The sequence below is a fragment of the Coptis chinensis genome, chromosome 3 (assembly GCF_015680905.1).
Source record: "Coptis chinensis isolate HL-2020 chromosome 3, ASM1568090v1, whole genome shotgun sequence".
NCBI classification, from domain to species: Eukaryota; Viridiplantae; Streptophyta; class Magnoliopsida; order Ranunculales; family Ranunculaceae; genus Coptis; species Coptis chinensis.
In genome coordinates, this window is record NC_141458.1 from 78,475,955 (window position 1) to 78,548,043 (window position 72,089).

Here is a 72,089-nt window from a genome sequence, read left to right on the forward strand (position 1 = left end):
GCATAGGTTGTGCAATAGTTACTAGTTCACGATTATTACTGAGAAGTTGTTGATTATAGCCAGAATTTGGATTGGCTGGAACAAGGCTGTGGTTGTTTTGATAGTTAGCATTTGAATTACTTTGAAATTGATTTTGACTTTGTTGGTATTGCTGATTATTTCCTCGGCGGTATGGAATAAAATTGTTGATTTGTTGAATAGGTGGATTTGCGAAACCTGGAGGAGCCATTTGTTGGTTATTCGGGCGCCAAGCGAAATTTGGATGTTGTCTCCATGGTGCATTAGGAATGTTGAATGCACATGCCTCCTCCGGTGTTTGGGTAGGGGTAGCATGTAACAAGGGACAATAAGCATCGAGATGGCCTGGACTAAGACATAGAACACATGGGGAAGTGTTAACGTTCATGGCCTGTTGTGGAAGTTGATCGTTTACTTGAACTGCAAGAGCATCTACTTTTTTAATGAGGGTTTCTATCAGTTTTTTCAACTCGGGATCGGGTTTTACCTCAAAAATAGACGTAGCTTTTGTAAAATTATCCTTAAATGACCTAGAAGAATCAGTGTTACCCTAATGTGTACCTTTTTTCGCTTGTTTTTCAAGAAAAGTATATGCTTCAGTAGCTCCTTTGTCCATGAAGCAACCGCCGTTCATTATATCAAGAGTTTCTTTTTGATGATCAGAAAGTCCATTAAAGAATGAACGAACAAGAACGATTTTGTCTAGTTGGTGATGAGGACATTCTAAAAAAAGAAGATCAAAAAGCGACTCCATGCTTAAAAAAAGGATTCATGAGGATTTTGACGAAAAGAATTGAATTTTTGAAGCATTTCAAGAGTTTTCTTCGAGTGTAAAATTGAAGCATGAAAGCTTGAACAAGTTTATTCCATGTGTCTATGGATTGTGGTTGTTGTCCCCGCTAGCCAAATTGACGCTTTATCCGCTTAAAGTGAATGGAAACAAACCAAGCAAGAGTTGTTCCTTAGAGACGGTTGGATGGTGAAATGTTGTGGCTACTTGTTGAAGCCTACGAAGATGATTGTATGGTTTTTCATGATCCAAACCATGATACATAGGTAACAAACTAAAAACGTTTGGCGGAATTCGAAAATCACCGACAATGTCCTCAAGTTTTATGCAGGAAGAAGGTCCTTCCTGTAAGGCTGTATAGAAGTTCGAAAGGGGCTTCTCAGCTGCTGGATTTTCGTCAGCCATAATGAATGACGGAAAATGTGACAAGGAATCTTGTTGATTTGGATGAATAGATGAAGAATTTTGTGGAGGTGAGAACTTACGCAACTGCTTATCGTATTTTCTCCTACGATAAGTATGTTCAAATTCTTTAGTAGAACCAGACCTTAATCTCATGCAAGCATAAAATTAGATCTAATTGACAGAAGGAACTTATTATTACTTGAATTTTATGATTATGTTCAATCATTAGAGTTGAACAACGTAGGCCTAAGTTGCTGCTAACGTAGCAGTGAAGCTAGGAATACGTGTGCATAAACCAACAGCCAGGTCACAAGAGAGATATGAGGGAGGCTTTCCGTGCAAGCACTGTTCTAATTAAGTAACCTCAATCTCTCAAGTTTCCTAGACACCGTTGGAATATGATTAAGAGTTATGGAATTAAAATTTTCGTTCTTAATTTATATATATATATATATATTACGATTTATGCAAGGGTGAAAATACAAATACGATCTACTCAAACTATACTAGATGCAGTAGCATGTGAAGATACTCTACTCATACGTATAGCTATATGAATAGGCAAGGTTGTATCATCGATAAATATTTCCATACGTACATGCAAATATACATCAGTAATACGTATATGTACGCTAATTTGTAAATCGATATTGCGTGAGACGATATATACGATTCTGAGGCAAATTTGAATTACTCATACGTATTTAGATATGGTAGCATGTGAAAATATTATACGTACGCATATATATACTAAAATGTGAAAATGTAAACTAAACAGGCAACGTATTTTACCTAGACTAAAATACTACTTTTGTATTGTATAATAATTCGATTTCATCAATACTCATTGAGATTGCAAGTGTCATATAGAGAGCAGCTTCACCCCTTAGGGTTTAGAAACAACTTACCCAACTCAGATTTTAACCCTCGTTGGAATGTTCTCCTCTTTCATGACAAAATCGACTTATTAAACAACACAATTTTCTAAAATGATGATTTTGGAGGGGAAAACAGTTGATTTTGACCTCGAAAATGACTTATATATATATATAACCATGCAAAACAGTATCATTTGTATGTATATATACATTAATATGTAATTCATGACTAGTTAACCACATATATATATTCACAGGCGTATTCACATGATTCATGCATATTACTAACCTAATATGCAAAATATAGTCCATTAACTACAACATAATAACTACATACATGTGAAGCATGCAAAAATATTTAAAATTTGGAACCTGCAAGCTTCCTGCAAGTCCACCAAATAAAAGAAACGTCTACAATAGACCAAATGTTTCACAGTAAGCTTAGTGATTGTTGTAGCCTAGTTTCCAGGTCCTAGCATTTAGAACCTGTCAGTACAACCAAAACCGGAATGTTTATCAGTAGCAAAAATGCGGAAAATTTAAAAAAAACAAAGAAAACATAAGAAAAAGAAATATATGAAAGGATGAGCGTGGGGGGTTTCCCCTTGGAGCAATTCCAGTTTGCAAGCACAGGTCCTTGGGTCTTTAGAATGGCAGCGACGCCATTTGATCTTAGCACTTTTCAGTGTTTTTTTAGAAATTTACTTACTACGTGCTAAAACTCAATAATTCCTTACTGCTTTTCTTTTAGAATGCCAATCTAGTTCGAGTAGGGATTTCGTTCCAACTTCTAAGACAAGAATCTAAATGATCACAACTGAAATCTACACCTTTGAGAACTAAGTGAGAAGGATTTGATAGATAGATTTTTTTTTACACAAGTTATCTAAAATTTGTAAGTTTGTTTTATAGTTAAATGAAAGAGAGAGAAAGATAGGGAAGTATTAATCCTACTCATGCAAGGCCTAGCTACAAGTCTTTTAGAAACATGTCACCACCATCTCAAATCCCTAACATAATATACCTATTTCTAAACATATCTTGCTAGCATGTGGAATTGAAATGATATTTCATCTCTGAAATATCATTCCAACTCCTAGTTCTACTTTTACATTGATTGATCAGGATATTTGTCAATCTCTCATATATTTTGGGACGAGGATGAAAAATAGAACCTAAGTCTTTTAAGTAGTGATTTTGGAATCCTAAATTTGTAGCTCGATCCTCACATGAGCATCATTAACCCTCCTTGGGGAGAGTTTTAGCTCATGATCCTAGGATTTGATTAAAACTACAAGTAAGATAAGTAAAAAGAGATAGAAAGAAGAAATGAATACAAAGCCAACTAATTACCTAAGGAATACAAAAGTTTTTATTCAAGAACTAGAAGGTGTAGTCCTCCATTAACAAGTTACAAGCTTTTTTTTCTTAAAACTAAAAACTAAAAACTAAAAGTAAAGACATGGAAGTAAAAGTCAAGGAAGTAAAAGCTAGCCAACTCCCAAAATTAGCCCCCCTTTACATAAGAGAGCCTTTTTCTCTTCTCCCACGTGAAACACTCTCTTCTCATTTATTTTTCACTTATCCACAACTAACCCCCATTTGACACCTTTCATTTTTTTAGATAATCATTACCTAAATCCAACCAACTCATTAACTTCATGCAAGGTGTCAAATTTGAACCAATTATTTGCACCTTTGTCTTGACTTGCATGATGACTCATCAAATCTTATGGGCTCCGCTTAGTGGGTCCACGTCAAAGGTCCAGATGGCAGTTCGGTCTTTTGGCATTTTACAACTTCCCTTTATATAGAGTAGAGTTCGTCGCCCTGATCGTCGGAGCAGCTCACTCATCGTATTCGGAGTCCTGGTTCAAGAGATATGAGCTTCAGAAGTTTGACGATTCTGTGCACGTAATCCTATTTCTGACTGGATTCTGTACTATTTGAGTCTTTGGGCTTTAGTCTGGATTTGTTGGGCTTCACATGGGCTTGATCGGAAAGCATGTGTATACTCCATATTCCGTGTTTAAATGCTGGCTTTATCATAATTTTTACATTAGTTGCTCCAACCTGCAAAAAACACGAAGATGCGATTATTTCATGATTATTAAGCACAAAATTGACTGAAATGTTATGTCTCTACAGATTTTTATAATACAGTTTTGGGTGCTTATCAACAACTATATCTATTATATTATAATAAAACAAAATGGGAGGACAAATAGTGGTGGGGATCGTCTTGGGATCTGAGTTAGATGTGTGTGGAGATTTGCGTTGATCTCTTCTCAACCTTTAATGCAAAATTAAATCAATAATCTATAATGCAAAAATTAATCAATAAAATATTTCCATTTGGGTTAATGCAAATTTAATCATCTTTAAACGTTTCCATTTGGGTTAGTGCAAAATTAAATCAATTATCTTTAATGCTAAAATTAATCAATAAAACGTTTTCATTTGGGTTAATGCAAATTTAATCATCTTTAAACGTTTCTATTTGAGATAGTGCAAAATTAAATCAATTATCTTTAATGCAAAAATTAATCAATAAAACGTTTCCATTTGGGTTAATGCAAATTTAATCATCTTTAAACGTTTCCATTTGGTTTAGTGCAAAATTAAATCAATTATCTTTAATGCAAAAATTAATCAATAAAACGTTTTCATTTGGGTTAATGCAAATTTAATCATCTTTAAACGCTTCCATTTGGGTTAGTGCAAAATTAAATCAATTATCTTTAATGCAAAAATTAATCAATAAAACATTTCCATTTGGGTTAATGCAAATTTAATCATCTTTAAACATTTCCATTTGGGTTAGTGCAAAAACATTTCTATTTGGGTTAATGCAAATTTAATCATCTTTAAACGTTTCTATTTGGGTTAGTGCAAAATTAAATCAATTATTTTTAATGCAAAAATTAATCAATAAAATGTTTCCATTTGGGTTAATGCAAATTTAATCATCTTTAAACGTTTTCATTTGGGTTAGTGCAAAATTAAATCAATTATCTTTAATGCTAAAATTAATCAATAAAACTTTTCCATTTGGGTTATTGCAAATTTAATCATCTTTAAATATTTCTATTTGAGATAGTGCAAAATTAAATCAATTATCTTTAATGCAAAAATTAATCAATAAAACGTTTCCATTTGGGGTTAATGCAAATTTAATCATCTTTAAACGTTTCCATTTGGGTTAGTGCAAAATTAAATCAATTATCTTTAATGCAAAAATTAATCAATAAAACGTTTCTATTTGGATTAATGCAAATTTAATCATCTTTAAACGTTTCCATTTGGGTTAGTGCAAAATTAAATCAATTATCTTTAATGCAAAAATTAATCAATAAAACATTTTCATTTGGGTTAATGCAAATTTAATCATCTTTAAAAGTTTCCATTTGGGTTAGTGCAGAATTAAATCAATTATCTTTAATGCAAAAATTAATCAATAAAACATTTCCATTTGGGTTAATGCAAATTTAATCATCTTTAAACGTTCCCATTTGGGTTAGTGCAAAAACATTTTCATTTGGGTTAATGCAAATTTAATCATCTTTAAACGTTTCCATTTGGGATAGTGCAAAATTAAATCAATTATCTTTAATGCAAAAATTAATCAATAAAACGTTTACATTTGGGTTAATGCAAATTTAATCATTTTTAAACGTTTCCATTTGGGTTAGTGCAAAATTAAATCAATTATCTTTAATGCACAAATTAATTAATAAAATGTTTCCATTTGGGTTAAGACAAATTTAACCATCTTTAAATGTTCCCATTTGGATTAGTGCAAAATTAAATCAATTATCTTTAATGTAAAAATTAATCAATAAAACGTTTCCATTTGGGTTGAGGCAAATTTAATCATCTTTAATGCAAAAATTAATTAAGGTAAATTGGCATCAAAGGTCAAGCTAAAAAGTGGAGTTAAAAGTGGAGTTGGGCTTCAAAAGTGGAGTTAAATAAATAAATGTCATTTAGTTCAATAGCGATTAAGCATTTACGCTAATAACGGTTGTTTTAATTTATAATAATTGGTCTGTGTTATTGAGTTGGGCTTAAGACGTGGGCGTCCAATGGTAATGTCGTTTTCTCATCTAGCATCTTCTCCAAAAATAAGTTGTAGTGCAAATTATCTATCTCCATCAATAAATTTCTTAGTAACTTCTTGTCTCAACTTTAATAAACCTCATGAGATTCTTCTCACATTATTCCTCATATGGTGGTGTTTATTTCCTATCAATTGGTGTATTACCAACTTGCTCGTATTCATCACCAGAGCATTGCAAAATGTTTACTTCCTTTCAGTCGTCGTTTCACCTTTTCTTCTTATTCACCTCCTCCTTTCTCCCTAGTGTCAATTTCCAGGATTTATTAGCAAGTTTCAGCTACAAGCACAACATGGTTTTCTTAGAACAATCTTACTAGGTATTGAACACATTTTACTTCATTTATCTCCATTTCTTTTCTTATGAATGTATGGATGATAGTAACACTGGGGACTGAGAATTTTTAATGGTATTACAGAGTTAAATATGGTAAAACTTAGAACATGAGATAACTAGATTGATTGGTAATATATTGTTTCATAAAAAATTGGTAATTTTATTGAGAATTTAACCATTATATTTGGACTCATATATGGTTGTTTTTTGTCTCGACAGTTCCTACATTTTTTTTTCGCGGTTGCACCTACCATCTTTGCATCAAATCAGAGTATACTCCTTGCAACTCTACAATTCCAATTTTTTTTATGAGATACTTGAATGCGGTCTACTATGTATTTGAGAATTGTTACAGTTACTCTATTTTGATGTATTGCGTCTTCTTTTTAATCGCCGTGAACATATACGCCATTTTTTTTACAATTAATTTTTACTTATATAAATTTGATATAGTAGTTGAATTTTTGTTACTTTTATATTTGAGTGCATTTAAATTGACGATATATATATATATATATTTTTTTTTTTTTTTTTTTTAATTTTATTTTATAGGTTGTTGCACATCAGGGGCCAATTGTATCGTCGTCCATTGCATTTGTTTGAGGTACCTACAAAAATAATGACGCATGCTTGCTTGAACCCACATATTTTCTTAGTTTTTTAACTTTTGGTTGCTTCATCACATTTTGTTTCATCTCTAATCTTAATTTTGGTTGTCTTATAAAAGTAATCCTATTTTATTACCTTCACCATAATGATATTTTTTGATTACGCAAAATAGCTATTCCAACAGTAGCTTATAAATTGGATTTATGTAGGGTAATAAAACGTGTAATATAGCGTTATTTTATCTAATTAATTGTGAAACTAGGAAAATTATGGGTCGTAAGGGAAACTGGATTATTTGGGATCGTTCCATTCTTCCTCTCACAGTCCTGGTCAGACTTTGCCTAGCAAATTCTCTGATACCTCTAACATGAAGCTTGAAGACCAATCATGTATCTTTCTTTCTCTACATTCCAACATTTTTCTTTTTCGTTCATAGAAAAATATTTTGAGAGATTTTTGTATTCAGGGTTTGGTTTTCAGGTTTATAATTCTCTTAAAAATGTGTTTCGGTTCCAAAGTACACCAAAGTCTGAAGTTCTTTAGAACCCTGCAACCAATATCTGGCGACTTCATCTGAAATTATGATTTTCGTAAGATTCCTTTGTAATTTAGAAATATTACTAAGTAGGTATACACAAGGGAAAAGACAAAGGGTGGTCGGGATTTCATAGGGATCTAAGTTTGATGGGGGCAGGTGTGCATTAAGGATCATTTTGAAACATCTTTGAGTAATTTTAATGTAATTTTTAATGTGCTAATTAATGCAAAGGGTTGTAATTAAGTGCATAAAATGATTTAGCAGAAAGAATAGTTTACGTTTAATCATCTCATTCGGTCTCTCAGGTGACCAGGCTCCCTACTCCTCACTTGGTCAGTCACTCTCACCATTCTCTGGTAAGGTTGGTATTATTGTATTATCCCACACTTCATTTTTGGCTCTTATCCCTCTCTTTTTATTACGATTTTTCTGCTCTTATTCCTGTTTTAAACGTCAACGTTTCGATTTTACACTTATTTATGTTTTAGTTAATTACATTTTTTTTTATCATTTTTTTTCTTCGTTTCTTGCATTTTTAGGTGTTAGTTTGGAGACAGGCTAGAGTAAAAACTCCACTAAATTTTGCCAAAGAGTTTGGTGAGTTGCCTTTGCATTGTCCATGACATGTCCAATTGAAAAAGTTGATTTTCTATGTCCATATTATAGTGTTGAACCAAGCTTTAGGTCAATAAGATGCTCTTAGTAGTGCAAACTTCATGTTGAGCGCAAGAAAAGATTCCAATCTCGCTCTATGTTGACACTCTTGATTCTTGAATCAAATTGGTAAGTCCTACTATTATTTTATCCAATTTGATTATGTTATTATCTGTTATATTCCTGTATATAAGTTTGTTGATTATGTTGACTGGGAAAATAATTAGTTACTATTTATATATGGTTAATTTTTTGCAATAAACCTTTATGGTGTACAATGTTTGACAAAATATCATCTACTCTCATGAAGAACATTTTGTGGCATATGTTTAATGATTATGTCACCGCACATTGTGTTTTCTTTCTCCACTTTTAAAATATTGCACCTTGCAACCTATGGTGAAGCAACTTTCACACGTGCACGTTTGCTCTTCGAAGTTAATGTTTCTATATGTCACATCACCACGAAGTAGATCCGGTTCTCCCAGTCGTTCTCTATCTCTCTTTAATTCGTTAGTATCTTAATATGTGTTTATTTATATATTTTTTTATAAGATTTTTTGCTTATTTGGTTCATGGCAGTATAGTGCATGGACTATGGATTCAACATGCAAATATATAAGAACTTGGACCTATTATGGAAAGGACTGACAATATGTCATTTGAAAAGATGCAAGATAATAGTGACGCGCTACGAATACAAACGAGCAATTAAGTCCATCAACGAGAGTAGAATTGGTGGCACTACCCTTTAACCAATATGTATTCCTAGAAGTCGATGTAAGGTTGGTGTATCCACTATTGGCATTTAGGGAAGATAGTTTAGAGCGGACTTACAAGTAAGCTTATAGTTAAACTCTACGGTATTTGATTTTATGCCATATGTATAGCCTTGTAACATGTTCATTCTCCTATTTTCAATCATATGTTTGTGATTTGATTTCATATGTTATGTCTTTCTCTTCTAAGCATACTATGTCACATGTTCCATGGTACTAATACTTTAACTGTATTATCTTTTGTAGACAACTTCATAGTATTTCTAATTAAGTAACAATATTATTATATCATAGTATTACAATTTATAAACATGCGAAGATGTGTCGTATTTACTATTAAAAACATTTATGTTTTCTCCGCGAAGGAATGAGTGATAGAAAATTAGTCAGTCTAAATTAATAGACTAATCTAACCCTAATTAAACCGCAAGCGCACAGCTATTGTTGAAAATAGTTGCGGCAAACGGGTCGATCCCACAGGGACTGCTACTTAGAACAACTGAGTACTAACTGATTATTTATCCTAATGCGAACAATGGTGGTTTAGAGAAAGTTTGGAATTCACTATTATCTAAAACTATTTAATTTAACTAATTTCTATGAAAGCAATTAACTAAAGAATTTGGTTCAGATGATTGGAGAGGAACTAGGACTTCAAAATCCACTCTAGACTTTTCAATAAATATTTTAGGACTGGGGTTCAATGTTTCAGTTTAATACGAGAAACACTCGAATGAGAATTCGGTGTTTACCCGAAGATGTTATCGTGACAAAACAATTACATAAAAGCATCTTCCGAAATTCAGCACTAGAGATCGAACTTAAAAGATTAATTGTCTTTTAACGGCACAACTAATATCTAAATTTGATATTGACAATAGATATCAGGCTATGATTAATAGTTAATCAGTTCACACTACCTAGGATGCTTGACATACAAGGTGCAATAATATAACAACTATTGATCGAGAATGTAACGAAAGAAGATTGACAGTTAAATATTATTATAACCATAAAACCCCAATCTCAAAATAATTACATCAAAGGTTAGGGCTTCATCTTAGCCCTAGCTAAATAATTTAGCAAGTCATAATAATGGAACTGAAAGTAAAGAAAAGGTTAGAAGAACTCATGTCGACAGTGAAGTCTCCTTGGCCTCCCTTCGTCTCGTTCTCGGTTTCCGTGCGTCTCCAATCCTCCTCCACTTTTCTGTCTGTTCTTAATTCTGCTGTGTTGTCGAGAGCCCTCTCTTTGTTTTTTACTTGTATATATAGAGGTTATGGTTTTAGCAGTGTTTGATTTCGAATAAAATTCGAAATTGGTGGCGAGAGGTTCGGGGTTCGATCGAATAAGTCGGGATTTAAGGGATGGGTTTTTCTATTTGTGCGAATTGGAGATGGAGAATCGAAGGTGGTGATCAGGTGGTGCGGGGATAGAAATGGATGGTAGCATGCGTAGCTTGGTTAGCTTGGATGTTTGGTTGGTTTGATTTGGTCGCGGGATTACGAGAGAAATTTTGCTCCTGTTCGTGAGAAAGAAAGAGTGTATATTGATAAGGTGCTTTAAGGTGGACGGTGAATGGTATGGCCATTAGTTAGTTGTGTGGGCTTTGCTATTAGTTGGGTTTTGGTCACTTGGGTGCACTAAGCTCATGGGTCATTTACCCTTTTATTCCTTTGTTGGGCCCAAGATAACAAGGTCCAAACTAATAACCATAGCCGATCCATATCAAACAAAGGCAATGTATTCGCTAATACTTGCACCTATTGAACTAAAGAATCTAAGGCAACCAAATCCTGAACTCCCGTACTGACCATTCCGATTCCTGCCAATATCGAGACTATTAATCAAGTCCGCTTCAATTCCTACAAAATCACCAAAAACACACTAATTAAGTCAAACGAATAAATTAAATAGACTAATTGATATAAAATTGAGCGTAAATATATAACATTTATGCGCTTATCAAATACCCCCAAACTTACATTTTGCTAGTCCTCGAGCAAAACTAAATCTAAACTAATAACAAAAACAAAAATCCTAACTCACTTTCGTAGGGATCACGATTACACTTAGCATGTGTAACAAACCTTTTAAACCCCTAGGTTACCCCTAGTGGACGAGTTTAGTCTCATGAGGGTTTTCAGAAACGATACCCACAAACATTAACATAGCATAACCAATGGTGAAATAATTTTCTCAGAGATAAAATCTTTTTCGCCCACTACTAAACAAGTTCAAAAATCAGCAATTGTCACAGTTTACATCATCATCACCAAGACTCATCACTACTTCCAAAGATAGAAAAGATTGATTACTACTCCAAACCAAAGCGTGTGTGTGTTTAGCCAAACTAATACAAGCACATATTCAAGTAACATAATTCCTAACTTGCTATCCAAAGAAGATATCAACTTCAATCCTCACCATTCATACACTCACAAGAAAGTCTCTCTCTTAGATAAGTTTTCAATTTTACCTCTGTATGCAGGGAAATGAGTTAGATAATAGAACATCCCACATATTTAGCCAGAAAGACGGACTTATAAAATTTCAAAAACAAATTAGTCTCATGGAAAGAACATCAATCACATGTGAAGTGTCGGGTCCTTCACTTTAGCATCCTCTCACCTATTCTACACATCATATCATACTTTTGTGATAAGTCTGGATATTAAGACGGGGCTTAGGATAGGTTGACAAGAAAATGGTAAAAAGGATTAAAAAATTTCTGAGAATAAACTAAAGACTTTTCTTGCACTTGATCTTTTTGGAAAATTTCTTCACTTTGTAGACCACATTACTTTACTCACTACTTCTTCTCAATGATTTCTCTTTCTTTTTCTTTTTCTTTTTCTTTTCCTTTTCTATCTATATATATATATATATATATATATATATATATATATATATATATATATATATATATTTATATATTTTCTATTGAATTGAATCACTTTGAGCAAAAGGAATGATTTTCTTCATTTGATTTTGGTAAATTTTCCTTCCAAATCTTCTTTCTTCTAGCTTTCTCCTTAGTCCTTTAGAAATTCTCAGAAATATGGGTAAGGCCAATAATATGGGTTTACACTCTTTATCTGGAGTTAGGTTAAGTATAGTTGGTTTGAGAAGAAAAGGCTTAATATATAAGGCTCAAAAGGGTTAACATGAAAATCCTACTAGGTGGTATAGATAAAGGCTAATTGGCTTACTACTTGACTTATCAGTATGATATTCTGCTTCGAATAGACTACAAGACCTAATGGCTATCTCTCCAGTTGATGTCACTTCGTGATCGACCAAAATAAGAAAAAAAATGAGACCATACAACGAATTTAAACACAGAAGAATGATTGAGTCAACTTGGACTCAGAATTTACGTAAAAACTCTCCAAGAAATTCAAAGGCTAAAGTCTCACGGGTTAAGTCTCTATATTCCTCTTCTAGTTCACTAGGAGATTAAATTACTCTTCAATTTAACATGTATCAGGTGGCTAATAGTGCATATTCCACTTTGGCTTAGACTTTCATCAACAAAATCTATTTCTAGAGGTAGAAAATAGTCTAAAAGCAACAATGACTTCAAGAGTGACTCTTAACTTCATAGATTCCTTGAAAATCAGTGGCTTTAGAAATCAAATTTCTTTTAAATTTCTCATCATAGAAAATCACCATTAATCATACCATGTTGGACATATTTATTTTTCGCTAAACAAACATTTTGTTCCCACCCCCAAACTTCTTATAGACATTGTCCTCAATGTTAACATAGATGCGTAATTTAAAAGATAACAACATGGACAAGTAAAAGTATATAAGGAACGAGGTTACCAAGAGCTTCCAAAAACGAAAAATAATATCATTGAGTCACCTGTATAAATTAGTACCTCACAAAAGATATAACAATGATAATATAAAAGAGGAACCAAGTTACTACAATGACTAAAATGTGTCACATGTTTCATCCCATAGAGTTACACGTCTCCAAAAAGGAAGAGAAAAGGTGATAGAGTGGAATGCATGATACACGTGCACAAAAGACTCAACAAAAATAAAAACATGGGTTGTCTCCCATAAGCGCTACAGTTAACGTCTCTAGCAGATGAATGCTTCGCACACCCAATTCTTAGATTAGCATTTTGTCTACCAACTAGACACAAAATGAATGCCCTAAAATTGAAAAAATTTCGACAGAATCTCCTTTGTATTTTCGACATTTCATAAATATAAAACCTGTCATAACCTGAAAATCACAATAATATGTTTCTCATTGGTTAACCCAAATGGAGACTAGGGGCTAGAATGAAATATTTGGGAACAATGGGAAGCGACTCTTACCAAAGAAGAACAAAACCTAAAAACAACGAAAAACAAAACCTAAACTACGAAAGTAGAAACATACTCATCAGATATCACTCAGATTATGACCTAATAATAATCAAATATTCCAATCTCAAGCAAAAGATCATGTGAAGTTCAATTTAACTCTGTCACCCCCAAACTTGTGCAAAACAACACTTAAACATACCATGTAGCACCTAATAAGATATGCCAATGCAGTGCACTATAGGCTAACATAGGACAATGCACTTAACAAATAGTGAAAATGCCATGAGATCTTCACAAATCTGACAATACTTTCAAGTCATCTTTTCTCACCCAAACGGTACGTACATTAGTTGGAAAGTGTCTAGGGTCTGTTTGTTTAAATCTTACTTCTCTTTTCTTAGGATGAGTCATAGGTAGACTATAGGCAGATTCCAAAGAAGAGTTAGGAAGCGAATTAGATGTGACAAACTTACTAGGATGGTCATGAGGTGAAATACCTGATTGTGGAACTTGGTTCAAAGAGTTACCCTGGTTTACACTAGTATTAGATTTATACCAAAACTGAAATGCTCGTTTTCTAACCTGACAGTGATACTTAATATGCCCTTCACCACCACAATAATAACAAACAACAAGAGGCCTAGGACGTTCAATATGAGTAGTGGAAGGGGCAGTAGTTGAGACACGTTCTAAAGAAGATGGAGCTGACTTAGAACAAGTAATAAGACTATCGTGATCACTGGAACACTCCCCAACACTTGGGATTGTATCCAAAATTTCAACATCATTACACAGGTTTGGAAATGTCATATTCGAGTCGAAATTCTTCTTTAAAAGATCAAAATCAGTTTCAATATATTTTTGCCTTTCCTTGATCATGTCAAACTCACGTTCCAAAGATTTATTCATATCACTAAGAGTTTCATTCTCCGCTTTCAATTTATTAGCAACATGCATAAACTCATTAGCTTTGGAACTCAAAACAATGTTTTCACTCTCAAGAGATAGCATCCGGTCAGACAACTTCTCATTTTCCTCAAGTAATTGTTTATTTTTCTCTAACAACTCAAAATAATCCTTAGCAACTTTCTCATGAAAGTCATTCACTACAACAACACAGCTAGGGTCAAAACATGGAGTGGAAGTACTAGAGAGAGGGACGATGGAATTAGGACATGAAGAGTTAACTTCAAGAGTACTATCAAGAGAGAGTTTATCAGATAGAGTATGCACCACCACTTTTAGTACATCATCATCATCACTATCAGACAACCAAAAATCATCATCCAAAATCGAACTAGCGTCATTATTAGTGCTTAATTGTTTGCTAGCAGTCTCGACCATATTAACTTCATATATATTCTCTAACTCTCCAAGTTGTTTGCTCACATAAAAAACATTAAGCTCGACTGTCATATTACCAAAAGAAACTTTCATGACACCATTCCTACAATTTATAATGGCATTAGTTGTAGCCAGAAATGGTCTACCAAGAATCACAGGAATATTTCCTTTAGAATTTTGGACAGGTTGAGTATCAAGAACCACAAAGTCCACTGGAAAATAAAATTTATCTACTTGAATCAAAACATCTTCAATAACACCACGAAGGATTTTAACAGATCTATCAGCAAGTTGTAATGTTATTGGAGTGGACTTAAGCTCTCCCAATCCTAATTGCATATACACAGAATAAGGGAGTAAATTCACACTCGCTCCCAAATCAACTAAAGCTTGCTCTATCCTATGACTTCCTATAACACATGAAATGGTGGGACAACCTGGATCTTTAAACTTAGGTGGAGTTTTGTATTGAATGATTGAGTTTACTTGCTCTGTGAGGAATGCTCTCTTCTGCACATGCATCTTACGTTTCACAGTACACAAATCTTTTAAGAACTTGGCATAGGCAGGAACTTGCTTAATAGCCTCAAGAAATGGAATATTTATATGAACCTTTTTAAAAACATCCAAAATTTCATTAGATTGTATTCCTTTCGTTACTTGAACCAATCTTTGAGGAAAAGGAGCTTTTGGTATATAATGTGGCACAGGACTAGACTCTACAGGAATAGAAGGTTGCCTAGAAGCTTCACTAGCATGAGGACCACTAATATCACTCTCCTCACTTTCATGTTCTCCCAAATCAGACCTAACCTCTACCCTAGACATCTCAACTTTATTATCAACATGTTTACCACTCCTAAGCGTAGTAATCGACTTTACTTGCTCATGGTGGTGCCCTTGGCTCAAGTTAGAGCCTACCTCATGTTGACCATTTGGATTAGCTACTGGTTGACTAGGAAACTTACCCTTGTCCCTCTCATTCAAAATATTAGCAATTTGACCCATTTGAACTTCCAACTTGGCAATGGATTGTGAGTTCGAGAACAATTGTTGTTTGACATCTTTTTGAAATTGAAAATTGGTCTGTGTTAACTGATTAATGGCTTCCTCCATAGGTGAAAGTTTCGGTGGTTGGGGTACATACTGTTGTGCTGGGTTGGAGTTACTAACTGGATTTCCCTGGTGTATACCTTTAGACCAAGACAAGTTAGGGTTATTACACCACCCTTGGTTATAACTATTATTAGAAAAGGAGTTATTGCTTGGGTTCTGGTATGTGTTAAAGGCATTGACTTGTGCGATCCGCGCCCGGGCAATTATCAATAACATGATCAAGACTATCGCACAAAAGACAACTAGGAGTCTCAACGTTATTAACTTGAGCTTGAGATTTTGTCTCCTTTTCTAGCTCAAGAGCCTCAACTCTTCTAACTAAGGCAGCTATTTTAGCATTCGCGTCAAAATCCTTATCAACGTGAAACATAACATTCTTTGTAGTACTACTAGCCACATTCTTAGGCTCACGACTAGTTTCCCACTGCTGAACCTTTTCAAAGAACGTAGCGTCTTAAAAAGCGACCATGCATCATCCACAGTCTTATCACAAAAATCTCCCGTACTCATGGTCTCAACCATGGCCTTACAATTAAAATCAAGGCCCTCATAAAAAATTTGTACCAGTCTACCTTTCTCAAGGCCATGGTTAGGACACTGCAAGAGTATGTCTTTGAATCTCTCCATACACTTCCATAACGACTCACCCTCATTTTGGCAGAAAGATGAAATTACTTTTCTAAAAGCAGTTGCCTTATGATTAGGGAAAAAAAATTCTTTAAGAATACAATGCATAATTTTTCCTGTGTCATGATAGAATTAGATGGAAGAGTGTGAAACCAACTCTTCGCTTTCTCCTTCCAAGGAAAATGGGAATAACTTCAATTTTATAGCATCGTCACTAAAACTGTTGAAGCTTAACAGGTCCCCGAGATATCCTCAAATCCCCCTTACGTGAAGATCACGGATCTTCCTCATCCATTCCCTAAACTTAGGAAGTAGCCCAAGTAGATTGGGCTTTAACTCGAAATGATTAGCATTGGTCGGTGGAGGAACAATGCAAGATGGTCGAGTTGTCCTAGTGGGATAGATAAACTCCTTAATGGATCTAGGTACTTGGGCAACAACTTCGTTATTATTGCCTCCTTCCATTTTTATTTATTATTTATTATTTTTATTTTTATTTTTATTATTATTTTAAGACTCTATAGGACGACACCCTAACAAAAAGGAAACTAACTTAATACCTAAGACTATAATTAATGCAAACGATGCACACACACAAATAATATCAAACAATTTTATTTCAAACCAGATTGAATTTTCAATAATGTTTAATATATTTGCTCCTAAACCCAAATAACACGATTCCCAATTCTTGTGCAAAAGCACCGTCACTCGATCCACGTGTCAAAAGGGCTTTCCTAGTGAGCGGGCTAAACCTGTCCTAATGCAAGATGCCTAAGGCTGGTCAAAGGTGACTTAACCAATTCTAAATGCAAGAAACAATGAAAACAAACAAAACACACAAAACAAACAAAGTCCAAGCCCACAAAGGAAAGAGACGTACCTTCGGCGTGAGCCTTTGAGGGCTACTTGCGACGCCGGGTGACGACAAGCAACTTCCCAAAAATCCACAAGAAAATCACGACTATCAGCTTTGTAAGAAAAAAAATCTTTGCTTACTGCCTACGAAAATCAAAATTAGACATGAAAACTAAGAAATAATAAAACTACGACAAAATTTAAACTACGAATCACGATAAATAAAATTTTAAAACTCAATTATACCACTGCAATCCCCGGCAGCGGCGCCAAAAACTTGATAGAAAATTAGCCGGTCTAAATTAATAGACTAATCTAACCCTAATTAAACCGCAAGCGCACAGCTATCGTTGAAAATAGTTGCAGCAAACGGGTCGATCCCACAGGGACTGCTACTTAGAACAACTGAGTACTAACTGATTATTTATCCTAATGCGAACAATGGTGGTTTAGAGAAAGTTTGGAATTCACTATTACCTAAAACTATTTAATTTAACTAATTTCTATGAAAGCAATTAACTAAAGAATTTGGTTCAGATGATTGGAGAGGAACTAGGACTTCAGAATCCACTCTAGACTTTTCAATAAATATTTTAGGGCCGGGGTTCAATGTTTTGAGTTTAATACGAGAAACACTTTCGAATGAGAATTCGGTGTTTACCGAAGATGTTATCGTGACAAAACAATTACATAAAGGCATCTTCCGAAATTCAGCACTAGAGATTGAACTTAAAAGATTAATTGTCTTTTAATCCAAGCACAACTAATATCTAAATTTGATATTGACAATAGATATCGAGGCTATGATTAATAGTTAATCAGTTCACACTACCTAGGATGCTTGACATACAAGGTGCAAGAATATAACAACTATTGATTGAGAATGTAACGAAAAGAAGATTGAATGATTAAATATTATTATAACCATAAAACCCCAATCTCAAAATAATTACATCAAAGGTTAGGGCTTCATCTTAGCCCTAGCTAAATAATTTAGCAAGTCATAATAATGGAACTGAAAGTAAAGAAAAGGTTAGAAGAACTCATGTCGACAAAGTGAAGTCTCCTTGGCCTCCCTTCGTCTCGTTTCTCGGGTTTCGATGCGTAGGCCAATCCTCCTCCACTTTTCTTTTTTGTTCTTAATTCTCTTTGTGTTGTCGAGAGCCCTCTCTTTGTTTTTTACTTGTATATATAGAGGTTATGGTTTTAGCAGTGTTTGATTTTGAATAGAATTCGAAATCGGTGGCGAGAGTTTCGGGGTTCGATCGAATAAGTCGGGATTTAAGGGATGGGTTTTTCTATTTGTGCGAATTGGAGATGGAGAATCGAAGGTGGTGATCAGGTGGTGCGGGGATAGAAATGGATGGTAGCATGCGTAGCTTGGTTAGCTTGGATGTTTGGTTGGTTTGATTTGGTCGTGGGAATACGAGAGAAATTTTGCTCCGGTTCTCGAAAGAAAGAAAGATAGTGTGCTTTTAAGGTGGATAATGGTATGGCCTTTAAGTTGTGTGGGCTTTGCTATTGAATGGTATGGCCATTACCCTTTTATTCCTTTGTTGTGTGGATAACAAGGTCTATTAGTTGGGCATAGCCTTTTGGTAGTTGGGCTTTGGTGACTAAGCTCAAGCTCATGGGTCATTTACCCTTTTATTCCTTTGTTGGGCCCAAGATAACAAGGTCCAAAGTAATAACCATAGCCAATCCATATCAAACAAAGGCAATGTATTCACCAATACTTGCACCTGTTGAACTAAAGAATCTAAGGCAACCAAATCCTGAACTCTCGTACTGACCATTCCGATTCCTGCCAATATCGAGACTATTTATAACACCCCGTGTTTTAGTTCTCTTATTTTCATAATAATAATAATAATGAATAATATATAAAATAATATATGATAACTATCAGTTAAGGATAAGAGTCCTGTAACTAATAGATAAGGGTTGTCCTTGTTTTTCGGGGAGTTTTCTCACGTTGAGTTTTTGGGAAAAAAAAAACACAGCGAGGGTTTTAGAAAAAAAAATTGAAGTTTTACTGAAGGAAGTAAAGGAAGTTTTTCCTGGTAGCTGGTTGATAGTCGGAGCGCGCTAAAGGTGAGTAGCTATTTTGCTATTTCACCGGATGTATAGTTTTCATATATCAGTGTATACTATCTAATATTTCTGTTTTGTATACTGTTCATTAGATTGTTTTTATTCGACGTCGTGTTGTCGAGTTGTTAAAACTTTAGTGAAACTCGGATTTGATATAGAACTGTTGAAACTTTGTTAAAAAAATTAGTTAAACTGTCGAACTGGGATACTGTGTCTATATACTGTCGACATTGATATTGGTGTCAATACTCTTTGTTGAACTGCATTGTTTGGCGGTCGAAGCTCTCGTTCAAGCTTTGAACAGCGCTTAATGGCGTCGCCAGAAAAAAAACAAAAGGGAACGAAATCCTTTAATTTGTTTAAACTATGGTTTTATCTTGTGATGTTAAACCGTTGTATTGTGGTTTGATGTTGGGGACGTCGAGATGGAAATTTGGAGTGTCTTTGTTGGAGCTTGAGAGCGTTAATGGCCGAAACGCCATTGGTGAGTAGTGAGTTGTGTTTTGATTTTTTTGTTGGTTTGAGGTTGGGTAGTGATGTCGGATTAAATGTTAGACTTGGGTGGGAAATTTTGTAAGAGCTTGGAAAAGCCATTAATGGCGGTCCGAAATTGTAGATCTAGTTTGAGGAAGAGGTTGATTTAATGATATTAGAATTTGTGGTTTTGTTAAAGTTGTATGGGTTTGTAAGGGGTTCAAAACCGTGGGCTTGAAAGGGGGTGGTCGTGTGGAGGAGTGTGGTGATCGGTTTTGGGTGGTCGGAGGAAGAGTGGTGGAGAAGAAGAAGCGTGGTCGGTTTGGGCTTGGGCGGTTTAGATTGTTGGGCTTTGGGTTGGTTAGTTGGGCGAAATGTTTTAGTTTTGGTTGGGGCCTAACTTGTTTAGTTGGTTTGGTCCATTTTCTTTTAAGTCTTTGGGCGAACTTAGATTGTTTTGTTGGGCGGTTTGATTAAATTTTGGGCGAACTTCGGGTTTGTGTTTTGGGCGGTTTCTAATATTGCTTAGGGCCAGTCCATAGGACTTAATATAGATCCAATTGGGCAGGTGGAATAAATAAGTTGGTTTTAGACTTTTCGGGTTCTAAGGTTTTTGGGCTTGGTCCGTTAGACCATTACCTTCGTCGTGAGCCCATGAGCCATGCATTTTGACCTTAGCCATGAACCATGGCTATGACCCGAACATTGAACATGGAAACGACAGTTTGACTTCGACCATGATGGTTGACTTTGACTTTGACCAGGATTGACTTTGACTAGAGTTGACTGTTGACTAGGGTTGACTTTGACCAGTTGACCCAATTTGACCTTTTAACTCGGATTATGATTTGGGTTATTAAGATAGGTCTAGGGCTATTAGCATACTTGACTTTAGGCTAAGACCTCTATATATACGTATGTATGTGTATTAACTACTATGTGATTTTGCAGTATTTTATGATATGCAACGTTATGACACTAAGACATCCCTGAAATTAATAACGCGTAAATCGAAAATACAGGAATCAAGATACTCATTCGTTCTCTGAAATGATATATAAAATAAAGTTCAATAATGCGTAAATAAATTTACCGCACTCTTTTATAACTCTCCACGCCTAAAGTTTTGAAATCGAGTTTTATAACTGTTGATGTCATATGTTAGGTGGGCATTTATTGAATGTGCCATAAATGGCCCGTTAGCGTTATATAGGGGTATTCATTGAATGTGTCATGAATGACCAGATTGTTTGGACTGCCCTAGAGAGGAACTAAGGTATTCGCCTTGCGGGTTAGTGGTATTAATTTGATTATGTGAGTGTTTGGGTTTTCTTTTGAATGCCTAATATAATATTTACAAAGGTTATATAGAAGTTCTAACTTTCTTTTGCAGGAGGGTAGGACTTAATAACATTTTGTGTAGGGACGCGGTCCTACCCTTATATAGCAGTGGATATCGGTAAGTTTTAATTAAATGATTTAGATATTAAAACGAGTTATTTGAATGAGTTAATATAATGGAAGTCTTGTTTGGGAAGAAATTATGCCGGTTAAAATGACGGAACTACCTGTCTTCCAAGCTGTGAATGATTAAGTTATGGGATAATATAAAGTGATTGTTTGAATAATTAAAGTATGATAATATTTATATGTGGTTAGTCTACTTATACCAGCAAATTCAATTTTGCTGACCCATGTTTGCTTTGTTTTGGCAACGTGGGTGTGTTCCCAGGTGGAAGGCAGTGGAACCGCGGCGTGTGATTTGGATTCTCGCCTGGAGCAGTATGTGAGTTTAGTTTATTAGGTCTGATCTTTTGGAATGATGTAATAGCGTAGGTTACATTTTTATATGACATGAGAATACGATGTTGGAAATTGTTATTCTTAAAGTTTGTTTATGTTTGTATTGGGATGGAAGAAAGTTTTTAATAAAGTGATAGTTGAGAAATTTGGAGATTTTTGTTGTTAAGTTGATCCGGTTGTGATGTGGGTTTTAGGTTTTGACATGTGTTGTATCCACCCCGTCATAGCCTGGGTTTTTAGACAATTGAACATAGTGATGTTTGAGATATTTATATTTCAAATATTCATTATTTTTAATTGTTTAGAAAATCGGGCTGTGACACTATTAATCAAGTCCGCTTCAATTCCTACAAAATCACCGAAAACACACTAATTAAGTCAAATGAATAAATTAAATAGACTAACTGATATAAAATTGAGCGTAAATATATAACATTTATGCGCTTATCCAACATTTATGTGCTTTCTCTTCTAAGCATACTATGTCACATGTTCCATGGTACTAATACTTTAACTGTATTATCTTTTGTAGACAACTTCATAGTATTTCTAATTAAGTAACAATATTATTATATCATAGTATTACAATTTGTAAACATGCGAAGATGTGTCGTATTTACTATTAAAAACATCTATGTTTTCTCCACGAAGGAATGAGTATGTTTAAGCACTCGATCACATGCATGGTTTGATTGTCATAGTGCGCGAATATGACTAAGATAAAAAATATTTGATTGATATAATTTTTTTTTCCCGTTAACGATTGATATAATTCTATGAAAAGCAACATTAACGACATCCGTGCCTAGGCAATACCTAGTATTATAATACTAGTTTGTAGGCCTGTGCATATCTTTTGAAAACATTTAGATTTTTTTTAGAAAATTGGGACTACCATTTTAATCTCTAACCAATTTTAATTTTCTAACAAATTATTTTAAATGAAATTTTAATTAAGTTTTAAAAACCCATTTTTTCAATTGGGAGAAAAATCCTATTTTAATAGGAGAATAATTATCGTTTTAATTAGATATGTTAGATTTTCCCTTTTCAATAGAGGAGGAATTCCCATTTTAATAGGAGAATGATTCCCGCTTTAATTAGACGTGCTAGAATTTGTTTTAATAGGAGAAGAATTCTCGTTATAATAGGTGAGGAATTCTCATTTTTCAAATAGGAGAAAAATTCCCGTTTTAATAGGAGATGACGTGGAATTTTAATAGAGCTCGAAAAATACCCTTGTGGGAGCTTTAATATTAAGATACTAGCTTGTAGGCCTGTGCATACGTATCGGCTATTTTGAAAAAATTTAGATTTTTTTTAGAAAATTGGGACTGCTGTTTTAGTCGCTAACCCATTTTAATTTTATAACAAATTGTTTTAAATTAAGTTTTAAAAACCCGTTTTTTCAATTGGGAGAGAGATTATGTTTTAATAGGAAAATGATTCCCAGATTTTCCCTTAATTTTCAATAGGGGAGGAATTCCTATTTTAATAGGAGAAGGATTCCCGTTTTAATTAGAAGTGTTATAATTTGTTTTAATAGGAGAAGAATTTCCATTATAATAGGAGAATAATTCCCGTTGTTAAAAAAAGATTTTTGTTTTTCAAATAGGAGAGAATTTTTTGTTTTAATAGGAGATGATATGAAATTTTAATAGAGCTCGAAAAATACCCCCTGTGGGAGCTTTAATATTAAGACTAGTTTGTAAGCCCGTGCATACGCACCGGCTCTTTTGAAAACATTTATATTTTTTTAGAAAATTGGGACAACCTTTTTTCTTCGTTAACCCGTTTTAATTTTCTAATAAATTGTTTTAAATGAAGTTGTAATTAAATTTTAAAACCCAGTTTTTCAATTGGGAGAGAGATCCTGTTTTAATAGGAGAATAATTCCCGTTTTAATTAGATATGCTAGATTTTCTCTTTTCAATAGGAGAGGAATTCCCATTTTAATAGGAGAATGATTCCCGCTTTAATTAGAAGTGCTAAAATTTGTTTTAATAGGAGAAGAATTCCCGTTACAATAGGAGAATAATTCCTGTTGTAAAAAAGAATTTCCGTTTTTCAAATAGGAAAGAAATTCTTATTTTAATAGGAGATGACGTGAAATTTTAATAGAGCTAAAAAAATATCCCTTGTGGGAGCTTTAATATTAAGACTAGTTTGTAGGCCCGTGCATACGCACCGGCTCTTTTGAAAACATTAAAATTTTTTTTCTAACCCGTTGACTACCGTTTTAGTCGCTAACCCGTTTTAATTTTTTAACAGATTGTTTTAAATGAAGTTTTAATTAAGTTTTAAAAACCCGTTTTTTCAATTGGAAAAGAGATTTTGTTTTAATAGGAGAAGGATTTCCGCTTTAATTAGAAGTGTTAGAATTTGTTTTAATAGGATAAGAATTCTCGTGATAATAGAAGAGGAATTTCTATTTTTCAAATAGGAGAGAAATTCCCGTTTTAATAGGAGATGATGTGGAATTTTAATAGAGCTCGAAAATACCCCTTGTGACTTTTTTAAAAAGTTGTTCAACAATAATAACTATACATATATAAATTTTCTAACAAATCGTGATTCATGTTTTCGTCGTTAACTTGTTTTAATTTCTTAACAAATTATTTTAATAAAGTCTTAAAAACCCGTTTTAATTTCTTAACAAATTATTTTAATTAAATTAAAAAAAACCCGTTTTTTAATTGAGGGAGGGATCCTGTTTTAATTTAGAAGTGTGATTCCCATTTTTAATAGGAGAAAGATTCTCGTTTTAATTAGAAGTGTTAGATTTTTTTTTTTTTTTTATTTTTTTTTTTTTTTTTTTTTTTTTTTTTTTTTTTTTCCAATAGGAGAGGAATTTTCATTATAATAGGAGAAGGATTCCCGTTTTAATTAAAAGTGTTAGATTTATTTTTTTTTTTCAATAGGAGAAAAATTCTCGTTTTAATAGAAGTTGATGCTGTGGAATTTTAAGAGAGCTAGAAAAATACCCCTTGTGGGAAATTTAATATTAAGACTAGCTTGTAAGTCCGTGCATACGCACCGACTCTTTTGAAAACATTTATATTTTTTTTAGAAAATTGGGACTACCGTTTTAGTTGCTAAACCGTTTTAATTTTCTAACAAATTATTTTAAATAAAGTTTTAATTAAATTTTAAAAACCTGTTTTTTCAATTGGGAGAGAGATCATATTTTAATAGGATAATAATTCCCATTTTAATTAGATATGCTAGATTTTCCCTTTTCAATAGGGAAGGAATTCCCATTTTAATAGAAGAATGATCGCCGCTTTAATTAGAAGTGATTGAATTTGTTTTAATAGAAAATGAATTCCCGTTATAATAGGAGAGGAATTCTTGTTAAAAAAAATGACGTGGAATTTTAATAGAGCTCGAAAAATACCCTTGTGGGAGTTTTAATATTAAGACTAGCTTGTAGGCCCGTGCATATGCACCGACTCTTTTGACTACCATTTTAGTCGCTAACCCGTTTTAATTTTCTAACAAATTGTTTTAAATGAAGTTTTAAAAACCAGTTTTTTCAATTGGGAGAGAGATCCTGTTTTAATAGAAGAATAATTATCGTTTTAATAAGATATGCTAGATTTTCCCTTTTCATTAAGGGAGGAATTCACATTTTAATAGGAGAATGATTTTCGCTTTAATTAGAAGTGTTAGAATTTGTTTTAATAAGGGAGGAATTCCTGTTATAATAGGATTCCCGTTTTTCAAATAAGAGAGAAATTCCGGTTTTAATATGAGATGATGTAGAATTTTAATAGAGCTCGAAAAATACCCATTAAGATATAGATAGATATAGATATAGATGTATATTTATTAGAAAAAAAAAACCCCGCCTAGGCGCTATGCACTCACCCACCCACCTCCCAACTAACTACTGCGTAGCGTCTTTTAGAACACTGTGGTCTGAGGGGGCTTCTTGTTTCTTGCATGAGATACATAACATACTACAAAGGTCAAAGGGTATCACGCATTCATGCCAAACCGAAGCACTAGATACCTATAGAGCTAACAGAGGTGTCGCGCTTAATAGCATTGTTGTCAATCTTCTTGTATTACGAGAACAGTAGCAAAATCCTCATCAACCAGCTTCTTGTCACTGCGATTAACAGTATTGTCACTATGTAACGATGAGTCGAATTCTTAGTATAGCGTTATTTGAATCAGACTGTTGCATGATCGAATCATCACTTGTCACCTTTTAATTGAGTTGTACACCCGTCTTGATACGATAATTTCTTTTCTCCCATCATTCGTACTCATCAAAGAGTGCAAATCAATCTAAACCGATAGCCAGTCTCTTCGTTCTTCTTTAAGTTTATGAAAAGTCTAGCTTTTATCATTTTTAAATTGCTCCCCGAAACGGCAACATATGCCGCAAAGCAAAACGTGTAGAGTTCTCCGTGTTTTATTGTTAACAACTTGAGAAGAAAAGCATTATGTTTCCGTTCGCATACAGTAGCTGTAACTCAAAACTGAAGTCTATGAAAGACATTGAGCGAAAATGGAGGGTAACTTTTGGACAACAAACTAGTAAAAAACGAAACAAAAAAAAAGTCTATGTGGGTATCAGATCCGTTGCAATAATTGGCTGTTGGTTGCAATTGGATAATTCTTTCCAATTTAAGTGTACTGCAAATTATTATTTCCAGGAGAGAGTAACAAACAATGTTAAGAAATACTAAGTTACGAACTGAGAATTGGGTGAGAGAAAGTGGCTGCAATTTTTAGGAGTTACCTAGGTAGGCCGTAGGCAGTGTAATCAGAAAAGAAAATAAAACCAATGTAGTTCTGGATCTCCATTTGTAGATAATCATAACTCCTCCATGTTCACACAGTCGTTAACAATCGGTATATTACAATTAGATGTTACATTGATAACAATAATTTCTAATGTGTCCCAACAACAACACTAATAAGGGCACTAACGATCATGAGTTTGCTAATTTATGGAAATGTTTGATACAGTTGTGAGATCGTTGTCACAAAAACCTAGTGCTTTCAACCACAAGTGTTATTTTGTGTCAAATTTAAATATAGCGCACGATTCCTTCCCATTGTATATTACACCATCTCTATGCCTCCTCATCTAGTTGAGATCTTATATGCCCCAACTTCTCAGTAACAATGGCGAACAGTAGCTAGGCTTCTGCTAGCCGAACAGTTGAGGACTAAAGTCTTTTCACGCCAAAAATAGATCTTCACCAGTTATTTTCCACACCATCTTTGCTATTACAAAACATCTCAGCCAGATAGTCATTGTAATGGGGGAGTCCACACTCGCAGCAAAAACAAATACAACATGCTTATATAGTTACATGACTAAAGTATCTGCAACTTGCCGATGCAAGATATATTGCGGTTGGAGTCTAAATGCTCTAAAATTCACTGTCACAATGATTCATGAGTAAATTAATCACAATTTTATTGACCATTTTTCTTCTGGAGGGGGGAGGGAGGGAGAGAGAGATAGTTTTATTGTCGAGGAAACTTCATACATTAAAGTGAATAACTTGGAAAGAAAAAAGAAAAAAATTTAAGAAAAGAGTAGATCTTCACCAGTGACTACATTGATGATCTTCATACGCCATCTGCACTAGCTGGATATGTTGCAACTATAATCATTTCTGCTGTTGCAAGGGAATCTGTCATGTAATACGATTGATGCCCACAACATTACATCCCATTACCTGTCAGATTAAATTAAGTCAATTGTGTTGGTAAAATAATACTCTGACGTTGGATAGCATTGACGACAAGAATAACAAATGAGTACACAAAACATTTGATGCCGCATAAGCAGAAATATCATCTGATAGAAGACCGCACAACCAAACAGCTACATGGACTGATGATATTCAAAAACAAATTGGTTTTTTGTCGATTAACTCTTACGTTTATTGATATAATTATAAACAGATAACATCAACCTCTTAAGACATTCACAAGCTGCTAATGTCAAAATGTTATAGCCCCGCTACACAAAAACAGCCCCACCTAGATGGTAAAAAAGATGACATACACCACCATGAGCTACCACCTTCTGATCAAATATCTCATTATCAGTTTCCAATCCTCCTCTTGAGAATTATAAGCCTCAACTTTCCTCGACGATATCATTGAAAATTTTCTGTAATCTTGTGAACCCACTCCCCTACTGTCTATATCTTCTCTCCTGGCCTCGATATCATCAATCCAGGGTTGGATTTTAACCCAGTTGTTAGCAACCTTTACGCAAGCCTGATGATAAGAATAGCCAGTAGTGTTTGAGATAGAAGACTAAGAAGTTTATCCATTGATGAACAGATTTTATAATAAGCAATCCAACCTAAACATCTGTGGCAAAAAAGCGAACAACTCAAGGAACAATAGGACGCAAGAAGAATTGAACCATTCAAATGCTGACACAATGTAGCTTTTACAATTTCAACATTATCAAGACGCAACCACATTAAAAAGGTTCTCTCCCTAATCAATCACTTGATATATCATTTTACAGAACCTTTTTCCTAATAGTTCAGGGATAAGTGGATAACATACAGACTTGGGAGAAAAATGCACGGCGTACCTAGAGAAAGGGGTCTACCGTTAAAGTAGCTAGTCATCCTAATCTAATAATTTGCTATTTGTTTACTGCTTTATTTTGATGGTTCATATACATCAGCGAGTGGTACAACACACTATTCATCGAAAGAAGGGGATAGCATGTAGAGGTTCAGATTGTTGGACTTAGGATATCTAAAAAAGTTGACTTGTTGTACTTGGGCCACGGCACACCTAGTTTGAAACTACGAATTCGATGAATTTTGAATGTATGAACTGTTGCATTAGTGAAGAGTGAACTGATCCACAAACGTGTATACTATTGTGCAGGGCTTTAAATGTCCCGTGTGGTACTACGCTAAACATCTCAAAACACCACCTCACGTGTGGCGTTACTTGAGCTAACATTATTGGATGACGTGTGGCAAACAGTACCTTTGAGACAAATGCATAGCCTGCTCTAATACCCATTGGCTGATTGGAGCAGCCCTAGGAATGTATGTAGTATTATGCAAGGTTTTAAATGCCCCATGTGGGACTATACTGAACCTCTCAACAACAAAAATATGAGAATAAGTTGTCTAGAACCTCTAAATGAGATATCAGTAAATAAGGACACCCGATTGAAGAGTGGATCGGCCCCAGGAATGTATGTAGTATTATGCAAGGTTTTAAATGCCCCATGTGGGACTATACTGAACATCTCAACAAAAAATATGAGAATAAGTTACATACTCTGAATGAGAAATCAGTAAATAAGGATGGTCATCCCACATTTTCAATTATCAATTATTAGCTTAACGTATTAAACATACTAGGTCATAACTTGTACCTCAATTAGATGGCTGTCTCGTGATATCAAGGCCAGTGGTGCTCGCAGTCTATTATCCCAAAGTTAACTATTGAAGACAAAAACATTGCACTTTCTCTGTCGCTCAAGGAGGACCAGCTCTTACAAGCCATTAGTTCGTAACTACTGTATATGTTTGCTCATTAACGAATACAAGGGCCATTATCACTGCTCATCTGAATGAGGAAGTCTCGTCTTAGAATCGGACACCTAAAGTATATTCTTTCCCACTTTCGCTCCTTCAGCTGATACTTGTATCTTCGATTACCCTTCTACGAAAGAGAGTTCTAATGATGGAGACCACGGCAATCAATCCAATCTCTACATGTTCAGAGCTACTCGTCTTAATACAAATCTGCCCCATTCTTCGACTATTCAAATTTGCATTGACAGACATTTTTGAACCACGACCAATGCGAAAATCAGATAAAATATTACCACCAAACACAACCTCTTTATCCAAAGAGAGAAGTGTCATGGTAAGGCTAATCTTATCATTCCTTACTGGGTGGTCCCTCCCTCTTAAAGTTGTTTCAAAGCTCCCACCATATGCCACTTGACCAAGACCTCCCATGCGACCAGCATTTAGGACAAGCTTCATCCTCTTCCCAACTGTAATTGTGTCTTCAATCTTAGCACCGGTGAAAAACTTATTTCCAAATGAAGTCACAGAAATACCACATCCAGTTGTGTTGTGCTTCATGTTCCTCAGCCTTGTCTCCCCGTGAGCTGTGCAAACAAGATCCCGACCAGAGGTTTGAACATCAAAGCCTGCACTCAGACTGGAACCTTTCAGATCTTCGTAAATAGCATTGCATTCTGTTTGAATACTAAAGTCCTGCTTCTCCTTGCTCAGCTGTCCTAGAACAGAGGCATGGAGGTTTCTTTTCACTTCTACAACTGTTTCCAAATTAATCCCATCAAAACCAACATCGTGATCCCAGCCTTGAGGATCTAGAACAGGTCTAGCAAGCCACTGGTCACTAGTGACAAGGCAACGGTATCTATGTACAGGCCAACCTGAATCAAAACTTGGTGGGATCACAATATCTGGCAGTTGAACAGCTTCGGGACTCACCTCATGGTTGTCGTAATTGTCATCATTTACTGAGTTTTCATCCTTTGAAAGCATGTCATTTCTCTTTTTCTGAGTAGCAGCTTTTAACTGCTTCTTTAGATAGAGGGTCTCCCGATAATCAAGTTCATCGAGATAATCATTCTTCTGAGTTTGAGTTAACTTCTCAAATTGGACTTTACTCAAAATACGTATAGGAGGTAACTGATCATACTCATCTTCATCCTCTGTGTCCGAATAATCCATCTCATCTTCCTGTTTTTCTGTTGAACGTGGTCGCAGAAGTGCCGAGAGGAGATGGGGAAGAGAAGGCAACCGGCTACTACCAGAGGGTCCCATTTGAAACCCATCCCGAAATTTCAGAAGGGTATTAGCATCCCCTAAGACTTTCATACATATGCATACAAGCAAGAACTGAGATCTCCAAGCTTGTCCATTGGGGAGAACTTTTTCCCCAGATACGTTCTGTTTACACTGAGGATGATTTTCCACCATAATAACAGGAACTTCAATCTTTGAATCAGATACCGCCTGGTGTATATAGTGTTGTATCAGATTTGTGCACTGGGAAACAAAAGACTCATAGCTGACAGGATACCCGTTGGGGCCTTCAGGTAAAGCTCCAGACGAATGGGTCATAACAAGGACAGTGTTAAACCAGATAGCAGATCCAAAAGTATCAGTTATAAGTTTCAGGATGGGAAAATCACTGTAGCCCATGTTGATGAAATCAAGGCGTTCGACGTACAAAACAATGTCTGGTGAGGCTTTTCGAATAAACCTCTTCACAGAATGCAAGATCTTCTGGTTCTTACGTGCATTTCTAGTAGAAGAGGGCAAGAGACCTGGGGTGTCAATAAACGTTACTCTAATACCTTTTGTCGTCCCCACAACCTCTCGGATGTTATTGGTAGCAGGTTGAAATGCATCTGTCACGACCTTTAATTGATCAAAAATAGAATTTATTGTTGCACTCTTTCCGACCCCAGTTTTCCCTAGAACAAGTATCCTTAACGAAAAGTTTAAATCAGAACGTCCATCAGCCTCTAGCTCTGCAGCTAATGCTTTAGCTCTATCATCCCTAAGACTAGTTCTGTCCCCCACTCGTATCAGGGTTGCTAGGTGCAACCGATATAGGACCTGTGCCACTATGAGATTTTCTTGTGACTGCCCAAGTCGGTGGACAAGACGCATGAAACTAATTTGCAGAGCCTCAATCTTCGCTAATGGATCCATCCTTCTGTCATCAGCATTACGAGACAAATTAAAGTCATCAACTGGAGCAAGCTGAGATAGCCGTTCTTCCTCATTGCGAATGGAAGTCTGAGGCGATATATCATCAGATACAGGTTGCTCTGACAAGCCCTCAATAGTCGAACCTGAAATAGCAAATGGAATAAGGAGAAATCAGAAATATATCAAAATGCATCAGTAGTGGATGAGTTCTTTGCATAAGGTGAGCTCCAAGTGCAATACAAACAAGCCTTCAATCACCTCAGCAATACACTTCCGAGCAATTGAGGACATACTTACAGGCTTACAGCCATAGCAATGTTAAAAGAAGAAGACCGTATCGGGGTATAGAGCATACGAGGAACATATGTCAGCTTTTGAAGAGAGATGTAATAGTTTCGAATTTCCTATTAATTGGTACCTCAAAAAGCTTATAGAAAATACCCTAACCCTAATATTTGACGACTTCACCCAGTTCATCTTTCAGCCCAGTGTACAACTGTTGTTGTGTGGTTTACCCAAAAGAAGTGCAAGGACGGCATTTGGGGTGTAGGTCCACTTTTGAGTAGGGGGTATCAATTGGGTGTATATTTGCGATGCTAGCTGTCCCGCCCTATATGTATCTATATAATTATAACTTACAAAGAATTATTAGGTTATGATTTGGAGCTGCATTCAGAAGTCAGAACAATGTTCTCTCAGTCCAGGATCGAAATGAAGAATCTAGTATTGCAAAGCTGGACACCGTGGTTGTGCCCAAGGAAAAAATGAATTCACATACAAATGAAAATCAAACACAAATGAAAAAATAAACATATATAACACAGACGAGTAGAACTCTGAAATAAAACCAGGTAATTACTCTTCCTGCATCACCAGCAAGGCATAAAATATTGACGAGAATGCAGGAGGAATGTGAACTAGGAAGTGAACTCAGAGTAATTCTTATAATCGAAGACGATAAAGTAATTCAATCATAGCAAAGCTGAAATAAACAATAAAACAAACTAATCAAAGGAGAATTAGTTGCACCTTGACCATCATTATCTTCAGTCGAGGGCTCCTCGGACACAAAGGTACCATTGCCTAACACCGGCCTCGATGAGAGCAATGACTTGGATGCTGACTGGGATGATATCCAATCCCTAATAGCTTTCATCCTATGAGTGAAGAGCATAGATGAATTCCCGGGTTTGGTGATCTCTGCTTTTTTATGCCCTAATCATCCAACGGAAAGAAAGCCAAATGAATTAAAAGATCTCGAACACCCAAACTGCTTATCAAAAACTAAATCAGTCAAAATAGAATGGCATATACATGATATAACAACATCATCTATGAAGTAAATCTCCAGTAAGGCAGTAACAACATTAAAAGTTTCTCACATAATAGTATCACGTTCTGCAAATTTAAGCAAGAGAGGACTTGCCATGACAAGTTTTCCCCTCTTGCCTTTGTCTCCTGCCCACTATCTTCTCCGAATATATTTCCTTCTTCTCTTCTTTCCAACCAATTATAATTAAGTAGTATGACACTCGTTGTCCATTCACGACGTGTTTAATATAGATTGGGTCATTGGGAAATTTAACGATAAAAAAGTATATTTTAATATTATAATTACTAGCGAAAAAAAAAGTGTAAATTCAAGATTCAACATAATAGGAGTACAATTTCTGACCTTGTTTTAAGATGTCGACCAAGTGGTGTGTTGAGGGTGAGACAGTGCGAAGTGTGGCAGGTCAGGTCTATTAACGTGAGACAAAAATGAGGAAGATAATGGGATGAGGAGGAGGATGCGAGGCTACGAATCAAATTACCAAAACTGTTGACTCAAGAAAAAGTCAACTCAATTTTAACCCATGGGCTTGATGAGCTCGTCCCACGTCAGAGTTTAGAGTTAATGGTGAAAGCCGATTTTTTTTTAACAAACTAAATACCAAATCACTTAATTAAACACCAAATAACTATTCAATCGAGCCAACTGTCGTCACATCGTTATCCAATAAGAGCTCAACGGTTTTCGATACCCAAAAAACAAATGTATCAAACACAAACGGGATGAAAATTTGTTTCTTAGTTTGTTACACCCGTTCCTTCATGTTTTTCCACCTTTGCTGAATTGGAAGTTGCATTTTTAGTAGCTTGTTCTATTAGGGCATCTCCAATGGGGGGGGGGTGTAAACCGTATAGAGTGGAAATTTTACACCCCAAATATAAAAAAACTCTCTCCAATGGAGGTGCTATACCGTAGGTAATAGTGTATTAGCTAATAGAGAGGGTGGGAAATTCCCCTACCATTTATTAGTTAATAAAAGCGAGGCGACACTTTCGAACCGACGCCCGAGTGAAATAATTTTTCGGACGTCACTTGGAGTAACGTCTCTTTCTAATTCTAAAGTAATTTTTTTTTTAACTTTCGGACGTCACTCCAGTGGACGGGGAGTAACGATCGATTTAAATTAAAGAGGGACGTCACTCCAAGTGACGTCCGAGTTTAAAATATATTTTTTTTACACTCTTCCATTGGAGGGTATAGAGTGTGGATACTTATAAGCTATACAATAATATACAATTAGAGGTGTAAAATCCTAATGGCACCTACGTGGAGCCTAGGTGGAGGTGTAATTTTACACCTCCCATTGGAGATGCCCTTAGAATATTAGTTCATTACCAAATCCTACTCATGGAGGTACTATACTCTTGTAATGCTGACACAGTATGCATTCCTTCAGATCAATTATAAATCAAGATATCTACAGGTCGAAGGGTTGATTTGCCTAAGAAAGTCGGCAGGAGCCTCTTTCTACACATGTATACCTACTCATCAAATGAGCGAGACAAAACATCTCTCACGTGGTCATGCTTGTATTTGAGCACAAAAGTCATTGCATTTGTGTTGTATGATCCCTAAAGGCGTTAATAATACATTTCTTCTTGAACACATGACACCAGTCTCCATTTGTATACAAAGAGATTGTGATGTGATACGAAGGATAACACAATACTTAACTGGTGGCATGCATGCATTGTCCAAGACTATCCATAGAATATCATGCAAGTAAGGAGAAAGTCTTTGGCATGCTCAGACCTCAAGCAATCGATCAACAACTTTCAAACGAGTTGACAACTCAATTCCCTTTCAATTCAAAACCTGAGATAACCTTGCCATGGTAAGTTTATGCTAATATATGCTGTGGTTATAATAGGCGACAACGTTGAAGCTTAAGTACTGAGATCAAAATCTGGAAGACAAAGTGGATGTAGTTCAAAACTGACAATATCAAACACAACACTATAGGGTTAAGGTATCGTTGCGCAGCTTCTCGACCAGAATATGATTTGAACGAAGCTCTTCAATCGGTTTGGACTCGTGAAGCTATATATGCAAAACTGATGAGATTTGTCGCAAGTAAATGTCGAGACCACTACCACAACATAATGGAAGTGTTGACAGTGGTGATGATCACTAATTCCAGGGCCACCAAAGACTCTGATGATTTGAACAATTGAGCAAATGGTATGATAAAAAATGTTACTTGCTTCTATGTTTTTTGTTTTTTGTTTTTTTTGTTTTTTTTGTTTTTTTGTTTGTTTTTTGTTTTTTTAAAGATAAGTTACTTGCTGCTTCTATGCTCGAAATATCCTGGTGGATAAGTATGGAGGGACTTGAATAGCGTATGTCGTCGGTGGAGTATCGCTATATTCTCCGGTATCATCTTATGATTCCTTCGTACTCAGTTGGTGGTCTATGCTCTATTTGCAAAAAGAGTAGATTGGATGCTTTCGGGGATCATGCATCACATTGTCGACATTTCCCAGGTTTCAAATATCGACATGATCATAGTTAGAGACATTTTATGTGATGCATTTTGGAGGGCTGGAGTACAAGTGAAGAAGGAGGCTCCTGTCAATTTTCTCATTGATCCGAATGAAGGTCAATTGAAGCTTCGTCCTGCGGATGTATTGATCTACAGTTGGTCTTAGGGGAAGCATCCGTGTGTTGATGTAACTAGAGCATCTCTGTTGGTAGGGCTCGGGAATGGAGTCTTTGAGGTGGGAGAAACAGCTAATAGTGCAACAGAAAGGAAGATTGAGAAACACGAGGATGCTTGTAGGGCTAACCAACATTGTTTTATTCCATTTAGTTTTGACACTTTCGGTTTTTTGGCACAACAGTTTGTTGAGCTCCTTAAGAGGTTATAGAAAGTTATGGACAATAACATAATGACATATGGTTCTAACGAGTTTGTATTTAGGAGGATAGGATTTGCCATTTAGAAAGGACTTACAGCGCAACTTGTTGCATGTCTATCTTAATCATTTGTAAAACTCGTTATCATTATCAATAAAATTCCCACTTGAAAAAAAAATGAATAGTTAGATCATTTTTGAGGAATAGAAGTAGATATATTCATTTTTTACATCCTTTCAAATCCCCATCCAAGCCGTCACCACTATACCTTCGTTAATTACAACATTAATACAAACCAATTCTTCAAAATAAAAATAAGATAGAGGAAATGAATCCAAAAGGTAAAGAGAGTGAGAGTGAGAATGAGAGTGATAGAAAGTATAATTAGAGGTGATAGGATGTGGGAGACTTGGAAAAAGAGAGAGAAGTTTGTAGAGAGAAGAAGTTATTATTTGAGAAAGGTGATGGGCCGGGGAGAGTGGCAGTCGGCAGGTGAATGTGAAAGGGGTAGAAAGTTTATTGTTTAGGGTATATTTTTGTTTTAGCTTAAGTTATAACCATTGGACCTTTGAGATCTAAGGGCTAGGAATAGAAGATTTATTATACTTTAACATAAAGTTGGTTCGGTTTGGGTTTTATAAGTTTGAGCTTTTGAAAATTGAGAAATGAACCGACCAGGTCGGGTTATAGGTTTTTCTGACCGAACCAAACCATTAGTAATTGAAAACCAATCGGTTTTGGGTCGGATCGGGTCAAGTCGGTTGATTTGGTCAGTTTTTTGCACACCCCTACCTTCAGCTAAGTGACGGCCTTGCTTTCTGAATAATATGTAAAGTTGTCGGTATCTGCTCAATGTCACCAATCAAAGCCTTCGTCTGAGTACTAGGCCTAGAGCTCTAATTGACATTCGGATGCACATCATGCAGGACATGCACAAAAATGAGTGGGCCTAATGGATCACCCAGTTGGGTTCTTGCTACTGACCATATGTGATCATGCCCTAAGTGTAGTCTCATAGGGTAGTAGAAGAAGGCAACTGATAAGGAGAGAACATTCTCTCCTACAATTAGTGCGCACTTTGCTTATAACCGTCTAAAAAGACAGCTTCATACCCGAGTGGGATTTAAAACTAAAAAAGCTATGACAAGGCAAACCCAACATAATAGAGTGGGGCAAACCCAAAAAATCTAGAGGGGAAAAACTTATGTTCCCGCCGTAAGTTCTCTCTTTTAGTTTTGGCAACTGACCCAAATCATTCGAAGAGATTTATGGGGATGGAAATTACAATTATTGATGAAGCTAAGGATGGTGTTGCTGAAAATTAAACAATATACATGGGTCTCAAATGGTTGAAATAGATGATGATGGAGATTATGAAGATGAAGCGGTGCCAGTAGTTCTTTGAATTGATTTGGAAATCCAGTAGTTAAGTGGATCAGAATTGGCAACGGACAACACTCATCTTTTCATTTTCTTTTCCATTTCCCACGCTCTATTTATTACTGGCACTTGGTAATCTCTATGGTCCCTATTACCCTATACCCCACTATCATAATTCACCATCAACTTCCAGATATATTCTCAAATTGTAAGTAAGAGGTATACTCAATGGTTACTCTTCATCCCATTGTCACCCCTTTCTTTCTTCATACAATGGCTTCGAAACTAAAGTTGAGATTATGAAGATGAAGCAGTGATAGTATTTTTTTTTCGAATTTTTTTCATCTCTAATCATATAAAAAGGGTGAGATTTTTGACCGACGGGAGAACTTAAATCATATTCATCAGCTTGTGGAGGGAGTAGAGACGAGAGAGAAGACTTTGTATTTTATTTTCTATTTTTTATTACTGTAGTCTGTACTCTGTAGATGGCCTTGTCAGACTTTTTACGTTTTCTGAGCAACATGGATTCTTGAGATGATACTCATCTCTATTTCGTCGGTTGGTAAAAGTTGCGCTCTAATTCAAGGAGAGAATGATCTCTCCTTATCGGGACTTGTAGAAGAATTCCACCCATGGAGCAATAGATAAGCACGGAAAACAAACCTCTCTCAACATAGTTGCTCGATCAATAGGTTAAAAGCAGTGACGTGCCCCTAAAAGTTTTGTCCAAGAGTTTGAAGTCAACAAGCAACGAGAAGCCCACACTTTTTCCATTACAATGAGAACTCAAAAATAGTACTAGGATTGTTGCCTTTTTGTAATTAAAAATGATTAATAACGACCAAAGATTGAAAATTGAAAATTGAATTACTTGAAATTGACTGTCATTTTATGTCAATATTCACCATCTAAACTATTAAACTACGTTTTGCAAGAAAACAAGGCGGCTATAAGATGAATTACTAAATTGTAATTGGGTACGTTTACACTTTGTGCAATGGGTTTACAATGAACTGATAAGGGTAAAATGATTTACTGAAGTTATCCTACCTATATTAATACTCGTTCAGTTAAGATACTCATTAGTGAGCCACATCAACATTTTTTTAAAAAAAAATCTCTACTTGAAAAATAAATACTTTCTTTCTTACAAATATGACCCTGGATTTGGTCTATTTTGTAATTTAATATAAGTCTTTTCTGTCTTTTTATGTGTTCTGGGAAAAAATAACAAAGACACGCCCTTTCAATTGTACACAGGGGTTAATTGAGTAATTAAAACCGAAAAAAAAACCAAAACAAAACCCCAAGTCCCCAACCTTTCGTCACCTCTCACGAAAAACAACAACAACAACCATTAATCTTTTATCTTCTTTTCAATGAAATCAGTTTCGATTACAATGAAAAGCCAACTTCTTCTTAAATCTAAACCTCTTTTCTTTTGTTGTCATTAGAGTTTGGAATGACGATTCTGTCTATTGTTGGGTATTTGCAGAAAGAAGGTGAGAAATATTTCTTTTGAGTATAAGTAAGTAAGAATAACAAAGTGGTCAGATTAATTGGAATATTTTAACTTAAAATGAAAATGGGTATGTATTCTTATTACTCAAATTGGACACCTAAAATTGTTGTTACGCCACAGTTTATGATATGCTTCTATTTTCTCAGCATGTTATAGTTCTACACAGATAGTGGTGAGACTTCAAGTACCTTCAATGGATGACCTAATGATGTCCCATTTTTTTTTTTTGCTAAGGGGTGATTTTGTATTAAAAATAAAAATGATGTCCCATGGCTATTAAGGTACTTGGTGCATATATTCATAACTTAATTCAGTTTCTTCAACAAGAGACAATAATAAGTGATCTATTGTATTTGGTATAAAGCTATTTTTGAACTCGAGCTCGAAAGTGTGAATTGGTTTATATTAACGTAGCATTGCTATCCCCGTGCTTTAATTCAATTATGTGGGTTTTGTAGAGGTACATTTTAGTCACGAACTTACAATCTCGGAGAATAGGGTTTGTATAAGATGTTTGACTGAACTCAGGTCGGTGTTCTGAGCTGCCTACATATCCAGTTCTCTGATGAACTGGAATCAAGTCAGACGTAGTTCATCTTGAGTAATTGAGTTGGAGATAAAGAGAATGTGAGCATCCCCCTGAGAATGGAGAAGACACCTCCTTTTATAGGCGTATATCCCCTTTTTGTGCTATCTTGATGATTGCTTTTACTCCTTCCGTTACGAAGTAATGATCTATCATTAATGATGCTGTTGCCTAGCTTGCAGCGGTTACGTTTCCTAGGTTATTTGGACGACTTGACCTTAGGTCGTATACACGATTTGCTTGTAGTCTGGACACATGGTTTGCCACGAGTGGTTGAGAGTGGAGGGTACTGACATAGCCCCCCATTCTTTATATCACTGTTTGTAGAATAGTGGTGTAAAGAAATATAATAAAAAAGACCGTGTGCCTTACTTGGTTGAAAATGGAAATTGCTGCAAATTGAATTTTTTGTGTTTGTAGGCTGGATGTTGTTTGTTGCTTAGAGCTTTGTTGGGAGTTGATCTGGTAGGTCCTACGTCATAGTACGTAGATCGTAGCTCGTAGTGCGTAGATCATAAATCATATGTCATAGCTCGTAGTTCGTAGATTGGATTTGACTGATAATTAGCCTTTGAGTGGTAATTACAGTTGAATCAAGCTTAACCCTATCAGAGGCCTTAAGTTGATTTGTGGTCATTTTGGGGGTACCGTGGATTGGATTTGACTAATAATTAGCCTTTGAGTGATAATTACAGTTGAATCAAGTTTAACCCTGGCGTTGGTGTTAAGTTGATTTGTACGCTTTTTGTTGATAATTAGCCTTTTGGGGGCGTCACTATGGTTATTTCCCGTTGAGCGTACTTGATTGCGATCTGACATCGTAGTGCGTGGTTTGAACTTGATCCTTAGCAGGGCGTCAAGCTGATTGGTTGATAGCTAGCCTTTTGGGGGCGCTATTGTTGTCGTAGATGCCATTTGAGTTGGCTGATTAGTAAGCCTTTTGGGGGCATTACTATGATCGTAGATGTCAATTTGGTTGGCTGATAGTAAGCCTTTTGGGGCATTACTATGATTGATAGTTAGCCTTGAGCTGGCGTGCTTATAGCTAGCCCCCAGTTCGTAGTAGAAGCAGCCCTTTGTGGGTGTTAATGTTGTTTAACACCAGTGTTGGAGCTTGGTTGACATGTTTAGATGGCAATAACTTGCCCTAGTTCGGAGATGGCTATGGTTAGCCCCCAGCTTGATTGGCTTGCAATAAACTGCAAGGGAGTGAGCTTTCATTTTGCAATTCGAGCGACTCACTAGTTTATAGTATATGCGAACTGTCGAGGAAGGAACTGCGTGCTTTGAATTGTTATATCTGATTCGGGAACATTTGGATGCTTCTCGGTTTGGAATTGTTGATTCCTTGATTAGTCAAAGTATTGCTTCCCCTTGATTTGTTATTTCAATTGATGATGGATATGCTGACAATTTTTTGTGTGTGGTATAACTCCATGGCGAGCGAGCTTTTTTAGATTGATTGACATCATTAACGTGAGCTTTACGGTGTGGTCAGTTTGGGACGACTTGGAATATTGATGTTCGTTCAAGCTCCAGTGAACTGATGACAACCTGTGTACAAGCTGAATTGATAGTGATTGTGTTTGAGTTGAACTGATAGTTGGAAATTGGTTGCTTCTTCCAGGTTGTAGACCTGCTCTGACCTGACTTGAGGATGACTTGATTTAAGGACGACCTGACCTGAGGAAGACCTGATCAGAGGATGGGCTGATCTGAGGACAACCTGAGTTGAGGATGACCTGAGTTGAGGACGACCTGATCAGAGGATGAGCTGATATGAGGATGAGCTGAGTTGAGGATGACCTGAGCTGAGGATGACCTGATAAGAAGATGAGCTGATTTGAGGATGACCTGGCTGAGTGATGCAGGAGGATCTGAGTCAGAGGATGCTGAGTTGTCATATTGCACATTGATGGTACTAAAGTATCATGAGTTGGCAGATCAGCGCCAAGATGACAAGTAATTGTGATATTTAGCTAATTGGAGTAAGTTTGGATGCGTTTTGGTATTTTGGCCATAACTTTGGTTACAGTTGTCAGAATCACGCGTGCGACCCCAATTTAGAAAGATCTTGGCGGCGCGCACGCTGTCACAATTTACGTTTCGTGGTGGCCATTTTCGAGGTCAAAATCAATTGTTTTCTCTTGTAAATTCACCTTTTTCTATTTTTGTCTGACCTGAACTGATCTGATGGACGACCTGGCTGAGGATGACCTAGAGGAGGACGACCTAGAGGAGGATGACCTAGCTGAGGATGATGTGGAGGAGGACGACCTGGCTGATATAGCTCTGTGATGAGTTGTGCTGGTGTGCACTTCTACTCATTGATATAGGTCCATAGATTAACATGCTCTAAAATTTCTGTTTGAGATTGGTTGAACCAACACCTTAGTTGACCTGGTAAGGGACGACCTATAAGCTGGATTCCTAGATCTGTATTGTCACCGATTTGCGGAACGTGTGACATGGTGGTAGTTGCAGCCCACGGGTTGGTACTGGATTGACTGCAAGTGATCTATAAGTATGAAGTATATCTTGCAACATAAAAGTGTGCACAGATTATCCGAACTGATCTAAAGATTAAAGATTAGTATAAATGAAGGATAGTTGAATGTAGACTTATCTCTTAGAACGCTGACTTTTCGCTTGCTGCCATTGATAGTTGAATAGAAGAATGCTAAATGTTCTTCCTTGGTGGTTTTACCAAGTTTCGTGGGCTTGAGAAAATGGTGTGAATGCTTTTTCTCAAGAAAACGAACCGGCAAACGGCGCCAATGTAGAGGTATATTTTAGTCACGACCTTACAATCTCGGAGAATAGGGTTTGTATAAGATGTTTGACTAAACTTAGGTCGGTGTTCTGAGCTGCCTACATATCCAGTTCTCTGATGAACTAGAATCAAGTCAGACGTAGTTCATCTTGAGTGATTGAGTTGGAGATGGAGAGAATGTGAGCCTCCCCCTGAGAATGGAGAAGACGTCTCCTTTTATAGGCGTAGATCCCCCTTTTGCGCTGTCTTGATGATGGCTTTTACTCCTTCCGTTACGAAGTAATGATCTGTCATTAATGATGCTGTTGACTAGCTTGCAGCGGTTACGTTTCCTAGGCCGTTTGGATGACCTAACCTTAGGTCGTATGCACGACCTGCTTGTAGTCTGGACACGTGGTCTGCCACGAGTGGTTGAGAGTGGAGGGTACTGATAGGTTCCTTTATTCTTTAGTTTTCTGTGTGTTATAGAGGCATAGAGCAAAAAAACATGGCTTAGTGGTTGGTGCCCACTTTCTAATTGCATTCTTATAGTATAGTTCAATTCTTTTTATTTTTTAGTTTTGTATATTGGTGTAGCCCTACAATCTATTCATTTAAGTTTAGCTGTGAAGGTAAAAAATAGTTAGTTGTAAGAGCATTCCCAATGCAAGCAACAACTTGTTACCTCCACATAGTCCACATAGGACTATTTCCCCTCATAGTTACCTTCTTGGATGGTGAGAAGCTATTTAGGGGTTGCCTAATGCAAATGTGACTTTAAAATTCGGATGGAATGTTTTATTCCGTATGAATGTAAAAAATGAAAAATATCGAAAAAAAACAAGCCGGACGGAATGAAACATCCCGTCTGGAAGAAAAAAAAAAAAAGAAAAAAGTCGTGTTGCGGTACGGAATGAAACATCTCGTAAAAAAAAAAGAAAAAAAATCTAGAAAACTCGTGAGTCGGAATAAAAATTTTCGTCCGAATATCACAAATCTGTAACTATCTCAATAGCAAGTGCTGCCCTCATTGTAACTTAGTAAAAAACTACCCTCATTGTCACCCTTGCATTGAGCCATTGTTTTTGGCTTATAAGGGTGACAAGTTGCTATTTCCCCTCAAAGCTGCTTGCATTGGGAATGCTCTAAGTAGTAAATGAAAAGTAGAAGTGTAGTGGTGAATAAAGTGTTAATGGGCTATGGCAGCTATGTATGTCAAAGGTAGTTTGTTACATGTGTGTGTGGCTCTGTTTTTGAATGCACACTAAGTTGAACCTCACTTTCCTATGGTTACAATTGTCACTCATGATATGGAACTTACCATTTTGAATTGCATGCATAGATACCTCTCAAGCTCATTACAATGTTATCAGCTATCGGTTGCATTTTGTCTAATTATTGTCTAATAAAATTCCTTGGATTTTTAGGCTTACTAGACCATGCAAAAGAATGTTTGATATTCAAATTACATATGCAATCGTGTAACTTGAAGGTTCATTCAACAGTGAAGCTTGTTTATTTTGTTGCTTGAAGGTTCATTCATTAGTTCGCACTATGTTTTTCAATATTTTATTCATCCATGCATACTGCCAATGGTAAAAGCTGGGCTAAGTATCATTCTCTATTTTAATATAGTTAATGCCATATTAATGAACTAAACTGTATGCATATATTGTTGAACATTAATAAAATTTTAATTTATCTGTTTAATTTAACTATGAAAGGAAATGATTTATGTTATATGATCTTAAATTCTTTGCGATTTTTGTGTTTGAGGTTTTGATGGCTTGGATTAGTTGTAATATGTACAATTTAGATTTTAACTTGGTTTTGGATAATTGATATACCTTTTGTATATGTTCTCCTTTTTATTGCATTATCACTTCGTCGTATCAAGTGTTGTTTTATTAAGGTATTTATTTTGGAATAATTCGTTGTTTTTATATCGTTTCCATTTCAAGCCAAAATGTGTAAAGTGAGCATTGAAAAGATTTTAGTAACAGATGATTTAGCAGTAGGTTAAAGAGACAACTTGAAGCCGAATGATGATCACTCCAAGAAATCAATCAAAGGTAGTAAGTTCTGCACTTTTTTGGCTGTGTGTAATATTGTATTTTGCTTTTAGTTGGATTTGGTATTATGTCTCCCCAACTTTTTTCAGTACTTTTATAAAATATGCCTGGGATCCCGCCTCTTGCCCCTCAATCACTCCACAACAAATAAGTGGGTTGTGAAGATAATATGAAAGGGATGCATTTGCTTAGCTTATGTATATGACAAATAGTATTAGGAGTAACATTCTTGAGGATATTAGTCGTGCAGTTCATATCAATACTATTATAAGTCAAGTGATAGATATCTAAGTTGTAGTATATCAATTGGTGGAACTAACTTAACACGTCATTAGACACACACACTATTTTAACATAGTGGCTTCTGAAGGCGGGTTTATTAACCAGTAAATAATTCTTTTTTGCTTCTATTTGAAACATCTTATATTTTATGGGGGTCTTCCACATATATATAGTTTAATAAGTTTAGCACTGACCTAAAACTACATGTATTATTAGATATTTTAGGCCTGACTTTTTTGAGAGGCCAAACTATGGTTGTTGCAGGTGTTCAGCTTATGCTGCGCTTAGCAATAAGTGCGCACAAAGGTAGCAGAAAGTAGTTCAAGAAGAAAGATTGGACAAAGAGCAGAAGAAATTGTTGGAATCTCTTTGTTATATTTCAATCTACTTGTGTATGAGCAAAGTGGAGGAGGAGGCTAGAACTTTGTGAGTTCTCTCCACTTTAGTGTTTTGAAGATAATCCTACATTGGTTACCCACCACTAACTTAGTAAGTATATGAGGACTTCCTCTACCATAAGGGCTTGCCCTTAGGGTACAAAGGCTTTTGTGTTAGGAGGGATGACTCACACAAAGCCACATGCGCGCCCGCACCGAACCGAGTCGCGTCGTGACGTGTCGGGCTTGGGCTTTCTGTGTGTGTGTTTGGTTAGTGGCTTGGCCAATTGCTTAAACTGTTTTTGTTTCCAGTAGCAAGTTTCAGATGTAAAACAGAACTCGCACATCATAACCTTAGCTACTACTTCTTCTTCTCTTCTTACTGTTAGCCGCCAGAGAGAGTTATATTGCCATTCTAGATAGTAGTCTATTCTAGTGCAAGTTAGACTGCTGTAACCATTGTATTCTGTGAGGAGAAGACGCCACTGTTAGTTGCCTTTTTGCACCATTGAAAGGGGCAAAATCTTTCCTTAAGGACAGTGTCATACACGCCTTAGTTATTTACTGTTCCTGCTGTTCTCGACTCTTTGTTATTTTCTTATTCCGGTTACTAACAGAAACCACCAAAGGAAATACTATTGCAATCAGACGACAACACAGAGAAAGATGAACCGGTGTAGTCTGACAATATGTCTAGAGAAAGAGAATCTGGAGCTCTCATCCATGATCCAATAATTAAAGAATAAAGCTATTTCTAGGGCTGTCCTTTCTTTTCGCCCTTGAGGGTACAATATTGCACGGATCATAGGTAGTAAGAACGTGATTATATATTTCACTTGGAAGTAAGTTACATGTTGTTGATAGAACTTGAGGAACTATCTACTACGTATGATTATATGAAAGGGCCAATTTCAGTTATGCTCTGACATTGTTAGCCAGGTTCAAGTTTAACTTGCTGCAGGTGAAAATTTTAGTATACAGTCTCAGACTACTATTAGTGTATGAGGGGCGTCGGTAAGGCATATCCTTTTTAGGAACAAAAATGTTGATGATTGCATGGAACTCAAATCAACATTCAGGTTGATTTTAGCAATAAAATCTATTTACCACCACGACGATGTTAGGAATTAGGATGTCATTAGGTAAGCTGAACGATCTAGCTTGACAAAGCGATGATCATAATACTCACTTGCCTTTCACTTCAACTCAAAAAGTCTACTACAAGGTAACATTGTTAGTTTTTTAGTATGTCGTGAGGATTAGAGTATGATATCATCTGTGGATTTAGTACGATACAACTGAAATGTAATAACTCATTTCAGGCGTAATCAGGTTTGAAAGTGCATTTGTATTACTATAGTCTTAGCACTACTGTTGTAGTCTACTGACAATGGTCTTTTGAACGTCACAATGTTTAGATCACATTTTTCCTCTACTAAGGTGGTATTTCTTGATCACATTTACTACTTTACAAGTATTTGAGGCTACTTCAGATGTTCAGCAAACTAGAATGGAGGGGATGACTAACATGCAATCTATATTCTTTAGAAGCCCAATGCAGATAGTGCATACTAGTATCCCACGTTGGAATTTAGAACCTTGTATTTGTGCCCCAAATTAACAGGAACAGTCATTGGACATATACAAAAGCCAAATAAAATTTAAAAACTATTTCAAAATAATGCCCAAAATGAGAAGACCCAACCATGCATACAATACATTAACAGTCTTAACATTAACAAGCCCGACCATAGGATAGGCAGAATGGCTAGTTAGTACATTAACAATATAAGAAACAACAACCAATTCAAGGTATATGATAACTGTAAAATGAATAGTTTACCTACGAAATGAACGATGAATTCAAAACGTAAGTAAACTAAAACTAATCTTTTACTATCTCAATTATCAAAGCTTCTACTCTCAATGCGAATTGCACTAAGTGGAGTAGGAAGTTCGTTCCACTCCTAGTTCCCTAGCATGGATTGTTTTCTAAGTCTAAGAAATCAGTCTTAAGTCAATGAGAGCTTTACGAAGGGAATTATACTAACGATGCAATATGAAATTGATTATTTGAATTTAAACTACTTAATGCTATGGAAATATGATTGTTTGAATCTAGATAAAGAAATTAGAGGGAATTGAATCCACCTCGACTCCAACTTAATAACCTAGCGTAGAATGTTGTATCTCAATTCTCACGTTCTCTTCATGAGAATTTCGAAGTTCTAATCCCTAGTGTTCATGGCATTCCTACCGGATACTAACTAGCATGTGAGGTCGCCCACCCATTCTCATGGCTTAAACACGACCTTCTAGAGTGGAATAGATTCTACAACCAATTCTATACTAAACAACTAAGTCTTCATCAAGGCTTCATCAACCCCTAATGGAGGTTTTAGCCTTGAGTCATCAAAACATCATTTCCCATATTATTATAACTAAACATACTATCAAGATTCGAAATTTACTTAATTTAAACAATAATGAAATCTAATTTAATGACTAAAATGAAATAAGGATAGGAATTGAAATTAGATCTAGAATTGGAAATGACAAAATCGAAATTGATAAAGAATACTACTTTATTTATCTAATCAAATTGAAGAGCAAGATTCAAAGGTTTAATCTAATACAATAATTTAAATGGAACTAAACTTAATTAAAACAATTAAATCTAGATCTAGAAGCTATTCTAATGGCAACTTTCTATATAAGCTATCTACCCTAATTCTCTACTAAATAATCTACCATTAACAATGAGCTTCCTAACCTAACTGCCATTAACAATGAGTCCAGCTTTTGTTTTTATACATCCAGATCCAAAAATCGTGCATGGGCTTGGAGCCATGTTTTGGGGCCAGAGAATCGTGCCCAAAACCCAATTCTTTTCAAATCCAAAAGGCCTCTTCAATTTAGATTCGGCTTCAACAGACTTTTTTCGTCCACTTCTGCTCCTCTGATTGGGTCAAGGCTTGGACCATTGAAAAGCTCTTTCCGAGCCGGTCGTTTTGACATAAGGTAGGCCCAATTCGGAGGTCCGAGTCCAAAGATATGGCATTCGAAGTTCTCACGACTTTTTGCTCCTTTATCTCGCTAAAGTGGCACATTTCTCACACATAATGGACTTTGAAGCCCGAAATGCATAAAAACACGTAATCAAGATTAACTCTTACTTATTATTCACATAATTGGTCTAACAAGATGATTATTAAGGGGTTAAAACTACAGTTTTTGGGCTCTTATCAAACCCCCCCAAACAAAGATTTTTGCTTGTCCTCAAGCAAAGATGAGAAATTAGAATAAGTGACAAAAATGGAGTTCTAACTACTCTCGTTTACTGAGTCGCGATTGCATTGACCATATGCAACAAGGTCTTAAACCACTAGGAATTCCCTAGTGGACGAAGTTATACCTCGTGAGAGTTTTCCAAGTGAAGGTACTCACAAACTTCATCTATACTACAACGACTAAGAAAATAAAACTATTGTTTCCTTATTCATGCTCAACTATCTATACATCTCTAGCAATTGAATAAGAATAACCAAGTCAGAAATCTAAGTTAATATATGCATAATAATCTATCATCTACAATAAACATATACACAATGAGTAGACTTATAAAATGTTTAGCAGGTTTGTTTTCGAGAACTTCGAATAAGCGTCCTTAAGTAGGTTCTCACAATAATAGTCAAGAAACAACACTTTGCTTTTTCCACTCAAGTTTCGCTACTCCGGTGTTAACAAATGGGCACACTTTACCTTACAATCTCAATGATGACACAGTGAAGTTCGGAGTCGATCAAACACATCCGCCACTTACTATCACACTAACCTATTCCTAATTGAGCTAGAGGTCTTTATTAGGTGTTTACGGGGATTAGGAGATGGTTTAAGAAGGAAGGAAATGGATATTCAAAAGGACAAGTCTGAGATAATAGAGTCTTCATATTATGTAACTAGAGAAAACCTTGTTATTTACTTTTGCTTCTACACTTTGTTTCCATCCTTAGCCATATATTTTTTTTCTTTTCTTTGGCTTTTGACTCCCTTTTATTCTATTTTTGGAGTTTTTATTTTATTTCTATTTTTATTTTTTTTCTTTGGATGGAAACTTATTTTCTTTATTTTCCAAGCACTAACTAATTTTTGTTTACCACAGGTTTTTTCTCTTCTTTTTTTCATCATTCTATTCTCGGACTTATTCTAAATTGGGTAGGTTGATTTTTTTTTTTTTATTTTTTGTTTTGTTTTGTAGCGGGGTAAAGGAATTGTGGTTTATGGAAGGGCTAATGAAAGGCTCGATTAAGGCTGACTAGCGGAAAATAATTCATAGGTTTGAATTTCTGGCTATATCGATCCAAAAGAGGGCCTAAATTCTCGCTTAGGATATGGTTTAGTGATCAAGCAAGTGGACGTGTGAATTCTCTATCCGATTTTACTTCTCCCCTTGTGTCATTTCTCAAATGTTTCACTCATATAAGGCTTTAGGCTATATTCTCACAGGATTTGTAGAATAAGTACTCTAGCCTAGATTTCAGAAACTTATCGCTAACAATCATAGATACTCATGTAATATATTTATAGATAGATGTAAAGATTATTACCTATATATTAACCTAAGTTTCTAACAATTATTCTCGACGCTAAACTCATTGAGACTTCTAGATTGTTAAGAGCATGGAGAAAGAAACAATACCAATATTCCTAAGTGTATAAGCATAACTTATTTATTTATATTTTTGAATTTTTGAAATTTTAACTAGAAAAACAAATGCATATTATACATATTTATATCCTAGCAGATGTCTTAATTACACGTGTTTCTATGCCCCCAAACAAGAAGCATGCTTTGTCCTCAAAGCATTTAAATAAAGAGGGTAGGAAAAATACCATTGAAGCGGCGTGAAATTCGAAACATCCGCAAAACAAGGTTAGAACGCACTAATATAGGAAATAAAACCGACGAACTCTATAAGAGTTCCACCCATTATGGGGTGTAATTAAATTGCTTGGGGACATAAGCGGACACTCAACGTAAACTAAAACTTACCTCCACTTCATTTGTTATTAGGTCATCTTCGTCATCCTCCACTTCTATAAGAAAGGAGGCTCCTTCGCGATCTGCCATGCTATGATAATTTGCCGGGCTTCACGCCATTTATCATCTATGGTTGCTAACCTATTAAGTGCCACTTGGTCCGATGGGGTGTAGGGTGCAACCTGGTGAGGTTGTATCCGCCACCCTTGCCAAGTCATTGCACGGAAAGATCGAATAAGACTATTGGTGGGTCGCGACGCGTGTCTACCCTAATCCAATCCGCGGAAACGTGTACAAAAAACAGGAAAGAAACATAGTATAATATTGAAATTAGAACGGGGCATAAGAAGGTACTTATGCCTCATGGTATAGGCTCGTGCTAAACTAGACATCAAAGTTCGGGAAGGTCATAGAACCGGGCCCCGTGGCTAAAGCAAGGAAAACGTTGCAAAGTGGCGCCATTCACGTAAGAAAACGCCATTCCCTAAAATGTTTAGCATAATCCAAAACATAACAGTTCCTATGTTCATGGGGGGCTACCAAGGGCAACGCGTTATAGTCCCCTTGGTCCTCAACGGAAAATGCCGCCCCATAAGCCTCGTGCAAAGACTCATAAGTGTAGACATGCATATTATCGACCCAATAGCACCATGGGTCTTGTATCTCGGGCATAGCAAGTCCAAGAACAAATGCTAGCAAGAACCGGTAATTTCCATTGGTTCATCGTCAATGTTGATGGAGAATACTTGTTCTCCATCCGGTCTCTCAAAGAAAATGCGGTTATTATAAAAATAAGATGCAAGTCTTTGGAGAATAAAGTTCACCCGGTCTTACCATAAGAGGTTCCTACCAACGATGTGATCACCTCGCGAAACCAAGCACCGTAAGTAGTGCTTTGGAACAAATCTTCGAAAAGACTGCGTTCGGTATCAATGTTGGAGATGTCATCTCAAAATTACGCTTTGGAATAGCTGCGAATGATCCGGATACTACGCGAAAAAAAAACTGGAAAATTTCGGTCCACGGAAGTCAGTATGCTGAAGCCGCTAACTAGTATGAAGTCGCTTCGTTGTATTTTGGAATTCCGGTGTTGAGCGAAGTCGCTGACTGACTTGGCTGGGCCTCTCGAGCAAAATTTTTGTCATCGAAGTGTAGGCGGCCGCTTCCCGGCATGGGTGGCGCCATCTCGAAGTTGCAGATTTGCAAAAATAGAGATCTAAACGCGGGGAATCGCGGGTGTGAAGGGTGAGTGATGGAGTTTGGTGTAGTGTGAGTTGTGAGGATAGATTGTATCAAGTTTATATAGGTTTAAAGTTGCTAAAATGGATCGGAAAGTTGCCAAAACTAATTCGGCAGGTTCGGAAATCCTAAAATTTCCAAACCCGAAAACGGAAACAACTCATTTTCTTGATTCTAATTCAAACCCAGTATCTTTTAGGTTGATTTTATGATTGAATGTACCTATTTAATCTAGATTTCCTCCTACAATGATTCTCAATCCTAGATATGCCTAAACGGCCATCATTTCACCTTACTCCGCAATAAATTCTAACACTATGGTTATATATAAAAATAAAGCTTGAATTGATAAAACCACCCCCAAACAAGTTGGGAAGGTGGGATCAATATGAAACAACCACACATACTGAAAATAACCCCTTATATTAAAATTTCATTCGAGTACCTTTCACTACAAAATTCAAAATACTTAAAAATAAAAGTTACATTACAATAAAACAACAAAAATAAATAAAACAACAACCACTATCAAACCTCGGACTCTCTAAACACCTCGCCATCGGTGGCGAGAGGGCACACTCTCTAGTGGTGGCTCCCTGGGCTCCCGGGTCCAGCAAATCGATCCTTCGTCCGACGACGCCATGCCTTGTAGTGTGTCCTCGTAAGCGAGTATGTATGAGGTGGGAAGCGCAAGCATATCCACTCTAAACCGGCGCTGGGCTTCCATCTCACCGTTCCCATCTCTCATCCCTCTCCGGGTGCGGATCTCGAAGTTGTGATGAATAGTCGCTGTCGAGTCCGGAGGTCTGCGACAGATAGTGTTTAGTGAACGCGATGCCCCTATGAAGCATAGCCATGCGCTCGCGATCGAACAACACCTCTCGAAGGCATCCAGATAAAAGCAAGTCACGCCCTCCTCATCCTCCTCCGAATCATCCTCATCCTCCTCCTCTATCTCATCCTCGTTCCCTATCCGCTGGCAATATCCAGCGTTGTTGGACACACTCCTTATAGATACGCCGGGTTACAGTGCGGTGGTAATGTAAATCCTATCGACGGAGTCGCTTTCATCTTCAAAGATGATCTTGGTAATTAACACAGAAGAGGTGCCAAAGACTTTTCGACCCCCTAATCATGCTCAAAGAAAAACTCCAAGATACAGACATCATCACTTACGCCTCGAGTACCCATAAGATGTGGAGGCAGGCGCACCGATGTCACCGACCTTGTCCTTCCCTAGGACATTCCGACTAATCCACCGAGCCAGAGCCACCGGTTGGTCCCGAGGGATGCCCGGCGCATTAACAATGGGAGTTTGTATTGTAGCTCCATTGATGATCCACGCCCATCAAAGGCTCTACCCTCACAAACCGGGGCTCTGTAAAGTGGCATTCAGATGGATTCTAGGCGAATGCCTAGAATCTCACCAACAACGATCCCATAGTCAACTCCTTCCTCTTCTTCCTTACCAACACAAAATCCTACTCCCTCCAACTCCCCGGTGTTGTAGAACCGTCGGACCAAGTCTTCGTGGGTAGAAGGCTTCGGTCGAGTACCATAAACTACTCCAGCCCCTACTAGCCATTTTCGTCACCGTAAAAACGGCACGAAGTGGTCGGCGATGAAAACTTGCTCCGTATAATTCGGGCGTTGTTGAGCCATCTAGTGTTTGGAATGGAGTGGGGGTTTAAATATGATGTGGTGGTGGTGGTTTAACTTGACCGACTGAAAGAACAAAGTGGTGGTGGGTGAGTGGTGGTGGCAGCACACAAAATTTGTAAATTTCGGTGGTTTTAATTATTTAAATCGGTGGGGGTTGTGGTGGTTTGGTTTTAGAGAAGATTTGGGGTTAGGATTTGATTTTGGGCGTGGGTTTATTGTATTTTCTTTTTAATTTTTATTTTGTTTAGGTTTGGAGCTTTGTTAATGGCGGAATGGAGGAAAAACGATGAACTGTTCGTGGAGGTAAGGGCGCGAGCGCGCTATCCGTGGGCGCGGGTTGGGCCCAAGCCCAAAATCGAAATTTTTGATTTTTTTCGATTTTTTTTTTCGCGAACTTCAAATCAAAATTGCCGCTTCGTTACCGGTCCGATTTTTGTGAATGAGATATGGAAATGATCAGGAGAGAATTTCCTATCCAATGATCTATAAAACACTCTATTCCGACTTCAGATGACATACGAGATAGTGGAAAATGCCTCGGCGCGTGTATGGCGTAAGTTATCTTAACGAATGAACTCTAAATTAATAGATTATGTCAATCCGAATCGTAATACAATAAAACGGCCTAAGCAACTCTAATGGGACATAAAACATTTTAGTACGGAACATTTAACACCCCACCCCCAAACAAATTTTTACAACGAAGCTTAGAAAATTTGTTTTTAGCAGTGGGTCTTTCAAAGTCAGATTCCCGAGACTTCCTAGATTACTATGTTTATTTTTATTTTTTATTTATTTATTTATTTATTATTATTATTATTATTATTATATATATATATATATATTTTTTTGAATAGAAGGAAACACAATAAGCAATAAAGACATAATTCACACCATAGAGAAACATGACTCAAAAATCCGAGAAAAACATGCAAGAGTGGAAAACGTGAACTATGTGAACCGTGGACTTAGGATTCGGTACTTACAGCCACACTCCATAGGGAGGGCCCGGTTACCTTAATGGTGCACTCACCATTATATTAAAGTGAAAGGAAGTGCACCAAACACAGAAATTGAGTCGTTTATAGTCGATAATTCGAGACTTTATCTAAAATATATGTATGAACATGCAGTTGATCATATATCAACAACCGAAATAGTTGTGGATCATTCCATAAATAAATATCACAGAAAACATATCCAAACACAATCAAGCACCAAGATTTCCTACGACGCGACCTAGTGGAATGAAAACGAAGTCGGATAACCCTATCAGGTAACCTATCATGCACCTTCTTTTTTAATTTTTGAATGAGTGAATGTTTTAGTAAATAAGTGTGGAAAAGTGAATGGTTGTGGAGAATATGGTGGATATGGATAAGTTGTAGAAAGACTGAGCCATTGTACACAATGAGGATGTGGTTTTAGCACCGAACTCATTCATTGTGTGTGTAGGGGACTATCTCAATTCTGAAAATGAAGGTGTCAAATAGTTTGTCCTTCTGAAGTATCTTTGCTAGGAGGATTTAAAAAATTATGAAGCACAGGAGAAACAAAAGGATCGCGAGTGCAAACTCGAGATTCCTTTGAAAGGGTGGAAGGAGGGGAATCGAGGTGGATGTTGTGCAAGGTAGATCTTGATAGGGTGAATCGTCACCTACTCAAAGAAACTCATCGAATTCCTCATCTAGATTGGTCATATCCACATTACTATGGTAGTCCTCTACATCTTTGAGAAAGTCATCTATCCCGTCCTCATCAATAATATGTGTATCGACTAGTGTAGGGATGAAAATGTTGAGTCCGACTTTCCAAAGGAAAGAATTTTGGGCATATGACTATCGAGGGAACGTGTTGTTGAAATAATCTCGGTTTAAGCTCGATCATGCTTACCTCTCCATCTATAGATGAATCGGGTATAGCTGTGTCCTTGTTTTAAAAACATTGACTTCAACAAACAAGATGGCCAAAAGACATGGACATTGAACCATCACGGCAATTAATGAGCGATTGGCAGTTGCGGGGAAAGGACGCCCTAAAATGATCGGGACAGAGTCGTTAGCGATTTCAGATCGAGGACTACAAAATCAGCCTGGATAGTAGAAATCCCGAACTTTTACCAAAGACATTTTCGACTACACCCTTATGATACTTAATAGACCGATCGACTAATTGCAACGTCATTTTAGTGGGTTGCATCTTGTCTAGACCTATTTGTCTATACAAATAAAATGGGAGTAAGTTAACACTAGCCCCCGTGTCTAATAACGCGGTCGTCGATAGGAATCTCCTAAGGTGCATTATGCGATAGGGACGAATTGGTCCTTGTAGACTTAACAATTCCATTATTTTCGGATAAGATTGGGAATTGTTCGCTAAAAAGCGTCTTTTGGTATATTTGTCTTTACGCCTAGTAGTACACAATTCCTTAAGAAACTTAGCATGATGTGGTAGCTTTTTAATAGCTTCGAGGAAGGGAAGGTTTATAGTTAGATTCTTAAAAACGCCCCTAATCTCCTCGTAATTTGTATCCCTAGTTAACATGGCTAATTTTTGTGGAAACGGTGGTTTCGGTCTATATTTAGCAATGGTATCACCTGGATGTTTAACCGTGGCTTTCGTTTCTTAGGTTGTGTTAGAACCGGTACCTCTACGGTGGTAGGCTCTTCGGTTTCTATTTCGTATCTAGTAAAATAGCGGGGTGTAGGGGACTCTATGGTGGGGTAACTATAGGCATAGTTACCTTGTTATCAACCACTGCTTAACGGAGAGTGGTGATGGCATTTATCTCACCTACATTTGCATATTCATTACTAGTATTATCGGTTACCTCAAAGGTTGTGTTTGTTGTTTTAGGATTAGGTATTGTGTGACTGGCAACACACCTTTGGTTTGGGCTTTATCTTGAGCCAACCGTTGGGTTAAATTATTAACGGATTGTAGAATTTGTTGGTTAGATTGAGCCATGGTTTGGAAAAGTTTTGGCTCACTTGTATGAAGGTGTCAAAGGCGATCCGGTTGTGTGGGTGTAGTAGTCACGGGTGGTGGATTTGGAACTATTTCACGCGTGAATTATTTATGGGTGGATTTTGATAATTATTATTGTAGGAACGATACCTCTATTAGCATTATAATTATTATAATTACCTTGACCTTGTGCTTGACCTTGTCGAGGTTGCACTTGGTTGTTATAATTATTAAAATTACCCGACCACGCCCTTGTCGTAGTGGAGCTTGGTTAAAGCTGTTCGTTGGCCTAACATATTGATAATTGTACCCTTGAGGTGTGACGTGTTGGTTATTTCTCCAACCGGAGTTGGGATTTTGTATCCAAGGGGCGTTAGGTTCACTATTAATGGAACAAGCCTGTTCATATGCTATAGGACGATTGGGAGTCGGGATGCTTTCGGGACTCAATGTAAAACTACATGGGTTTGAATTTACATTCATGACGGGGATAGGCTTTTGTTGTGCAGAAATGGCCTCTACCTTTTTAGTGAGTGTTTCAATTAGAGTTTTAAGCTCGGAATCGTGTTTAATTTCAAATATACCGGCGGCCTTAACTGTTGAAGAAGAACTAGCGGAGCGGGAGTAATCGTCACTACCCCCAATTATTATTTTCGCTTTAGTTTGGTCCTCTAAAAATTTATAAGCCTCAGGCTCCTTTGCTTAAGAAACTACCCCCATTCATTATGTCAAGGACTTCTTTATGGTGGTGTAGAAGTCCTTTGAAAAAGGCACGAACTAACGTGTCTTTCGCTAAGTTATGGTGTGGACACTCTATAAGCAGATCGGTGAAACGATTCCAAGCCTCTGAAAATGATTCATGAGGATTTTGTCGAAAGAAATGAATCTTGGAAAGCATCTCATCCGTCTTTAGGGGTGGGTAAAATGTTCCATAAACAGTGAACAAGTTTAGCCCACGAGTCCACGTAATTTAAGTGACCAGGCGGTTAACCAAGACGCCGTCTTATCGGCTAAGGTGAAAGGGAATACCCTTAATTTAATTTGTTCCGTACCAACCGTAGGATGGTGGAATGTTGTTAGGACTTGTTCAATCCTACGCATGTGCTGATAAGGTTTTTCATGGTCTAAACCATGAAAAACGGGTAACAAATTAAAATATTTGGAGGGATTCTCAAATCCCCATTGGTCCGCTAGAACGATGCAAGATTTGGGGCTATCGCCAAGGCTTTGTAGAAGTCCGAGAGAGGAGTCTCTCTTTTCTTCCCCATTATATCGGTGGTGTGTGTGAAATAGTAGTTAGAGGTGTAGTGGGTGGTATACTAGATAGATTTGATTGTTGATGTTGTTGTGTATTTACGTTCGGTGTTTTTGTTGGCCGGACCTTAATCTCATGCAAGACTAAGTCGAACTTAACTAAACATGTAACACTCCAAACAATTTCGATATACTAGTATAAACCTCTAACGGAGATCGCGAGGTGTGGAAGAAAGGAATACGATTCGTCCTTGCTTTCGCTTATGAATAGCGTCTTGTTTACGCTTGTTCGGTGTATAGAAGCGAGTTAGAACACCGAAAAATATGAAAGATCAAAGTTGAATCAAACCGCCGAAATCCGATAAATTTAACACTGCAGCGGCATACAGATAGGCGCTGGTCGCTCGAGTAATTTTCAAATTACAGTGTTTTTAGCTGGTCGCTCCCACATGGGGCGGGTCGCTTCGGTGTAAAGTCAAATTCCAGTAACTTAGCTGGTGCGCTCTCATGGCGAAGGCCAGGTATTTTCAATGAATTTGTCAAAAGCTGAAATGGGCAACCACAAGATGAAACAAACAAGGGTGGGTGGGTTTAATGGGACTTAAAAATGATTACTTCTACAAGGAAAACAATGCTAAAGTGCAACTAAGATGGCAGCGGCGCCATTTAATAATTGTAAAATCTTTGATAACAATTATCAAAGCTTACCTACATAACCGGCAGCGGCGCCATTTGATAACCGTTAAATGTATAGTTTACCTACGAAATGAACGATGAATTCAAAACGTAAGTAAACTAAAACTAATCTTTTACTATCTCAATTATCAAAGCTTCTACTCTCAATGCGAATTGCACTAAGTGGAGTAGGAAGTTCGTTCCACTCCTAGTTCCCTAGCATGGATTGTTTTCTAAGTCTAAGAAATCAGTCTTAAGTCAATGAGAGCTTTACGAAGGGAATTATACTACGATGCAATATGAAATTGATTATTTGAATTTAAACTACTTAATGCTATGGAAATATGATTGTTTGAATCTAGATAAAGAAATTAGAGGGAATTGAATCCACCTCGACTCCAACTTAATAACCTAAGCGTAGAATGTTGTATCTCAATTCTCACGTTCTTCTATCATGAGAATTTCGAAGTTCTAATCCCTAGTGTTCATGGCATTCCTACCGGATACTAACTAGCATGTGAGGTCGTCCACCCATTCTCATGGCTTAAACACGACCTTCTAGAGTGGAATAGATTCTACAACCAATTCTATACTAAACAACTAAGTCTTCATCAAGGCTTCATCAACCCCTCTAATGGAGGTTTTAGCCTTGAGTCATCAAAACATCATTTCCCATATTATTATAACTAAACATACTATCAAGATTCGAAATTTACTTAATTTAAACAATAATGAAATCTAATTTAATGACTAAAATGAAATAAGGACGAGGAATTGAAATTAGATCTAGAATTGGAAATGACAAAATCGAAATTGATAAAGAATACTACTTTATTTATCTAATCAAATTGAAGAGCAAGATTCAAAGGTTTAATCTAATACAATAATTTAAATGGAACTAAACTTAATTAAAACAATTAAATCTAGATCTAGAAGCTATTCTAATGGCAACTTTCTATATAAGCTATCTACCCTAATTCTCTACTAAATAATCTACCATTAACAATGAGCTTCCTAACCTAACTGCCATTAACAATGAGTCCAGCTTTTGTTTTTATACATCCAGATCCAAAAATCGTACATGGGCTTGGAGCCATGTTTTGGGCCAGAGAATCAGGCCCAAAACCCAATTCTTTCAGTCCAAAAAGGCCTCTTCAGCTAGATTCGGCTTCAACAGACTTTTCGTCCACTTTTGCTCCTCTGATTGGGTCAAGGCTTGGACCATTGCAAAGCTCTTTCCGAGCCGGTCGTTTTGACATAAGGTAGGTCCAATTCAGGTCCGAGTCCAAAGATATGGCATTCGGAAGTTCTGGCGACTTTTGCTCCTTTATCTCGCTAAAGTGGCACATTTTCGCACATAATGGACTTTGAAGCCCTGAAATGCATAAAAACACGTAATCAGTATTAACTCTTACTTATTATTCACATAATTGGTCTAACAGTATGATTATTAAGGGGTTAAAACTACAGTTTTGGGCTCTTATCAGTATATTATATAAAGTTTAAATATGTAACTAAACACACCTACCTGCCCCAACCTTGTTTGAAAGCATTCTTAAAATCGACAAGTAATGTAGAGAAAGTCGAGTTCTCTATGTTGTCATGAACTAATCGTAGGGGTGTGCATATAATTGATCGAACTGTTTGAACCGACTGAACCGAATTGGATGGTTTTGGTCAGTTATGCTTATCAATCGGTTCGGTTATGAATATGTGAAAACCGATAACCTTCCATCCATGCGTCGCTCTCACCCCATCTTCACTTCTCCCTTCTCTCTCTAACTCTATCTCCTCCCATCCCCCCTCTCTCTTTTTCTCTACAAACAATTGTTTGGAAGCCATAGGATGATTGATTAAAGTGGGGTTTTGGCATTGTCATGGCAAATTTGATTGGGGAAAGTGAATTTGAAAGAATTATGGGTAGAATAAATGTCAATTTTTGTGGATATAAATATTAATTTTTTTGGTTATTTTTTTCCAATTCATATGATGTTTGATATAATGGATTATGTTTTGAGCGTTTTCTACTGATTTTCAACTGAAATCTGACAAAACCGATCAGAAATTTCGGCTTGGGTCGGATCAGTTAAGCCTAGGATGTCTGTAACGCCCTAAAACCCTATAACCTTGTCAGATACCTTGATGAAAGACATAAAAATTTCGGCAGAGTCTCCTATGTATTTTCAACATTTCATAGACATAAATCCTGCCATAACCTGAAAATCAAATAATATACTTCCATAACATATATTGAAACCTCAGACCTCAGTCGTAAACCCAACTACTTAAATATATATTGATTCGTAGAACCAACTACTTAACCATCTCGACCAATGCCAGTTAAAGTCAAATAACCAATCCCCGAATAAAAAGACACTATAAATTATATACCAAAATTAAAATGAAAACAACATATACATCACTTCCAACTATATGAGTGTTATACATCTCTATTAGTTCCAACCTGAGATACCACACTTCGAATATATATATACACCATACCTTCACACTACTCACATGTAAGAATCCATCTTCCAAAACAAACCTCATGCATATTCCAACGTCCGCATATATACAACATATGAAACAAAAGAAAACCACACAAGGACCTTACCTTTCATTAACTGCTAGGTCTCCTGCTGTTGCTCTCCATCTACGTTCCAACACAGAACGCTAAAGCTAGTTCCACACTCGGAGGTATTTTAGTTCCTTATTCCCCTAACAAAATAACTAAAGTAACATATATGCGATTATACAAAATAACTACATTTAACTTTACTTTTACCTTTACCCGAGTTAGTTTCATAGGGTAGACACGCACCCTGCACAAAGAGTTAGTAGGGTCTACCCTCCTGCAAATCACTGTTCAATCAAGCAAAAATAACTAATACCTAAGACATTTATAACTTAACTATATCATCATATTTTATTCATAACATTACAAACAAATATCTAATATAAATGCTGCACTTTACTACAAAGCTGCCTACGTATCCAAATCCTTTAAGATTTGGAATCAAGCCTTACATAGCTCTTAAATTATCCCATACCACAACTCCATCAATAATCAAATTTCAACGAATCCAATCTAAATGTAAACCCACCTCTCAGGTTTAGCAAACCATGGGCAGCAAAGAAAAATCAATAAATACAATGGAAATAACCGCTCATAAATAATACTTTACCACTCTTACTTTGTCACTACTTTAAAGTTTTCCTGTGGCTAAACAAATAACCATACATAAACCATATGACCCTATCGCACAAACCATGTAAAATCCTCAATTAAAAGTAAATGAGTAACCACCAACATTAGACAAATATAAAATCAAATAAGCACACAACCATTCTACCAATTTCGACAAATAATAATAATAATAATAATAAAACTATTTCTACGACAACCCAACAATCAAATCCTATTATACTAGGAAACAACTAGTGCAATATCTACAAGCTTCATCGAGTCATTCTTTTCGATAACCATTTTCACTATTATCGATATATTTCCAAACAGCTAGTCGATAAAATAAACTTAGATCATTCCATATCGCATTGCAGTAACCCAGTAACCAAATCCACATATTTTCGAGTTCAATAAGCATCTTATAAACTTAATTTAGAAAGCATGTATCAAATTATACTTGAAGCTGATGTAGAGTGATGAGTCTTCAAAAGAGTGTAAGAAGTGAGGTTCATCCTAGATTGTTTGGGCTTGAATGATGGGAGTTTGAAGAAAGGAAGGTAGAGTTCTTATCTTAGGACTTGTGTTTTTATCATATGTAAGTTATGAAGAACATTGAAAGCAAACTTTAAGTTGTTGAGTGATTGAAAGAAACATAACTTGGAAATAAGGAAAGGAGATTGATTGCTTAAACAATAACAACAATAAAAGAAGATTGATTGATTGAAATAAAACAAAATAACAAGATTGAAATAAAAGAAATGAAGAACAATAAAGTAATTGACTTGAATTGAAAAACAAGAAAAATAAATCCTAATAACACTAGATTAAGTCTAGGTTCATTCTCTACTCCTACAAACCAAATGGTTTGGACCCTAAATGTAATGGATGCTTTCTTCCTCCCTAACTTTTAGATTATATACCCCTACTTTTGCCTTTTACTGATTTGCCCTTCTCCATTACTTTTGAGACACCTCACACTTTACTTTTTCTTTTGTTTTTTGATTTCTTCTTGACCAAGGCAGGTTTTTGAGAATGCCATATTTTGAGATAAGGGCCTCCATCTATGGTCTTTTGAGTTGAGGGCTTTGACTGTTGACTTTGACTTTTTCATAGCAGCTTCTGGTCTTCATAATAAGCGTGATTAAGGCTTGTTTAGGTACTAAGACGCAGCTTTTATAATAAGTGGTCTGAAATTCTCTGTAATCTGAAAAAGACAATAAAAGCAATGAGTTGTCTTTTCATTAAACGTAAGAAGGGCTGTAATGCAGCAATATAAGGGTAATAAAACATACATTTGGGAGCTTATCAATACTCAAAACTAAAAAACCTCCAAATTGTAGGATTTTGAAATCACCACAAATTATTAGTGAAAATAAGAACGAATCACTCACCTCTATGAGGATCGAAACTCAAAACCCAATTTATTCCCTGTGATTCCCCATCTAAATCCCAAGAGAGAGAGAGTGAGATCAAAACCGAGAAAGAGTGGGAGAAAAGAGACCGAGTGCAAGAGAGACCGATCCTGAGAGAGGGAGCCTTCGTGAGACCTCTCTCTTGCCTTCTATTTTTCAGCCCACAAACCCCTTAAGCCCAATGTCCAAAATAAAATATGTGGTTTTCACACTTCCACCCTTAAAAGAATTTCATCCCAAAATTCAACAACTTTGAGTAACCAAAGGTGACATGCGACATGAGCCTCGACACAAGGCCCAAAGTTTAAAACACAAAACACGTATTAAAGATTACACTAAGAGTCTAAGAGAACTAGTAACTCATTAGTGCAGGAGGAAACTAGCCATACATTATAATGCATAAAGAAACACCCATATATATACTCATGGGTGGAACATACCATAAACACATCAAATGTAATAACACCAAAAATATTGGGAAACTATATCACAAACTTTCATTCCCGAACTACGTACTCAAATTTGAGAGAAAAAGAAAAACAATTAAGACAAAACTTAAAACAAGAGTTAGTTGCTTAATAAATTAAAATTCTTCAAGTAATAAAGTTCACAAAAAACTCTCTAACGAGGTACTGCATGTAAAACACTACTTTAAGCCACAAAATCTGCACAAGTATAAAAATGAGTGACCCCGTCAAAATAATTATAAATAAATAAATAAATTACTCTTCGATCAATAAGATTTTGATTCCATCATATCAAATATTCGATTACAATATGAATAATTATACCCTACCAAAAAGCACAGTATCTGTTACCCGCAACTTAATGAATTTCTCACAAATTCATTTTCTACGATGAATTTCAATGATATAATTCACTAAGCTGAACAATATATTCCTCAATATATTTCAAGGCCATGTCCACCAATATTTAGCATAAAACTAAACACCTAAAAAACATTCACAACCAAATAACCGAAGTATGGTAAGAAGAAAATAAAAAATAATATACACCAACACCTTATTATATACAGTAGTCCTACCAAAAGTTCAGCATGCACACTACAAATAAACATTGAGTTCTTAATGAATTCACTTTCACGAAATAGTTTTACTAACCATAGCAATGTAATTTTTATCTCAAACTGAACACACAAACTTAATCTACCGTAGTCCATAAAAACATCTACGGAAATTAAATCACTATATGCAAAACAATTATCACAGTAAAAGAAACATAGAGCTACCACTAGCTTAGTAGTGCACAACAAATTATATATAATGGTCTTGCACCGAGGCACATCACCTCAAAGGAAACATGTAACTTCCCGAACTCAATTCAAAAGAACTATCAATACCAATTAACAAAAGAATTTGCACCCCAAATTAAGCTTTAAACAAGACTTATAAACCCGATGACAATACACATTCAATCTCTAACCCCACATACTTTGTAAGTTATTTGTCATGTACTCAATGAGTTTGACCACCATGTGTTTAATGGGTTCAACATGGTTGCATGCCTTAACCGCCATGCTAACATCATGGGTTCAACATGGTTAAGTACATCAACTACCATTCCAACACCATGGGTTCAATATGGTCATAACTTCACTTGTCACATGATAAGTTCTTCGCCATATACTCAATAAGTTTGACCGCCATGTGGTTAATGGGTTCAACAAGGTTATGTACATCAACCGCCATGGCAACACCATGGGTTCAACATAGTTGTGTACATCAACCGCCATTCCAACTTCATGGGTTCAACGTGGTCATAAAATCACTTGAGTCACATGGGTTCAACATGAAGAACAATTACGAAAACATAACGAATAACTCCACGAGACAAACAAGTCAAAACAATACAAGAGATATATATAACCAGAATTACGCAATCTATACAACTCTCACTAAGTTGCATGGAGCCTGTCATTACACTACCTTTGTCGCCGCCCACTCAACACACAACTAACCATACATATCACAATCCTTTAACTTAAAAACTATCATACAACCACGTATATTAATCCCTTGAGACAAGGTGAATTAAATCCACCTATATTACCAACTATCAAAAAATGTGTACTACACATAACAACATATCAATCATACCATCACTATTATCGAATTACCACGATTATAAAATGACCAAAAGCTCTAAAGGGAACATACTATTCAATAAAAATTCTAATTCTGACAAAATTCGAAAAAAAGAAAATCAACATCTTAACAACAATCATTATCAACAACTTGGGATCCAATGACTAATAACACATTAACCATAATAAAAACATTTCATTTCATTCATCGCTCACATTACAATACACACTACAAATCTCATCCACACAACATCATTAGCAAAGCTTAAAATTAAGAGTCTGGCTTAACCATGACCATGACTACAACAAGTGAATGAATACAAAACATAACAATAAGCACAAAAAAAATGTTTATAAAACTTATCATACAAACAAATTTTACAAACTTAAAATTAAAGCACCAAACAAGAATGAACAACATAAGTAGAAAAAAAATGTTTACAAACTTATCATACAAACAAAAACATAAAGGGGTCAAACATAAAGGGACGATCGTCACCATCCAATCTAAGTAAATTAAACAAACACGGAAAAAATGTAGACCAATAAATCATTAACAACTTTATAAACCAAAAATACAGTTAGATGTCCTCACTTAGTTATTAACCTAAAGTTTAAACCTAAGCGTGGTTATGAGATATTTAGGATACCCAAGCCTGCTATGATACTTGAACCTAAAGCTCTTATACCACTTTGTAATGCCTCAAAACCCTATAACCTTGTTAGATACCTTGACGAAAGACATAAAAAATTCGGCAGAGTCTCCTTTGTATTTTCAACATTTCATAGATATAAATCATGTCATAACCTGAAAATCAAATAATATACTTCCATAACATATATTGAAACCTCAGATCTCTGTCGTAAACCCAACTACTCAAATGTATATTGATTCATAGAACCAACTACTTAACCATCTCGACCATTGCTAGTTAAGTCAAATAACCAATTCTATGCATTTCTTTCTTCTCATGCTCACCCTCTGGACACATATATTTGATCATGCAGAATTGGCCACCAAGTGGACAGCTCACTGGCTTTGCTTGATCCATGTTAAATCTTTTCAACACCTTCTCAATATAGCTTTCTTGAGAAAGCCACAACTTCCTACTATTTCTGTCACGAGTGATCCGCATTCCAAGTATCTACTTTGCTTGACCCAAATCCTTCATCTCAAAGGACTTACTCAAGTCTTTCTTCAACTTAGATATCTTGTTGATGTTTTGGCCAACAATCAATATATCATCCACATATAACAAGAGCACTATGAAATCCCCATCTGAAAACTTCTGAACAAACACACAGTGATCGGACACAGACTTCTTGTAGCCTTGTTTCACCATAAATAACTTAAACTTCATATATTACTGTCTCGGTGCTTTCTTTAAACTATGCAAACTCTTTCTCAGTTTGCATACCAAATGCTCCTTGCCTTTGACCTCAAAACCCTCTAGCTGGTCCATGTAGACATCTTCTTTAAGATCACCATGAAAAAAAAGTTGTATTGACATCTAGTTACTCAACCTCTAGGTTCATACTTGCGGCCAAATCCAATACCACCCTGATAGAAGTCATCTTAACTACAGGAGAGAAATTTTTATCTAAGTCAATACCTTTCCTTTGATCGAATCTCTTTACAACAAGGTGAACTTTATGTGCTGGATGTGGATTACTCTCTTCATGCTTGACTTTGAATATCCACCTATTCTTGAGAATTTTTCTTCCTTTTGGTTTCTTAACTAAGTCATAAATGTGATTCTTATGCAAAAAACACATCTCATTTTGCATGGCCTGCAACCACTTCTCTTTGTCTGTACTTTTAAGAGACTCTTGATAGTACATATGTTCTCCACTATCTGATAGTAAAATATACATATGTGGTGGATACTTGGTTGAAGCTTGCCTTTCTTTCTCGGATCTCCTCATCTCATCTTCTTGTGGCTCAAGATGATGCACTTCTTCTTGCTCAAGTGGTGGTTCATGCACTTCATCTGCATCTTCTATCTCAATAGGTTCAATCCCATCATAGACAATAGGATTATTGACAAGAGAAATAAATTAGATGTGAAAACAATAGTTCTAACATGCTAAAATTATTCTAATCAATCAATAATAAAACTCTCTAAAATAGTTGTTATATGGGAGTAGTCGTGTTCGAACCACTCTTGCTTGCACGAAATTGTAACGAATTTAAACTAATAACTAATGAGAGAGCAATTTACAATGTAAAAATAGTAGATAAAAAATACGAAAAAAGTAGATTTAAATGATGAGAGAAGATATAGAGAGAGGTAATCCACCACGCGATTCGATTGACTATTAGTTAGTTATCGAATCGCTTGTTTGATCCCTAGTGAATACCAAGTCATCTCGGATCAAGGCTTCACTAGCATGAGAGTTTATCTCCACCACAAATCTCTTTGATGGTGGCTCTAAACTATAGTTCTCCATTATGAGCTCTATCGTTAGACACTCACAATGAAGAACTTGAAGTTCTTTATGTAAAACAATAGTAAACTAATGGCTAATCATCCTCACATGGCTTCATAAACCCCTCTAATGGAGGTTTAATCTTGTTTCATTGGATTCATTAATCTAAAATAGTGAATTAAAGACATAAATAATAAAACAAGATTTGAATATAATGAATTAAAGCTTTATTTGATAAGGTTTTAATGGAGGCTACAATGCTAAACTAATTCTAACTTAACCCTAAACTAAACTAATTAGAGACTAAGGGGAGGAAGCTAGAAGAGGAGTGAAAGTATTTAGCCTTAAACCTCTTTATATAGGAGGGGGTTAGGGTTACATTTTCGTGCATGTGCCAAAAAGGGGGACTTTGGGCCTCTAAAGTGAGCCCAAAGTCCATTAGGTCAAGTCTAAAAGGGCTAATTATACTAGAAATTACTTCAGTACCCTCTTCATCCACATTTATAGCTTTTATTGGGGCAATGCTAGGTCCATTAGAAAGCTTATTCCAAGCCGGTCGTTTTGACATAACGTAAGCCCAATTCTGAGGCCCGAGTTCAAAGATAAGGCCTGTTGAAGTTCTATTGACTTTTCTATTCTTTTTCTACCCGGATTGACTTTGACTTCCCAGTTTTGACTGGGCTTGAACAAGACTTTTCTCCATGATTCTTGGGCTTTAAATGTAGAACTTCCTCAGTAATCATCTTGACTCGTTTTCCATGCAAAAGTGGTACCTTTAGTCACCTAATCAACTTCAAGTCCTGAAATGCACAAAAACACATAAATAGTACCAACTCTCATTTATTATAAACATAATTGGCCTAAGTAGAATACTATTAAGGGGTTTAAAATACACTTTTGGGTGATTATCATACCACCCACAAACAACATTTTGCTTGTCCTCAAGCAAGGATGATAAATAAAAACAGATAAGTGACAAAAAATATGGTCCCAACTAATCTTGTTTTGCAGAGTGTGATTGGATTGACCATATGTAATAAGGTCTTAAACCACTAGAAATTCTCTAGTGGACGGGTTATAGCCTCGTGAGAGTTTTCCAAAGAAGATACTCACAAACTTCATTTATACTACAACGACTAAGAAATAAAAGTAATTGTCCCCTAATTTTATCTCAGAATCTATACATCTCACTAGCATTTAAACAAGGATCATCAATCTAACTCCTAAATTAATACATGCATAATAATCAAATCATCTTAAGATAAATAACTATATAATAAACTATGCTATGGAATGCAATGGCAAGTCCGTTTATGAAACTTTTGGGTAGCGTGCCTTAAGTAGGTTCTCACAAGGAATGTGTCAAAACACATAACACTATGATTTTTCCACTCAAGTTTGATAACTCCATTGTGCAGTGAGCACATATTTTCTCACAATCTCAATGACAATCCAAGAAAGCCGAGGTCGATCAAACACATCTACCACTTACTATCACACCAACCTATTTCTAATTGAGTTAGAAGTATTTATTAAGTGATACGGGGCGTATGTGTTGGTTAAAGAAGGAAGAAACTGGATATTCAAAAAGACAAGTCTGAGATAATAGGGTATTCAAAATATGTAACTAGAGAAAACCTTGTCCTTACTTTGCTTCTACACTTAGTTTCCATCTTTAGCCTTTTTGTTTTGGCTTTTGACTCATTTGATTCTGTTTTTTGGAGTTCTAACTTTTTATTTTATTTTATTTTCTTTGGATGGAAACTTCTTTTCTTTTTCTTTTCTGAAGCAACTAACTAAATTTGGTTTTCCACAGGTCTTTCTCTTTATTTTCCTTACTCATTCTATTTCTCAGACTCATTCAAGATGGGTAGGCTTATTTTTATTTTTATTAGTTTTAAATATGGGTAAAGGATTCGTGGTTGTGAAAATGCTAAATGAAAGGCTCAGTGGGGCAACTAGCGGATAATTACATATAGGCATAAATTTTTGGCTATATCGATCCAAAGAGGGCCTAAATTCTCACTTAGGATATGGTATGATGATCAAGCAAGTGGATGTGTGATTTCTTTACTCGGAATTTACTTCTCCCTTGTGTCATCACTCAGATATTTCACTCTTATGAGGTTTTTAGGCTAGATGCTCACATGATATGTATTATGTACTCTAACCTAGTTTTCAGAAAAATACTGCCAAGTACAATCAAAGATGCTCATGCAAGATGTTCAAGAAAAGATGCAATGACTATGACCTACATATTAATTTAAGTTTCAAAAATTAAATCCTAATTTAAGTACTATGTGAGATTTTTAGACTAATATCGTCATGGAGAAGGGAACAATACCATTATCACTAAGTGCATAGTATAAACTATTTTTATGATTTTGATACTTTTCTAATTTTTATATGACAAATAATACGTAATATACAACCTAATATGTGCTTAAACATTTACAACATGTTTTTATACCACCCCCAAACAGAATCATGCTTTGTCCCCAAAGTATGGAATGAAAATAAAGGATATAGAGTACTATAGAAATGTGTTTGTAAATGGGAGCACCTAAAAAAGAAGGTTTATCTATACTAATATAAAGAAATAAAAACATACGCAACTCCTATATGAGTTCCTCCCATTATGGGGATAGCATGAAATAATAAATAGCGCTTGGGACATAAGCGGACTTTAACAGAAATAAAATAATACCATATGTTCACAAATCAAGCATATGCATATCATGACTCCTATAGGATTAGCTCCCCAAATTCTGCGAAATAGTGAAATTTCACAAAATTAAGGTACCTAATTACATTATGCATCCCAATTAAATCAACAAGCTAAGGCCCATGGGTTATATATTTCGATATTTATACATGCACTTTTAATATATGAACGTACAATGTACTAAAAATATACCACCCCCAAACAATTTGGGAGAAGGGGGTTCATAAAATAATTCAATAGTACAATTAAATTATGTAACTAAATAACCTAAACTCTATTGGAGTAAACATGAAAGGCAAAAGGGGTGTCAAAAAGTTTTGAAATGAAAGACCAAAATACGCCACCCCAAAACAAAATTTGAAAACTCTTTTTAAGTTTGAAAATTTTTGTTTGGCCTATACTCCAGAAAGGTGGTATTGTACAAAAACTTGGGTCTTTTAAAGTCAGATTCCCTAGACTTACTAATACATGTTTATGTTTTTATTATTTTTTTTTAAATTTTTATATGTTTGATTTTTGAAAAACAAAATTACGATTAAATAAAATGAGTTGTTTATAGTCAGATACTCGAGACTTTATCTAAAACAGGTATTAACATGCAGTTTACCATATATCAACAATCTAAAGAGTTGCGGGTCTTTTCATAAATAATTAACATGGAATGCACCCCCAAACAGAATCAAGCACCAAGATTTCTTATGATGTGGCTTAGCGAAATGAGAGTAAAATCTAATGGACCTAGAATGCAACCTAGCATGCAATTTCTTCTTTTTCTTCCAACGAAAGGGTCTCCAAGTAAATGATTTTGAGGAAAAGAATGGTTGTGGAAAATACTTGGAATGTGGATAAGTTTTGAAAGGGTATGGTTATATTGTCTCACATCGGAAAATGAAGGGATCAGGTGGCTTGTCTTTATGTATTATTTCCTTACTAGATGGGTTTAGAAAATCATGAAGCACAGGAGAGGCAAGGAGGTCAAGTGCAAACTCAAGGTTCCTTTGGAAAGGTGGAAGGCGGGGAACACTTGTGATGCCAGGTGAATGACTGACAGGATGATGTGAGGTGGGTGAATGGTTTTGAGCTAAGGTTCTTAATTCTAGATCATCAGAGGCCTTGAGATTTGCAAGACATTCCTCAATAGGTGGGTCAGAAGAATAACTGGGACAGAGGGTGAAAAATTCTTCTTCCATCATGGCGTCAAGGGATGAATGGATGTTAATTAGAGGGGACTCGCGAGGTGGCCAAGAAAGGTTGCAAAATAGTCAAAGGAAATCTTCCTTGTTTTCATTTATGTTTAGGGAGTCAAAATTATAATCTTTGTCTTCTTCCCTAAGATTGGTATCTACTAGTGTGGGAAGAAAAATGTCGGAAGCACTAATGTGATATACAAAACTCTCAATGGATTTCACTTCTCCTTCTACAGGCAAACCTAGTTGTCCCTGCTTAAGTCTAAACATGGTAACTTTCACAGATAGATTTCCAAAGGAAAGAGTCATTGATCCATCCCGACAATTGATTTGGGCATTGGCGGTTGCTAAGAAAGGACGCTCTAAGATGATGGGAATAAAATCATGAGCAACTTCTGTGTCAAGAATAACGAAATCAACTGGGTAGTAAAAATTCGAAACTTTAACTAGAATGTTTCAACTACGCCTTTGGGATACTTAATAGAACGATCGGCTAACTGCAAAGTCATTTTGGTTGGTTTAAGTTGATGGAAACCTAATTATTTATATAAATAAAAAGGGAATAAGTTAACACTCGCCCCTAAGTCTAATAACACAGTTGTTATGAAGTTATTGCTTAAGGAGCATTGTACAGTTGGACGACCAGGGTCCTTGTACTTAACAATTATGTTATGTTTAGATAAAGAGGGATATTGATTAGTTAAAAAGGCTTCATGGGATATGTTGGTTTTTCTCTTCGTGGTGCATAACTTTTTTAGAAACTTAACGTGTCCAGGTAGACTTTTTATAGCATCTAAAAAATGTAGGTTTATAGTCAAATTTTTAAACACTTTCCTAATCTCATCAAAATTATTGTCCTTTTTAGACACACCTAGTCTCTGGGGAAACGGTGGTTTTTCTCTATACTTAGCATATGGGTTAACATAAGTATTAACCTTATTTTTATCTTTTGCCATTTTCCAACTAGGTTTCCATATTGGAACCCTTACAGGTGTAGGATCATCAATTTCTATTATGGGGTCTTGTAAGGTTTTCCCTTTTGGTTGTGGTTTAACTGGAACTTCTACAGTTGTAGGGTCTTCAGTTTCTATGACAGTATTTGGTATGGTTTCATTCTTAGTTTGCGGGTGATCTTTAGGCATAGTCACTTGGTTATCAACTACTTTACCCGAATGAAGGGTAGTGACTGCTTGTATGTCCCCTTGGTTTATATTACCATTACACTAAATACTGTTTACTTCGAAGGCAGTGCTTATTGACTTAGGATTAGGCACAACTTGACCTGAAAACACACCTTGTTGGTTATTATTTTGGTTAGGAGACATGTCAATAACCTTTTGGCACAAAGACTGCATCATTTGCATCGTTTGTTCTAGCATGTTAGTGTTTTGATCATGCTGATCTTTCATCAAGTTGGAGTTTTGTTGCATAATTTGATTTTGCTTTTCCAGTAAGGTCACTACTACATCCTCTGTAGGTGTTTTAACTGGTGGAGTGGTCATAGGAGGAGTGACTGGAACTAAGGCTTGTTGAGCGTTAATGTCTGGATGTTGA

At 36.1% G+C, this 72,089-nt stretch overlaps 2 protein-coding genes and 1 long non-coding RNA gene across 6 annotated transcripts; all 3 read right to left on the reverse strand.

Annotated features, from left to right (window-relative positions):
• Positions 1-10,099: 10,099 nt before the first annotated feature.
• Positions 10,100-17,753, reverse strand: LOC147510965 (uncharacterized). The gene is made up of 2 exons (XR_015219134.1): positions 17,425-17,753; positions 10,100-10,990 (listed from the first exon to the last, which is right to left on the reverse strand). It is a non-coding gene; the product is annotated as an uncharacterized LOC147510965 (long non-coding RNA).
• LOC147510966 (uncharacterized) lies at positions 12,766-16,279 on the reverse strand. Its single transcript, XM_086602781.1, has one exon. The coding sequence runs from the start codon at positions 16,128-16,130 to the stop codon at positions 13,746-13,748; it is 2,385 nt and encodes a 794-aa protein (XP_086458907.1). The 5' UTR covers positions 16,131-16,279; the 3' UTR covers positions 12,766-13,745.
• Positions 17,754-27,113: 9,360 nt separating the features above from the next.
• On the reverse strand, positions 27,114-33,394 carry TOC90 (Avirulence induced gene (AIG1) family protein). Of its 4 annotated transcripts, none has more exons than XM_086602786.1 (5): positions 33,165-33,394; positions 32,519-32,704; positions 29,161-31,632; positions 27,783-28,025; positions 27,114-27,475 (listed from the first exon to the last, which is right to left on the reverse strand). In XM_086602786.1, exons 2-3 carry the CDS (start codon positions 32,661-32,663, stop codon positions 29,420-29,422), a joined length of 2,358 nt encoding a protein of 785 aa, XP_086458912.1. In that variant the 5' UTR covers positions 32,664-32,704; positions 33,165-33,394; the 3' UTR covers positions 27,114-27,475; positions 27,783-28,025; positions 29,161-29,419. The 4 variants fall into 4 exon arrangements, with proteins under 4 accessions (XP_086458912.1, XP_086458909.1, XP_086458908.1 ...); XM_086602783.1 differs by having other exon boundaries at positions 27,716-28,025; XM_086602782.1 differs by lacking the exon at positions 27,783-28,025.
• Between the last annotated feature and the right edge of the window lie 38,695 nt (positions 33,395-72,089).

What these genes read in the sequence shown, in the direction of transcription:
- TOC90 (XM_086602782.1), bottom strand. Translation starts at nt 32,663, where the DNA reads ATGCTCTTCACTCATAGGATGAAAGCTATTAGGGATTGGATATCATCC. An exon ending in TGAAGATAATGATGGTCAAG is followed by an intron (nt 31,633 to 32,518) that starts GTGCAACTAATT and finishes TTGCTATTTCAG; the next exon opens with GTTCGACTATTGAGGGCTTG.
- LOC147510966 (XM_086602781.1), bottom strand. Translation starts at nt 16,130, where the DNA reads ATGTTATTGATAATTGCCCGGGCGCGGATCGCACAAGTCAATGCCTTT.